Below are 60948 nucleotides of genomic sequence, written 5' to 3'. Positions count from 1 at the left end.
ATTCAGTTTGAGCAATCAGTTGACGCTTTCAATTTGCGTCTCGATAGCTTCAGTTTTGGCTCAATAACTGATCAGTTCGAATCCCGATCAGTTCCAGTTTATGCGCACTTAGGTAAATACATTAGAAACAAAATAACAAGTTTTGTTACTATCAAAATGAAGATTGCGAACATGAAATGTTCCAATAATATACAAACTAAAATAACAAGAAGACATATATATTAGGGATAAATTTATTGTTTATGAAAAATATGACAAAATCTAATACATATGAATGCAACTTCCTTATTCAATTTCTGTACGAAAAAGTTAAATATACCATTATTGATATAAAAAAAGCTATATACCTAACAAAGAAAAAAGCAGATGAATAAAAACTAAATAACACACATTAATTATGCATAGATCAATCAAAGAAATACACATTGGATTAATACTAATATGTTTCGTCCATTTTGATTGTTTTGTGAAATCGAAGTATATTAACTAATTTGATTCAAAAAAGCTCAACACCTTCACATGAAAATGAAAATAATGATAATTGTTAACAAAAATTTATTTAAATTAATGTTGTAAATTGAAAGTATACATTTTTTAAATCTAATTGTTTTTTTAACATAACCGAAGTCGGAAAACTTCCAATTCTCCAAAGCAACATATATAATAAAAAGATTGAACTTCGAGACTCGGGATATAATTATGAAATTAAATCGTCCAACCAAAAAGGGAGAAAGAAAAAAATTTCAAAGTTAAATATCTGACAAATGACAAAATTACAGAAGTACGATATAGCAGTAAAAACAATACATATAAGTGGATCGACTCATCAAGTTTCCATTGAAATAGGATTCATACAAGGAAAACACCTGTCATTCGTTGGTTATTAGCGGCATCCATTAAGTTTCGAATCAGTGAATGTTGTCAAAAAGAGTTGTGATGCCAAGACTGAACATTGAGATGTAACTCTGGAATTAAAACGCTCAACCAAAAACAAATAAAGAATAAAAGTTAAAATGATAAAATAACCATAGTGATACCAAAAGACAAATATAAGACATAATAAAAAAACAAACATAAGACAAGAGGACAATTTTAAACAAACAATGAAAAATCACATGTTTACCATAATAATTGATTTTTCATTGAATCAAAATTCTTAAAAAGTGTTGTGATTTTTTTTTTTCCCTATCTAGAGCTGAGGAGGGAAAAAATGTGTTGATTTAATAAACATAAATGTCGTAATTTTTAGTTTACAATAGAATCGAATCAGCATAATGTATCAATACTTTTTATTCAAAATGAAGGTAGTAGGTAGTAGAAAGTCTGAGAAGTTTTGGCTTAGAACCGCAAGGAAAGACATTCCTTTGTCGTCATTGTGAAATCTCACATCATTATTATACAAGAATTAATTATATAGAAGAGTAATTAACATATTCACGGTTTTAAACTTATATTCAATGATTATGTAATGAGTAGGTCTCTTGTGAGACGATCTCATGAATTTTTAATTGTAAGACGGGTCAACTCTATCGATATTCACAATAAAAAATATTATTCTTAGCATAAAAAATAATATTTTGTCATGAATGACCCAAATAAGAGATTCATCTCATAAAATACGACCCGTGAGAACGTCTCACACAAATTTTTAACTTAAAGTAATATATACCCAACCACAATGGGTGGTTTTGTAAGAATTAAGAGTACGTTCTAAAAAACCCGAGATGACGTGTAAATCATAAAATGATTTTCCGTATTTAATCACTGTTATTTCCGTCAACTTAACCATATTGGATACCAAATTCTCATTTTTATTTTTCATCGATCCAACGACTAAATATGCATTTACCAAAAAAGCCAAACATAAAACTTCCTACTGGGTTTTTATTCACATAGTAAGTTAGGAAATTAACAAAAACACAGTCCTATCTATTCCAAATGCTTTAGCAACATTACACCGACAAATCTCCATACTTGCAAGTTAACCTGAACAAAACTATATCATCTATAACCACAGCATACTTAAGTTGACTCCAACAATAAATTACTTGTACTTTAAATGTCCGAACAATCCTGCTGTATGTACCCATGTTCAGATCTGCAGCATTAAAATCAGCCAAGAATCAGATAGACCCAAAATGAGGAACAGGTGCAAGGGTGAAATATACTGGTCAAATTCGTCGAACGTTCGATACGAAACATATAATTGGGACAAGGGCATTCTTTGTAACTACCACAGCAAAACATGCACTCATCATAGCAGAAAAGAAATATATGACTCCATGGAAAGTTTGTTTTCCTTCCTTGTCCCCCTCACCTTCACCCAGTACTAATATTTCTTGATAAATATAATGACAGAGCTCCTAAAGATAAAGGCATTGTCCGATTGCTTTTTCCCCCATTTAAGAATGTCATCCAGCAGTTTGGGAAGCATATTTCTTTCATTTTGACAAATAAGCAACAAACCAAGAATTAGCATTTTATTTTCCACAATAAAAGTTGAGCAAAGTGAAATCTTGTGCACTCATAATCATTATACTTGTTGATGAACAACCAAAATTAAAAGCAAAAAGGAGAAAGAAAGCAATAGCCGAAATTAGGCAAATAGAATGGAAAAAAATTACAGCTGAATCTCTAATTCATTAGGTTGAGAGAATTACCCATGACATAATTGTATTATTCGCCACCAAAATATTGATACGGAAAATTTTCAGATGCAGGGTTCAATCTCCCAACATCTCCTGAAAGGCCAAAACCATGCATCAGTGTCACCTCTATAACTGAAAATTGAAAAAAAAAAATCAGACGTGACACTGGTGATATCACCTACCATTGGTTAGCACAAAGACGTTATTGGCTTCTGTTTCTATGAAGGGAGTCCTACAAATACTTTCCAGTAAATCTGAAATTGCACAAAAGAGCCCAAATCATGTAGTGTCACTATATTGAACTTTTGATAGGTATGTTGGATGCAATTAGGCTGCAACCGAGCCAAGCCGAGCCAAGCTGCTTGCGAGCGGCTTGGCTAAATGACTGGTTCCGATCAAGCCCGATTTTTTAATGTGCTAGGCTTGAATAGCTCAAGAAATTTATTTTATGTTTAATGTCTTTATTTTAAAAAATATATTAATAATTAACTATTTTATCCTTAATTTTATGATGTACATATTTTAAAATTAATTTTAATAATTTGAAAGGGAGAGAGAGAGAGACCTGAGTTACAATTAAAATCAGTAGCTAACTCGGGTAGACCTAAAGTTTGAGAAATCTGATTGAGAAGTCCATATGAAGAAGCATCACCATCCAAGACCGTGCCATTTAAATGTTGCTCAGTAGCTCCTACGGGACCGAAAGACGTTACAGATGCATCGCACATCAGAGGGCGTGATTCCAGAAACTTGCTCGGTGGAACGATATCGAAAGGGGAACTGCCCGTATAACCAGCTTCTGTCTTGACAATCTTCCTATTCATAGGTGGAGCCAATACCACATTTGAGTTTTGAGACATGAACATGTTTGGTGTAACATCAAATTTCCTCCTCTGACCAAACGCATTAATAGTTCCCTCCAGACAGGATTGAATCGGTGTTCCGCAATTATGAAACACAAATTTCTGCTGCATATCATTGGTTGTCAAGGGTCGAGTATAAGGTGTTGTACAAGTTGCGGAGATCTCGTGCGCTGTCAGATTGACATACCAATTGAGCTTTTTCAGAAAGGCCAAGTATTCCAAACTTTCAAAAAAGTTTCAATGCCACACACACATGCGCAAACACAAAAAAACTTCGGCAATAAAGTTTGGTAAAATGGAAATTTAACTCCCAGCCCTGCACAAATTAACTCTGTAAACCTTAACCCATAAGGCGGCTAACATCTGAACCAGAGTCAATAGACTTGCTAACTCATTACATCCTCATAAAAGACAAGGCACAACATTCTTAATCAATATAAGCCTTTGTGCACTTGAGCCTATAAGAGTTTTGATGCCGCAAGTCATAGAAGAATCAATAAAAGAACCATATTCCGACACATGATGCAAAGAAGCCAACTCATGAATACTATTAAAAAAATCAGCAACATCTCAACCTATCATTGTAAATATGGGTGTAACACAGCATATTTTGCATTGTGTTTTTCCTGAATTTTTTTTTGTTAAATATTTGTGCATACATGATTCGTATAGCCACTCATAGTTCTTCTGGATATGTTACTCTTTACCAGAGGGTGTTCCAAGTCATTACATTTATCGTACGTATATATGGTCACTTTTATAAGTTTGAGGCATGTATATGTTGACAAACACAGAGTTAGGGTATTTTGGAAAATAAGAAGTCACATTTACGTGTGGGCCTAACTAGTCAAACATAATACTGAAATTATCCAACTAGTCAAACATAATACTAAATTATCCAATTAACTCTAATGAATATGCATATTAAATATTCTCAGGACTCCATAGCCCGCAATTGTGCAACCGTTTACGGGCTCAAAAGTACTTGTTAAAAGACTGCAGTATCCAACTGATTGTAAAACTCTAACAGCATTAAAGATACTAAACGTATCAAACCAATCTCCACACGTTAAGAAAATAAAAATGGAGTTATCCAGAATAAAAATGAGGCAAATAAGAATTAAAAAAACCTTGAACTAATCACAGTAAAACACTGTCTTACTTGGTGAAATGTTAGTCCCATTAGACGTGAGCAGAGGGGCAACCTCACTAAACCCAATTTGATGCATCAGCTCCACCTGTTCTGAAAGTAACCTGTTGAATTCCATTATTTGGTCCTTCACCAACAACTTAAGATAATAAGCCTTGAAAAAATCTTGATTTTCTTCTTCAAGCCTCTGCCAAACTGGAAAACGAGCACCAAATCATACAAATTGGACAGGCGGGAAGACAACAATGCATAACTGTATCATCTTCACAGACAAACATGAGAGGTAAGCAATCCGGGCAGTTGAAACTGGTACCACATGGACAAATCAGAAATTAAGGGAATTTATCATGAAAAGAGAGGATCCAAAAACAGTGTTATTAAATCATGTACTCACAATTTATGAAAAATATGAAAAGTAAAAAGAAAGCGATATCTAAAAACTGTGATGCCATGACTTTATTAGCATGCAGATAAACCACTCATTCAAATGAATTGGAAGACAAAACAAACAATAAGAAACTCGATCTTTTAGTCACTAATACAATTTGGGTGTAGGCATTCCAACCTCCGAATATACTTAATCTTTATACATACACAAAGTTTAGTATGATTTCAGCAATTTTGTGCTGTAAATCCACTCTATCTACTGATACTAAGAAGCATCAACAAACAAATAAGTATCAGATGTAAAAACAAGACCTTTTTAAAGAAGATGTTAATGGTCCTCTAACATTGAAATTCAGCAACCTTATGGTCCTAGACTCATATTCTTATAAAAGTTGATGAGGAATAATGTAAAACATCAATACGTAGAAATGAACTGATGCCAAGACTTCAAATAACGTTATTCGAAGAAAAAAATTGCTTTCGTATTTTAGTATAAAATGTATATATTCATAAATTTGATTTTGAACAAGTTACTTTAATTAAAGAACTCCACAGAAAGATGGCTGAGCTATGAACTTTTTTGTATGAGTATATAAAGATAACAGAGAAATGTGGCATGACACAAGTAGAAATTAAAGTATGCATATTATTTTTATTTTATTTAGTAGTTTGTTAACTATATTGTCATGATCCAAGAATTCACAAAATTTACCATTTTTTAACTGATTAAATATTAATATTTAAGCAATAAGTTTCCAACAACATAATCTTAAATATAAAGATCATAAAAAATGTCCAATACTAAATTATAAAATAAAAGATCATCAATATTTTACAAAGACAAGCATATATTTTGAAATTCTAATGCTGAAATACACACACACACACACACACACACACACACACACACACACACACACACACATATATATATATATTTTAATTCTATATTTAGAAGACTTGGAAAATATCAGAGCTCTAAACATTAAACCAACATCAATTTAACAACAAAGGAATAAATATTCAACACTCAAACTCCAAATGATCCAATGGATTTAAATTAAACAAGTTTTGAAAAAATAAAATTATTTTAAACCGATGGAAGACACACGGAGAATGAATCTTTAAAACCTTATTATTGAATTTATAACTATTCCTTTGGGGTCCATAAAGACTGATTATCATTTATCCCTCATTTTTACAAATTCTTAAAAAATGGCAAGAAAAATGTAATCATATAGGGTTGAAAGGGGTTGATTGACTTCCTTTAATCGAGCCTCCACCCACACATAGAAACCAAGAGCTTAAAATTTAAAAACTTCCAATGTACTTGCTCTTGGTTATTAGTTTAGGAATTCTCATTTGTCAAACTAACATAAGCATAAGCATTCAGGTATTTTATAATTACTGTTTATATTTCTTGAAAACCTAGTTGTAAATACTTGTCAAATACTAACATCTAGTGAAACTCATGCAACCATACTGCACATCTGTGTTCCATTTACTAATCCAAACTCTGACTTGGCCAAAATCCAATACTATTTGAGCAAAACCCTTTGAGTATGAGAGCATCATACCCATCCATTAGCTCCCAGATGACTCTGGAAATGCTTTGGTTTTTTGCAGCTGCTCCTGAAGCAGTTCCTCTCCCATTACCTAAATAGAATGAAAAATCAGGCTATGATGATTTTTTAATAGTTGTCAGGACACCTATTGGGAGGACTGGATCTGTATACAGTTGAGTTGTGAAGGACAAATCAAAGGTAATCATTAGTAGAAGGTGATCAGGTACGTAATCTTGGGGAAGAGATAACATAAGGCGTGGTCAACAATCTCTAACTCACTGAGGTATACTGAGTTCGATAATAAAAGTGATATTGGGTCATCCAACTTACCACCAGGCACTAGCTCAAGCCCCAGGAGGCCAGGATAGTTGTTAGGACTTTTTGGTGATACACTCTGCGACATTTGCGGCATTGTAGCAACAAATATTCTTAACAATTGCTTACATGAAATTCTAACCAGAATTAAAGTATGTGTTTGAAGCACAAAAACCTTTATGATGTTAGAGCCAATCATATCAAACTTCAGACTAAAAAAAAGTACAAATTTTATTACAGCAGAACACCACAATAGAGATTTTGAACAAACCAAAAAATTTTGTAAAACGTTGTCCATCAGCTAGACATTTGAATATCTACATATGATATAGAACAAAAAGAATCCACACGGCCACACGAAGCCACACAATTTTCCTCTCAAGCACACAGAAGTCCTTATCATCTGAAATTCTGTTTATACACCAATGTTCTCAAATTCCTAAAAGTCAACCACACAAGGATGGGGATTCCTCAAGACAGTCAATTCAAAGGAGGTCCCAGTTGTCGGCACAAGATGAAAAATGATCAGAAGAAGAAAAGCACCTTCAAACTTGGAACATGTATCATATGGAAGAAAACACACAAAAATAGAATAATAGGTGTAGAAAGACAGACAAATATAATAAATATTATAAATGCTTCAAAAAAAATGTACACTGCACATATGCACGATAAGACATTCTGCATGGTCCGTATATGATCATAATCGATTAACCAATATTAGACCGAAAAGAAAAAGAATGAATGCCACAGCATTATTACATTATGTACTTCCAGGATCAGTAATAAATCAATCCAAATGTATGAGTTAAAGAACTCATTGCAATACCTAGTTCAGTCAAACATGGCTCAATATTGTCGTGAATGATAAGAGTACTTATGACTTCTTTTTTGTCCATGTAGTGTTGTAGACACTGTTCTACACGATTTTGCACCTGATACAAATGTATACCAAAAATCAATACTTAGACAACCGGATAAAATCAGCAAATTTGTGGTTATTATGTTCCTAGCACTTGTTTTCCTTGAGAGTCAACGAGAATTTTCCCTATACTTTGATCATCTAAGTATGCCCAGAACTAGCATAACAACTTAACAATCAAAAGCAACAAAGCTGAAACTTGAAATGATAGATACAAGAAACTTTAGAGGGTGCAAAACTAGACCAAGTGCAGACAAAGATAAATATGCCAATAATGGTTTAACTTGTATTGCAGAAATTTAACCAGTCATTACTCTCAAAGGTCAGAATTTATGATACTTGTCTCTGTCATGTCGGTTACAACCTTTTTATATGCATTCTCATAGCATGAATTTAAAACATAAAAATGTTAGTCGTATCCTTCAACATTTTTCCAATGTCATTAGAAGTCACACCATGATATATTCACATAAAATGATAAACGTGAGTTCCTTCTTTCCTCGACTCTATCCAGTCGGTCTGCATTTCGCATTATCCAGCCGTTGTTTTCACAAAACCTGGAAGACCAAGCTTCAAAGGCAACTCTCAGAATCATTTTTGAAAGAGTAAAATCACCCAGTCATAAGTCAAAACCGCCTGACATTGACACAGTTACAGACTTGACCTCAAATATGACATTCATTTGCTTCAGATTATTTTCATGAGGCATTACTGACAATATTCAACCTTTTTCCTTTCACAGTTCAAATCAGTTGACAATGCCTTTGTAATGTAGATACAGTAAGTCATGCGACTTGATTTTAACTCAAAAGCTTACCAGCTGTATATCTTGATTTGTGAGTTTTCTTCCCTCCCCGCTAGACATCTTTGCAATTGCCCCACTGGCACTCAGAATGTGAAGAGCTGTTATTTTTCCTCCAATACTTCTAAGACTACACTAATTCTGCACAACTGCAAGTATGGTACCACCACACAATCCCACAAACCTATAGTCAGTTAAAAAAAAAAAAAAACCGAGTACATAAAACAGAGAAAATGAAATTAAAAATTCACTAGGATTAGATAATAAGCAAAAACCTCAAACAAGTACTCTCAATTCAAGATATCACTACATGTAACCTGTTTCATCAAAATACAGCAATTCTGTTGGCTCATAATAATCTAAACACAGAAATATAGATCTTCTAGCCACTAGTTCCTATCCAGGCAAGAAACACAGAAGGCACTAATCACCATTTTCCCTTCTCTTTCTTTTTTTCCCCCCAAATATGTTCGTTCAACCGATGACCACATAAAAAAATAATAATAATAAACACCGAGAGCACGTACGATGGTGAGCCTGAAACATTCCCCCAAAAGAATGGATACAGCTCAAAGTTAGGACTGAAATAAAATCACCACCCAACTGAAAATGGAATCACATTCCCATTTCGAGTCCTGATAACCCAATTTCCTTTTTATCTTAAAAATTGGCATCGGAATAAATTGAATAGAAGGAAATCACTCAATCAAACTTAAAATCATCCATCAATTACATAAAGAGACAATAAATTAGCAAAAATGAAATGGGCTTCCAGCTTTCTTTCACTTACCACATCAATCTGAGTTGCGAATGAAGATTGTGATTATAGCAACGAGAAGAATTTGATTCAAATGTTTTTTTTTTTTTTGAAGAAAGGGGAAAGCTGACGTGGCTACACTCAAAGCTCTTCTTCTTGCTTTTCTTCCGTGGAATTCCACTCTCCACTCGATACCCCCTCCCCCTCTCTCACTTTAATAATTTCATTATAAATAAAAATAAATTAAAACATCCATATCTATACTATCTAAAATATATTATCAAATACGAAAAATATATTATAAGTACGAGATTCTTAGAGTAACTAATAACATCGAAATATTTAATTTCATAATTATCATTCTTATTTTATTAAAAACCTCATCGATTCACTTCATAGTTTACGTAGAAAAAATCTAAACAAAAGTTCCCTTTTAAATCGAACTACTCTTTTAAATTGAAAATACTTTTGTATTAATTGTTTAATATTATTCGATCAAATTAAAAATAGTTGTATGTATATTTTTTACTAATTAATAATAAATACAGAAATATATTTATCAAATAATATTTCACATTTATTGAGCAAAGAGTGCGATGTATATTCATACTACACCACCATAATTATACCTCTCGATAAAATTTAATTGAATATGAAAAGTATGGCGATATGATTGGTCTCTAGGCTAAACCATGTTAATAAGTATCAAATTCTTAAAAAAAAAATATTTTATCTTATCATGTGATTGTGTCAAACCCCACATGAACAACTAAATCCAATAATGAATTAAATTATGAATTTATAGGCAAAGTTATTTGAAGTTTTTCGATGACGAAGGGAATCAAGATTAGTCTCTAACCAATATATGTTTATTATACAATTTTTATTTAAGACTAAGATATGTTAAATATTTTTTAAAAGTATATGGGAAGAGAAATATTTTAAAAGACCAAATTTTATGTTTTATGAGCCAGCTTCCGGCTTATTTAATAATTAGGGTTCAAGTCAAATTTTTTTCCCTATCTAATTTTTAACATTGCAAACGCCTCTCTCCTTTTTACCCCTAGGTTTTCAAAAATTTCACTCGTAGATTAGGAAGATTTTGCGTGTGGTTCGTTTGTTTGAAGGTTAAAATCGCATTCTCAGAATCTGAATTATTTCTTACTAACGATCGAAGACAAGTTTTATTCAATCATTTGAAAGCACTATCCAAACAATATTAAATATTTTGATATTGATATCATGTGTTTATTAAAGTTGTGATGTTTTCTTGTGAGGAATCTCAATATTTTGAAGGAAGAGAGGTATGATGATAGTACATGTGATGTGTAAGTTGTTCTAGACTGTTTAGAAGCATGGGTTTGGTTTATGGTTTGAAAAGTTAAAATCTGATTTTTCTGACTTAGAATAAGGGTTTTGATGTGTTTTTGGGTTTAAATTATTGAGTATGATTTGAAAGGATGGTGTTTAGTGGTGTATTAGGAATCTAAGCCATGGGGGAAAATCATGTTTTATACATGTGAATGCGTAGAGTCGAGTTGTGCGTGCGTGGGGGCGAAGGGAAGTGGTTCACGCATGTGAATTCTTGCTAAGGTGGCCGCTAAGCCACCCACATTTCATGCATCATGCATTGAATGTCGTCGAGAACAGCTTGCGTGAATCGCTATTTATATGTCATGCATGACGATCTAATTATTTATTTTCGGGAAAATTATTTTAAGTATAAAAAATGATGTTTATAAAAATTCATAGGACGTGCTTAATTTTCTTTTAAATGGCATGAATGATTTTCAAGTGTACTTGTGGTGACAGACGGGACTGGTACCCCGGTATGAGCTCCGTGAAGGCCTTTGCAAACAAGAATAGACGGTATGCATATTGACTTCGAGTAGTATGGGTTGTATCAAATGATATACCTAGGTTGCGCAACTATTTACATGATCATGGAACTCAACGAATGTGCTCTAATGGTGGTTACCACATTTGCATTATAATTCATCACCTAAAGCAAAGAATGCTATATTTTTATGCTATAATCACGTCTTATGCATGCATGATAATTTTATTATGTACTCATTAGTAAATGAATATGTTTGTTGTGTCTTTAGACTCACTATGTTTGGATGGTACAAGTGAGGAGGATACTATTAACTAGAAGACGGACAAGGTACGGAGTAGCCGAGTAAGCGAGAAGGTTGCATGGCACACTGTTCGAAATCCTCTAGCAGCATGTTCATGAAATTATGAATCTTTTCACGACATAAATACTTTATTTGATTCATGATTTGTACAATAGTTGGAGTTAAACATTTTTATTGGTTTCTAGTGTTCATGTTAGCAAATTTTTTGGAGTTTATGAATATTTTGGTTGAGAACGATGGCATATGAAATTTTAAGATTTAGTTTTGAATGCATGATATTTATATTGTGAGCATGACAATTGTTTTTTTTAAAAAAAAAAACAAGTATTTTGCATTCTTCGCATTTAATGTATGATTAAGCATGAATGAGACGTCGGGGACGTTACAGTTGGTATCAAAGCGGTTGGTTCTGAAGGACAGTACGTGCATGCAATCTCGTTAAGGAATCGAATACTTTCATTACCATGTATGTATGATTTATGTTTTAAAATTTAAAAGTTATGTGTTTGTTTATGTTTATGATTACGTATGATTGTAAGAAAACCTTGTGTTGGTGACGTGGATAATGTTGGAAATATAGGATTATGGCTGCCTGTAGGAACAATAGCAATGCACCGCAGCTAGTCCAACCATGATTATCGTTGTCTGTAGGAACAATAACGATGCCGATAATCAAAACAATCAATTCCTGGCTGTACTGGGAGAGGTTTTGCAGGAGCAGAGTTGTGCGCAAGGGGAACAGATTCAGCAACTTCTGAGGGCTCAACGAATAACAGTGTACATGGCCGCCCTGCTGGAGGTGCAAACCCAATTTTAGAGCATTTCAGGGAATTGGGACCTAATGAGTTCAAGGGCACTACTGACCCCATGATTGCTGAAGGGAGGATCTGATCGTTGGAGATTATCTTTGATTTTATGCAGCTGGTAGATGCAGACAGAGTGAGGTGTGCAATTTTCATGTTCTGGGATGATGCTTGTAAGGGGCAAGTTTGACGGTGAAACTTTTGACGCTGACTCGGGATGGCTTCAAGGAGGTATTCTATGGGAAGTCCTTCATCGCTGACAATTAGAATAAGTTGGGTAGAAAGTTCTAGGAGCTTTGTCAGGAAAGCATGTCAGTGGCAGAGCATGTGAAGAAGTTTGAGAGTACGTGTACTTTTTCCCTTGATCGTCGAAAAGCCACAATAAGAGCTGAAGCACTTTATGCAGGGCTTGAATGCAGCTATCCGACATGATGTCAAATTGAGCAGAGCTGCCACCTATAGGAAAACAATGGATCAAGAACTTATGTTTGAGAGGGACAGGAGCGAGATGGTGAAATAAGCGTAGAGTAAGAGAGCTAGCAACCACGGTCAAGATCAACGAGGACCAAGTAAGAAGAGGTCAATCCTTATGCAATTTCAAGAACAGCCACTACAGACACAACAACGACCTCAGGGGCTAATACCAGCAGTCGGCACTGCCCTGATGGCCGATGATAGAGTTGCATGCCCGAAGTATGGGAATCTTCATCATGGCCAGTGCATGTTGGGTTCGAATTTGTGCTTCTTATGCATGAATACAGGACATTATGCTAAGGATTGCCCCCAAACTAAGGAACTGGTCAAAGGACGAGTGTTTTCCACGACACAAGAGAAAATGGAACTGGATGCGGCCATTATCATAAGTATGATCCTTATTGTCGACTTACCTACTCATGCGTTGATAGATTCTGGATCTACCCATTCTTTCATATTTGTGGCATTTGTTGCAAAGTTAAGCATTACACCACCAGATAAAATATTAATGGGATATAGTGTTTCTTTACCTTTTGAGGAAGAATTGAAAAGTAATAGTATTGTGAGGAACTGTAGGATGCAAATTCATAATCGTACAATACATGCTGATTTTATTGTCTTGAGTATGGCTGAATTTGATGTGATTTTTGTTATGAACTGGTTATTCCATCATGAGACTGTCATAGATTGTAAACAGCGAACCATCACTTTGAACTTACAGAATAACGAGACGTTCATTTTCTATGTTGCATCGAAGACGAACCTGTGTTATGTTATTTCTGAATGTAAGGCTCGATGTATGTGACGGCTTTCTATCAAGCATCTTCGTGGATCCAGAGGCGCCTCGACTAAATATGAATGAAGTATAAGTGGCTCGGGATTTTCCTAAGGTGTTTCCGGATGATATTGTGGGATTAGCTCCAGCTAAGGAAGTGGAGTTTGCAATTGAGATCATATCAGGATCCACACCAATTTCTAAAGTTTCATACAGATTAGCACATTCGGAGATGAAGGGTTTGAAGGAACAACCGCAAGATTTGTTTAATAAAGGCTTTATCAAACCAAGTGTGTCACCATGGGGAGCACCGGTGTTATTTGTTCACAAGAATGATGGTTTGATGTGTTTATGTATCGATTACCGAGAATTGAATAGGGTTACGGTGAAGAACAAATACCCACTACTTAGGATTGATGATTTGTTCGACCAGTTACAAGGAGCAGTGGTGTTTTCAAAGATTGAGTGGAGGTCAGGTTACCACTAGTTGAAGGTGAAGGACGGGGATATTCACAAAACAACTTTTAGAACTCGTTATTGTCACTATGAGTTCCTTGTTATGCCGTTTGGTCTAACCAATACTACTATTGGCATGACTCCGTATGAGACGTTGTATGGGAGAAAGTGCAGAACTCCACTGCATTGGAATGAAGCAAGCAAGATGGTTGTTTTGGGGCCAGACATTTTGACCCAAACGGTTGGTCTAGTGGCTAAGGTTTGAGATAGAGTGCAGACAGCCCAAAGTCGTCAAAAGAATTATGATGATCGAAAACGAAGAGAAATGGAGTTTGAGGTGGGACCATGTTTTATTAAAGTATAACCTATGAAATGGTGATGAGGTTTGGAAGGAAGGGAATGATTAGCCCAATGTATATTGGACCTTTTTAGATCCTAGATCGAGTTGGGGCTCGAGCGTACCGAGTTTCCTTACCCCCAAATCTATCTGGAGTTCACAGTGTGTTTCACATCTCTATGCTTAGATAATATATTTCAAATCTTCTCATGGGATTTGCTACGAACCCGTCTAGCGGACACCAACTTGTCTTATAAGAATACGCTAGTTCAGATCCTTGACATTCAAGTTCGGAAGTTGAGAAATAGAGAAATCAAGATGATTGAAGTCCTTTGACGAAGTCAGTTGGTGGAAGAAGCTACTTGGGAAATCGAAATTGATACGCGCAGTCGTTACCCCGAGTTATTTGGTAATTTGATTTTCGAGGACAAAATTCTTTTAAGGAGAGAAGAGTTGCAAAGTCCAAAAATCTATGAATCCACTCACGAGAAATTTTAATTCATTATTTTGAAAATTATGTGTTTAATGATTTAAATTTTAAATTATGAATTTATATGCAAAAGTTAGTTTGATGCTTTTATGTATGGGTATAATTCCGTGGCGAATGGAATCGAGATTTGTCTATGAGCAAGGTTTAAGAATTTTAAAGAAATATATGTTTATTATTCAATTTTTATTTATTACTAATGCATGCTATTTAATTTTTAAAATTAAGAAAGAGAATTATTTTAAAAGATTAAATTTTAATCAATATGGGTCAGCTTCCGGCCCGTAGACTTTTATATTTAATAATTAGGGTCCAAGCCATATTTTGTGCCTTCCTTATTTTTCACATTGCAGCCGCCTCTCCCCCTTTTTCCCTAGGTTTCCAAAAATTTCAACACTAGGTTGGGAAGATTTTTCATGTGCTTCTTTCGTTTGAAGTCTAGAATCGCGTTCCCAGAGTCCGAGTTATTCCCTACCGACAATCAAAAGCAAGTTTTATTCACTCATTTGAAATCAATATTTAAGCGATATTAAATATTTTTATATTGGTGTGTGTATATTAAATTTGCGATGTTTTCTCGCAAGTAATCCCAATATTTTGAAGGAAGCTAGTTATGATGAAGTGTACACGTGAAGCGTAAGTCGTTCTCGACGATTTAGAAGCACGGGTTTTGGTTTATGGTTTGAAAAGTTAAAATCTAATTTTTCTGACTTAGAAAAAGGATTTTGATGTGTTTTTGGGACAAAATTCTTGATTATGATTTGAAAGGACAATGTTTGTGGTGTATCACTGGTCTAAGACAAGGGGGAAAATCATGTGTTATGCGTGTGGATGCATGATGTCGAGTCGTGCATTCGTGAGGCAAAGTTAAGCGGATTTGTGTGTGTGCTCCCTCGTTTGTATTGGCCAGCGAGCGAGGGGGACACCCATGCAAGGGGGCACGCCCACATGAGTTGGGAAACATGTGGCAAAGTAGCTCACGTCCCCGTCTAGGTATGAAAAATGTTTTACATTTCTTTTTGTTCAAGTTTTGTTCTATAGCATACATGTAAGGTTCCGAGTGTGGTCTTGTATGAATGATGCACGAAATGTCATCGAGAACGTGGAGAATGACTTGTGTGGATCGATGTTTATATGTAATGCATGATGATCTAAATATTTATTTTCATGAAATTTATTTTAAGTATGAAAGCAAGATGTTTATTAAAATTCATAAGACTTGTTTAATTTTCTTGTAAATGACATGAATGATTTTCAATTATGAATGTTTATGGGCATAAAATGAAAAGCATGAAAATGTTATTTTTATGTTTATGTGTACTTGTGATGGCAGTACAGAACGGGTGCCAGGTATTAGCCCTGGAAAGACCTTTCCAAACAAAAATAGATGGTACACATATTGGCTTCAGCTAGTACGGGCTGTATCAAATGATATACCTAAGTTGCACGATTATCTACATGATCATGAAACTCAATGAATGTGCTCTAATGGTGGTTACCATATTTGCATTATAATTCATCACCTAAAGCAAAAAATGTTACACTTTTGTGTTATAATCACGTCTTATGCATGTATGATATTTTTATTATGTACTCATAGTAAATGAATATGTTTGTTGAGTCTTTAGACTCACAATGCTTGGATGGTACAGGTGAGGTGGATGCTGTTAACGGATTAGAAGACGGACAAGGGACGGATAGCCGAGTAAGCGGGAAGGTTGCATGGCACGCTATCCGAGATCCTCTAGCAGCATGTTCATGAAATTATGAATCTTTTCACAACCTAAATACTTTATTTGATTCATGATTGGTAAAATAGTTGAAAACATTTTATTGGTTTCTAGCATGTTAGAAATTTTTTTGGATTTTATGGATATTTTGGTTAAGAACAATTGCATATGAAATTTTGAGATTTAGTTTCGAATGCATGTTATTTTATAGAGTAAGCACGACACATGTTTCTTTTTTAAAAGAAAAAGTATTTTTCATTTAATGTATGATTAAGCATGAATGAGACGTTGGAAACGTTACAGTTTAAGTGGTGCATACATTTAATCACATTTAAATAAGAACTAGTGTGAGTAAAAAGAAGAAGAGAAGAGATAGGGCGATTTAATGTTGAATTTCATTAATTTGTTCTCTTAATCCACTGCTGGAGAACAAAAATTTTTGTGTTAAAGTAATAACTTTTATATCTAGGACAGCATACTCATGTCAATATCCCTTGAAATTAACGTTTTACAATTCACGAATAAATTAAGTCTATTAATTCAATTCAATTTTCTACACACACTTTCAATAGATTGCTTTCTAGTGAGTTCAAAGCGAGACCATCTCATTTGCATGTATTGCATCTCTTTCCACGTGAAAATTCTTGATTTAGTCTTTAATGTTTTGACATGTTCACAATTTAGTCCCTATTATCCTGATTTAGTCTATTTTGTTTAGATTTTGAATCAATTTAATCTCACTTCTCATTTTACCTTTGTTTTCAATTTTTATTTACTTTTTTTAGATCTTAGTATGTGACGTTGTTACACCTATCGATCTTACCCAATAGCATAAGGCTACACAAAGTTTTCAGCCTATATATCATAGATCGATGTATTCCTTTTTTATGGTTCATCATACTTCCGTAAGTTAAAACAAATGTCATACATTTTTAACCAAAATTTCGTCGGGTCATATCCATCGGATTTTACAGACTACTTCTCACAGCCTAACCACACAGTCGCAACTGATGGTTCCTGACGCAGATTCCTCACAAAACCTAGCACAACTTTGCTTTGTTTCCTATTTCAAGGTGTGTAGTTATAGATTTATTGTAAAAATAATACATGAGAGGGTCAAATTTAGATTTATCATACACTACATTAAATTATTGTTGGCGCCTGGCGAAATATGTAAACTAACGGCTCTGAAAAATTGATATGAAGATAGAAAAGACTGCAACAATTCTCTGTCTTTATTGGGAGGCATTTTGATCTTTCTGATAGTCTTGTTTCTTGTGCATGATTGGTTAAAATTATCTTCTGATACTAACGAGCTGATAGATAGGATTGTCTTGAACTTTGTGAAGTCCAGCTCGAAGACCAATTGTACTAAGCACTTTGCAGCAACAAGACAATGGCCGATTGAATAATGGATAGTCCGGTTTGGTTCCTATTTAATCCAGCTTGAAGAATTTGGTCATGTATTGTAACCGTTGGAGAGTCCGTCTAGATATAAATCAAATTACACTCATAAATTCCAGCTCAAAGAATCTGGTGAGAGAAAGCAATGTGGCTAAACTTCTTGGACTCCGACTCGACACTTTTAAATACATAAAATGACGGTTGGATCATATAATAGTTAGACATTGTTTGTTATCACAAAAATTAAAATAAATTATATACAAAACTAAAACTGTGCGCTGATCATCTTATAATGTTATATGGCATGATAAGATTGAAAAAATGAACTAAGGTACATTGTTTAATAAATTAAACAATTATATATTTTTATTATTTATTGGCATTTTTCCCCAATAAGAAAACACACATTACATATTAGGGTTTTTGTCCTTTTTCGTGATATATTTTCTCTATTTTTTTTATACTCTCCGTATGTTTTAGCCGGCTTAGGCATTGAAGTGATCATGCCGGAGAAACCCCGACGCCCTCTAACCGATTTATTGATTGTTTTCAAGTGATTTTGGAGTTAGGACTAAGAAAGACTAACATAGGGAGGAAGCCGATATGGGGGAGGGGTGACAACTATTCAGCTTCATTGAGCAAAAGTTCAAATCAAAGCTAATATACTTGTAAATAAAATATTGAGAATCACAAAGAGTTGTAAATAAATTAATTCTCACTCAAAAATATATTCAAGTTCAATCAAAAAATATTTCATTATCACGATTCATTTGGAATCTTAGTTTTATTATTTTAGAGAATTGTCAAAATCACAAATTTTCACGAGACTATTTCTTTTTATTAAATTGAGTAAATCTTGCTATCCTTTCCTGATCGTCAGCGCTTACAAAAAGAATCATCAATTCTATTATAAACTCTTCTCTTTAGTTGTCTATGCCCACACACATTAATTAGTTAAACAAAGTTACAGATTCAATACATAAAAAACTAAATTCTTAAAATGCTACCATTGAAATTTCAAATCCCTTTTGGAACGAATCATTTGTCATACTTGAAGCTACAAATTGTACTATATTATGCTAAAAAAAAGTTCCTTGCAAAAGTTAAACACACTAAATATTATATATAAACAAAATACAATAAATCACTTACATTTGATTCATCTTTTTTAAAAAATATATATATATCAAGCCGATAAACAATTAAAACAAATTGTTGATTTTTTAAAGATAAATTCAATCAGATGTTTTATTTGTTATTTATTATATTTTGTTTATATATAAAATTTGGTGCGTTTAAAATTTTAAATTCGTGATAATAAGATTTGTTTGAGTAAAATATAAACACAAAAATAGTAGACGATTTCGTCCCATCATTTCTTATCTTACAGAAAGGGTATTTTCTTTTCCAAGGAAAGAAAAAAGGAATTTTTCAAGGGGAAAAAAGGAAGACGAAACAAGAAGAAGATTATCCATAATGTTATACGTCTTTGGCTTCTATGACATCATGATTTACTTCGGCACCAAAACCAACTTCAATTTTTCGTTCTCAGCTAGACATAATAGTCCGTATAAATGGCTGTGAGTTGGAACTAACTCATCTGTTCAAAAACTACATGGCGCCACCTCCTGTAAACCATATTTACAGATCACGTAATGGGATGCAGCCCCGGTGTGAATAATATTTTCGGTCACAGACATTATTCATTGTTCAGTGGTACATTAAGATTTTCTTGCCGCGGAGAATCCGCATAAACTTGGCCTTGATCTCTCAAGTCTCGAAATATAGACAGAAAAGAGTTGAGGCTTTCTGAAGAAGCTCCCCCAAGAATCCACAATAACAGGGAACTAAACGAGTTCAGAGGATTGCCCCCAGCCTCAGGTTGCCGCATAACAGGTTGCCCTCCAATATTCAGAGGATTATCATTAATCTGCCCTCCTGCAGGACCAGGTGCTACATTCCTTGGCGCTCCCGTATCAACTCCAGTTTGAGGTACAGGTCCAGGTGCCAAATCTGGGTTTACAGGACCTGAGTTCCTTGTGTTTAATCTTGTGATGCGTAATGTTGATGCTAGAATAGTAGAGGATGTAATATGAAAGTCTGGATGCTGCTGAAAACTTGAACGTCGATTTTGCATAAATCTTTGCAGAGCAGGAACCTGACACGGTAGCAAGGTTATTAGAAACACGCAAATATCCTCCTACATGTACTAAAGACTTTTATACACGGTGCAGTATCAGAATCATCCTCATTGATTTTGCAATTCTAAGTTTACAAATGTGAACAAAATATAAAACTGTATCGCTGTGATAAATTCGATTTTACTAATAGTGGCCGCAATCTCAACACTGGAAGCTTGAGACAAAAAGTTGCTCAGCAGGTAGGGTAAATCCACTTCCTACAATCCGGCCTCAACCTTCCCAGAGGCAGACTAAGAAATGGAATCAGGCCATACTTTCAAGAAGAACATAGAATAGTAGAGGATCCAGCATGCAGAACACGGCGATCATTAGAACCGAAGGAATAGAAGCAAAGGAACTCTTCTTAAATATGAAACAAGATCCGAAGATGTTATTATCCCCTTGATCTTTTACTCTTATTAACAGACATCTAAACTTTATTAACATTTTCATTGATCGCATCGATGTAATGAAAGTGATGGACCTACGACAATGACGGAACGCCCTGAATAAACAACCCAAGTGTGAATCTCTCATATCATCATAGTGGAAACCTTACCAACGAGATGGAGATATACTGGTGTCACAATAAAATAAACTGAAAACAGGGATATCCGATGAAAGAACATGCCCTATGTTATTCCCGGCCATGTTAGAAGAACCTAAAGCAAGATTTGGTATGATGTGCCTAGTCACTACTTTCCTTATCTCTGCATGTGAAAGTATTTAAGCCAAATGAACACATATTTTTACCAACTCATACAATACTCCAAAACCAAATTGGAAAATTACACTTTTCAAGTATCACACAACTTTCAGTGACTAGATGGTCCAATACAGTTGTATGATAAAAACACAGTTGTATGATAAAAATAATTAAATCATTTTGACCCCATCATGTGCAAGAATGCATCAAAAACTCCTCACAAAGGGACAAGAAATGTATCAGAGACTAATGATCAGCGAAAGCTTCATCTCCTACACACTGGTCCAACAATTCTTCGAAAGCGTCCTTAATTAACACATAATCATCAAATTCACACAAATTTCAGATGGGTCACTTAAATCGAGCGTCAGATGTGTTCTCTTGCATGATTAGAAAATTGCAATGAGCAAGTTTTTCAAAGTTATTCAACATACACAAGTATTATTTTTATTCAATTTATTGTTTCATGTGCAACATGAAACCTTTGAGAACATGGGATATCCGTATGACACCGGTGCTAAACCTGGTTAAGACTATAAAGTTTGGCGCAACATCACATATCAACTAAGTTTGGTAAAAGCAAGAAAAAATTACCCCATACGTGTTCATACTCTTTTAAATCTTAAGATACAAAGTCACAAATGAAAAAAAACTTAAGAGTTTAGCACAACAACAGTACCTCAAATCTGTTCCAAAAATAAAGGAGAAGATGTTGCATAAATGCCGCAGTAGTTGAAAGAGCTAAATAAGAAAATCCTGTCGAAAAGTAATGGTCATGTCAGGAGATCATGAATTGGAAAAAGCAATTATTTGAAGTGAAGAATTTGACTGGTCATTACCATGTGTATAGGAGAAAAAGTAGATGTGAAAAACTAAGAAGTAGAGAAGAAAGAAACGAGGAAAGAACTTCATCGAAATTGGAGTGCGAACACTGCAGGCAAAAACAAGCACAATGGTATGAGAAAAATAAATTAAAGAGGGGCTATCTGGAGAAACTTATCACATCTTCCCAGCATCATTGCAGTCACCTCTCCCTCTCCCTCTCTAAAAATCAATTTATGTTTTCTTTTTTCGAAGGACCAAATAATATTTGCAAGATCTGAGCAAGAGCAATATATATATATATATAAACACCGCAACAAGGTTTAACTTTCACATTTGTTCAAGTGCTTTAAAACTTGATTTGAAATATAGAGAGCTTCGATAACTTTATTGGGGGGCGGGGGTAATGAGTCAAAAGAAGGGCCACAACCTGATGAGTGTGAACAGTTCGCAAATCCAGACAAGAATTAAAACCATAAAAGCCAATAATTGATCATCATAGAACTCGAACAGGAAAAATAGGATTCCAATCATTATCTGGAGATAAGGTAAGCAATTGCATCCGTCAAGTCCAGAAAAAAATATTATATTAAAGGGTAAACAGAGGAGAAGGCATGATCAGACATAGCGGAAAACTAACCGGTACAAAAACAAGGGATTCAATTACATGCACAAAAATCAGCTGAAATGTTGGAAGTCGATGTCGAGCATGATGTTGAAGCTGCACTGAAAAACATAAAGAGAATGGTGTGACAACTACAACAGACTGCATAAACCCAAAATCCAGGGGATAAAACAAAGTTTCAAGATCCACATGTATTTTGAGATTTTTAACAGGACAACAATGAGAAGTGCAGAGATCAATTCTCCAATGTGTGGTGACAGCTACTGTGAGATTCAAGTTGATTGATCTCACAGTACCTGTTTCAAATTTGCACATGGTGCAAGATTGCTAATTAATAAAATTTCATTCATGGGTAATTGTCAACATTTACCAAGGGCTGAGCATCTCACAGACGTGGTTAGGAGTTGCCATTCAACGTGAAAAAATTATCAAACACACCTGTAAACTTCAGCATGCGAGTTTGTGTCTCTCTCAATGTGAATGAAACTGACATTGTGGTAGTAAAGAAAACAAAGAGCGACATCATCAATACACCACACTTGGTTACAATGTAATCTGCAAGGAAAAAAGACATTATGTTTAACTCGTTCCACTCTCATTTTCATGACGGAGCTCTGAAATGTATCAAATTCAAGGCAAAAAATTACAAATTTGAAATGCCAACACCAATAAAGATATCAATAGCCAGTATAGCTCATAGTAAAGCTTCTTAAATTTGATTGATGTACCTTGCTAAACTATGGTTTGTTAGACAAAGAAAATACAATTATTTCTACATCCAATAATTAACAAGGGGAAGCAAACAGCTGAACCAATTACTCAGTAAGTTAACTGCTAGTTTGGGCTAGAATAAACCAACTTGGTCGTATGTGTATTGTTAAAAATTAATGAACTAATATTTCGTGCCAGTGAACCACTAGTCCGCTTCTTGTAATGTAACATTCTAAAAAATTAATAATATCGTTTTGTTTCTTATCAAAAAAAAAAAAAAGAATAAACCAAAACCAACTTATCTACCAAAGAATCAAAATCTCAAAAAAAGAAGAAAAAGGGGGAAAAATAGAGCCGATGAAAGAAGTCAAATTGTAAGAACTGGTCATTATATTGTTCCTCACAAGGGTTGAACCACTTATTTTTTACGATAAATTTTACAACTATATCTAGAAGCTTTATTCTGAAGCTAACTTCTGCATATACAATTCTGTTTCGACCAGGACTACACGGAGCAAAACATGGCACAGAGTGTCCACTATATTTAAAAAGTGTAGGCTATAAGAGATTACATGATAGTGATAGTATGAATTATTTGACAACAAATTGATCTGACATGGCATCATAAATCTCCGTATTAACAAATAAATCATAGTAACATCACCCTGACCACAACAGTGATGATAAAACTTGCAATTTCGACTATGTGCACGAGATTACAATCAAGTATTCACACTTCATTAAGTATATCAATCTATTTATATTACAAGTTGAGGGTGAACCAAAATAATTTCCTTGACTTGGTACCACTACTCAAATGTAAAATAACTCCCTCGACTGGACACTACTTCTTTATATAGGCAACCATTATATATTTTAAACAATAATTACAAAAAGCCGACAAGAGGTCCACACACTAAACAACAAAAGCTCAGATCATATTAATAACATATAAAACTCCAATCCCCAACTAAATCTAAAACCGAGAATGACTTAAAGTACTTGTACTTCCTTATCCAACTAGAAGTCTGAATCTTAATCTTGTCCCAACACTCTTCAACAATCTCTTCTATAGGAAACCATTATATATTTTAAACAATAATTACAAAAAGCCGACAAGAGGTCCACACACTAAACAACAAAAGCTCAGATCATATTAATAACATATAAAACTCCAATCCCCAACTAAATCTAAAACCGAGAATGACTTAAAGTCCTTGTACTTCCTTATCCAACTAGAAGTCTGAATCTTAATCTTGTCCCAACACTCTTCAACAATCTCTTCTATATTGTCAAAAATCATTTTATTCTTTCCCAACCAAATTGACCATCAAATTCAATGAACGACCACCGTCCGAAAAATTTTACTCCTCATATGCCCAAATTGCTTCCAAGATCTGCCGCAAATAACTCATTCGTAGACCTAGGAACTACCCAGACCATACCCAACTCTTGCAAAGCTCTGAACCAAAGGCGTCTCGTGAAAGGGCAATGTGAAAAAATATGGTCATGAGTCTCCACCTCTTGCCACCGCAGCACGCACCAATTCAGGCAAAGAGAACAAGTAGGCCACCTCTGTTGCATCACCTCATAAGTTGATAATTTTCTCAGGACAACGATCCACAAGAAAACTTAACCCTAAATGCGATTGCATTTTCCAAATTACATGAAAAAAGAGAAAGAAAGAAAATCACTTACTTGAAAGAAAGACTCGTAGAAAGACTTGACTGAAAAATCCCTGAAGGATCTCCTACCCAAATTCTAGTATCTGCAAGCCCCTCAGCCAACCACACACTCTCTAAGGCTCTTAACCAAAAGTGTTTCCTTCACTTCCTCATCCCTCAAATCTTGCCGAAAATGCAAATCCCAAGACATAGACGACGAAAAAGAAGATTGGTACGACTGAAAGAAATGCGAAATAAGCTTGTTATGAACCGATGATATCTGAAACAACAAAGGATAAAGATCCTTTAAAGAAGAATTATCCCGACCATTTGTCCTCTCAAAACCCAATAACGTTAGCGCATTTAACCACTGCCCTCACTGACTAATGAAAAGCCAAATATGTTCTAGAGATAAACTTTCATGGGCTTCTGAATGTAACATTTCTTGCTAAGCCCGCATCCCAACCATTATCTTGTACACCGTATTTGCTCGCAATAACTTTCTTACATGCCGTCTCTCTCCCTCTCTTAAGAAAATATCCACCACCATTTCTCCATAAGTGCTTTATTTCTCAGACAAATGTTCTCATTACCCAAGCCCACTTTATCCTTCAGTTTACAAACATGTTTCCACGCAACCAAGTGAAGATGTAAATTGTAAATCCCCATCAGCTTTATTTCATAAAAAATCCCTCATAATCTTCTTCATGACCTCTGCGATACACCCCATGGAATCCTAAAAGAGCCATGAATTACATTGTCAAAGCATTCAGCTAACATCAGAGTCAATCTTCCCCCTCTACACAAAAATGTTTTCTTCCAACTCGCTAACTTATTCGACATCTTAGAGACTTAGACAGAACAGGTTCACAAAACAAGAGTTTCAACGGATTTCCGCCTAGTGGAACCCCCAAACATCTAATGGATCAATTTTCCCTCCCACATCCAATCTCACTAGCTAACCCTTACACTTCTTCCTCTTCACAATTAAGGCCCAACAAAGCATTTTTTTTCCAAGTTGATCTTAAGCCCTGACATATGACAAAATGAATTCAATGTCTCCACCAAATATCGCAAATAGTTAACATTCTTTACAAAGAACAAAGTATCATCCACAAACTGAACATGGGAAATCTCTACCCTTTCTCTTCCTACATGCAAATCCCGAATAAGGTTCATTGACTTGGCCTTATCGATCAATCCTCCCAACACGTCAACTACTAAGTTAAACAAAAATAGGGAAAGCGGGTCACCTTGCCGAAGAACTTTCTCACCCTTAAATTTACTAATAAGTATTGAGAAAAACGCATTCAAGACACGACACCCTCAATCCAACTTCTCCATCTCTCACCGAACCCTATTTTGAGTAAGACAAATTCCAAAAACCTCAATCCACATTTTCATAAGCCTTCTTGAAATCGACTTTAAAGACCCACCACTTCTTTTTATTATTCTCCACTCCTCCACCAAATCGTTAGATATCAGACAACAATCTAGAATCTTTCTACCTTCGATAAAAGCACTGAGTTTCGGCTATTGTTATGGGTATAACTTTTTTCAATCTTAAAGACAAGACTTTAGCAATAACCTTATACAGGCTTGTTGTCAAATAATACGCCAAAAATCTCTTACCTTAACAGAATCTTTTTTCTCAGAAATCAAAGATATATGCATTTCATTTGTGATACCATTGATATCACCCCCTCGAAAAATTCATTAAAAACCTTCAATATATCCCTTTTTAAAATATCCCTCTTCCTTCGTAAAACATCTCTCCAATTCTGATCCAGACTCACAATCAATATCGCACCACTCCTCCTACGCCCCAACCCCTTCCATCAAACTTAATATATAATTTTCGAAAAAAATCTACTAGGAGAGACTCAATCCGCTCACAATATGATGTTACCAACCCATCACCTTGCTCCAATTTATTGATAGTTGACCTGGTACTACGCTGATTTAGTAGCGAATGAAATTTTTTTGTGCTTTGATCTCCTTCCCTTAACCATTTCACCTTTACCTTTTGATTATCCAACTTGCTCTTCTAAGCCGTTTCTGGCTACCCTTCTCTCATATGCTACTCATCTGACCCCCGGCCCTCACTCTCCTCATGCAACAGTCGAATCTTATTTTCTAGCTTGGCACATCTCACTCCTAAATTCACTAAGACCTCTTCGTTCAATTTTTTAAGGTCAATTTTTATTACTTAAGCTTCCCCATTAATTTATACATTTCCCAACCGTGAAGATGTGTTACTCCACCATGATGAAAATGTCGATTTAAAATTCTTATGATCTAGCCACACATTCTCAAATCTGAAGGAGTCAGACCCACGTTGCCTTCGAAGTGTCAAGAATTAACGGAAAATGGTCTGAAGTAATTTTGGGTAACATTGTTTGTTTGAAAAAAGGAAAAAATTATCCAACCATCCCCCTAAAAACAAGAATCTATGAAGTCCACAACAAATAAGGAAAGCCTTCATATTCGATCAAGGAAACTTCGCATGGTGGATCACACAACTCCAGCTCCGTAACCAACTATGTTGCATAGATACGGGTACGGGTATCGTATTGAATATGATACGAATACGGTGATACGAAAAATTTTGAAAATATAAGACACGATACAGCTAGGATACGACAATTATTAAAACATATATAAAAATTATATATATATATAAATTTAAAATTAAAAATTGTATAGATATATGTATTTATATAAATATATTGTAGAAATATATATACATATTTATGTAAATATATACAATGTACAACTTCATAGCATTGATTTAAAAAGAAAGGCAAAAGAAATTCAATTTTTTTTCGAAACGTGTCCCCGCCATGTCCATGACGTATCCGGCTGGTCAAACATGCAAAAATTCAACGACACCAATTTTGCCGTATCTGACACGTGCATCCGCATGTCGTATCTGTGTCCAACGCTTAAAAAATTTTAGGAGTGTCCGTGCTACATAGGTAACCAACGAATCAAAGAATCTCATGCTAATTGTCGAGGATTACTAGTCAGATTTTCACTTTATGATCAGATGACATTAAAATCCTCCCAAACACCAATGCTTGCCACATATTGCCAATTCATACCAAAAAACTTGTGTATTCTCGGATTATATGGCCCGTAAACTGCTGAAAACCACCACCCGGTATCACTATCCTCTCGATTTCTAGTGAAACTGAAAACTATCCCATTATATTATCCCTGACCGAAACCAGTCTTAAGTCCAAGACTACCAAAATACCCCTTGATCTGCCAACAGCTGGTAACATTAACCACTCAATTAACCTAGACTTCCAAATGCTTGCAATGAAATTCCTATCTACCGACTATCTTTTAATCTCTTGAAAAACCACAATGTTCGGCCTCTCCTTTTGCAGTATTGCTTTAATTAAACCCATAAGTCTACCCGAACCTCCTCCCCCCTTATTCCAAGAGAATATTCATTTAACCACTGCAAATCCCTTGTGAGTCGATCATTTCTCGTAGTTGACCCCAAAATTCAACCATTTTAACTCCTTGACTGGACATACTACTCAAATATTTTCTTATTAAATCAATTTTCTTTCGATACATATATTATTGATCAAATTCAGTGATTCATTGTTTAATTTCTCATTTCATTTAACTAGCCTTCGAGTTGTTTGCAAAAAGACTACAACATATACAAGGCGTCTGGGCTGAATTTATGCCAAATCATGGCATTATGTCCCAAGTACTTCCAAACTACAAACATATAATAATTGTTTTAGTCATAGTTATCTTATAGCTTTGCTCCTCTAACGTTCGTCCCAGAAGTTCAACTTATTCCATGCCAAAATGTGCAAACTATTTTAGTTCCAATAATGGCTGAATTTATGCCAAATCAAGGCATTATGTCCCGAGTGCTTCCAAACTACAAACATATAATAATTGTTTTAGTCCTAGTTATCTTATAACTTTGCTCCTCTAACGTTCATCCCAAAAGTTCAACTTATTCCATGCCAAAAATGTGCAAACTGTTTTTGTTCTAGTAATGACTGAATTTATGCCAAATCATGGCATTATGTCCCAAATTCTTCCAAACTACAAACATATAATAATTGTTTTAGTCCTAGTTATCTTATAACTTTGCTCCTCTATCGTTCGTCCCAGAAGTTCAACTTATTCCATGCCAAAATGTGCAAACTGTTTTAGTTCTAGTAATTTTATAACTTTTCTCCTCTAGTGTTTGTCTCCATATGTTCAATTTATATCAACTAAAATAGAATCATCAATCAAGACAAGGTCATCATGACCACCATGAGATATCTGGAATATGATAGCAGAGCAAAGAGATATAGACACAAGCAAAACAATGATTTCAATAAAAATTATTTGCAATACCTCTTACAAACCTTATGCTAGTTACTACTTCATTATATATCTTAAATCACATTAATATACCCACATAAACTCCTATTTTCCCAAATATCCACAATAAAAACTCATGGCACTCTATGGACGCCTTTTATGAGTTGAAAACTATCAAATGCAAGTTTCATTGTTTTTTTTTTTTCAACTCTACACTCACCAGCATCATTCTCAACACACATGCATTATCAATCTTTTTCTTAAATACAAATAATGCATCTTCAAAGAATTAACCCATATGAATTTTATACAATAAACTTGTCAAACATATGTATGTATACTCAATACCTCTTGCTCAATATTTCACAGCGTGACTTGTAAGTTGCTAAAATTTTCTTTCTCCACATCTCATGAATAAGTCTCATCGTAAGCATCTTATTGAATGGTTTAGCAATCCAATCTATCACGAGATCTACAAAGAACTTTCTTACTTCTATTGGAGTTGTTTATGATGATTCAAAATTAAAAGCGTATGTTGGGTTCAATTTGGGTTAGCTCTCAAGGGTCAAATTACCAGTTTTGCATAACTCGGCCCATTTTCGGACCCAAATTCACATGAAGGCACTTTACTAAATTGTGTTGGTCAAAGAAACAATTACATGTAATTGTACATGAAGCACTAAATAAATGGCCAACATATGAGATAATTGCTTAACCTCCAAACTTTGCAGAACTTTCAGGTTGCTCGTGAGCATAAGTGAGATTATAGAACTCCTTTGTTTGGTAATTATAAAGATAACCTGCATGAATTCCACAATATCCATTAACATTAACGAGCAAAATACTTGTGATCCTATCCTCAAAGGAATCCTCATCACGAGTCATATAAAATTACTCAAGAGTTTTAATGCTTATTATTTGGAGAAAGCAATGTCATCACAGATCAATTCATAACAAAGTTAAGCAAACTCATAAGTTCAAAGATTATGCTTTCAAGTTTAAGTTATTTAATTTATTGGCTTATTTAATTATGTATTTTAATTGAAGGCCTGTTTTATTAGTTTGTGGACCTCAATCCTGTATGTTATATGTAATTTTGTGAATTCTTTTGCCTATTTTAGGTTTTCCATGTCTTGTTTCTTAAAAAACTAAATATTTTCCTTTGTTTATTACATGTCTTACTTGATTTTTAAGTCATTGACAAAATAATCTTTTAGTTCATTTGATGAAGTCTACACATAAACTTCAAAAGGTGTCGAACGTTGGTCATATTGATTGAGGTTGTAGAATAATTGTGTGCAAAGTAAATACAGAAGCATTTAGCATCATGGTGCAATAGCTCAACATATAAGCTGATTTTCACAGTTATTAAAAGAAATCCAAGACATCAAATAATAGAATGTCACCAGGGCTCAGTTTACCATGGAAAGAGAAGGGCAATTAGACATTCCTCAGGATTGATCATCGATGAAAAAGCAATGCGTGTGCAATTGTCAACACAGGTTTGAAAAGAAAAAACTTTTAACCAAATATTTTTATATACGCAATTGAATCTAGAGAAGTTCTAATCTAGGGAAGTTCTAGATACCTTCGCCGGGAGAATTCAACAAGCTATTAATTAGAATAGTGTCGTATCCTACAAGTCTGTTTATTAGTAGCTGCTGCCATCTGGACAAAAAAGATTATTAAAAACATGTTACAACTAATATAAATATAAAAGGTAAGTGTCATCATATTAGTCCTTTTATGGAACTTGTCAAACTCAGCGGGGGCAGGATATGGAAGTGAAACAAATTAATTTGAGGATGAGATTAACTGGAAAAATATGACAAAATCAGTATGCAAATATAAATGCATGTAACTACCAAATCAAGGATAGCGCATTAATTGGGTAATGCATAATTATGTTTCTAGGTGGGTATGTGACATGGTAAAGGAATGAAAATAATGAAAGGCGATACATACTCATTGATTTGTGACCAATTAAAAACTTTAATCAAACATAAAATTGAGTTTCTTCATTTCGGTCACTTTTCATTATGTAATTCAACAAGATCCTGTAATAAAATCCACATAACTGAGCTAGGAAGGGAGGCGATAATATTACCGGTTTCCAAAACAACTGTGATGAGCTGAAATGCTGATGTTGATGGTACGGATGTTATGCTTTGACCTAGCTTCCTCAGGCAAGAAGAAATAACCCTAAACCAAAAACCTACCACATCAACGATAGCCGAATAATAGACACCAGCATTTTTAGTTCAATGCAAAAAAACATTTCTTTAAGAAACTTGAAATATCTAAATGCTAAAAAGGGAGGCAACAAAAGGCCAAAGTAACAAAAAAGTATACCTTACCTTTTCCATGGTATATAAATAAGCAGGTTCGAATGCTTTGCTTCTCATTTCAAGCCACTGTACTGAGATATTGGCATCAAGCACAATCTAAGATTATATGTAAGAGATACATGTATACTATAAAAAATTCCATTCAGAATATTTTGACAAAGCTGCAGCCAAATTTGGGTCTACCCTTCGGTTTCAGAAACTGGGGGAAAATATAATAAAATGGAAGAACTATTCCAAGTTTTCTTATAAAGGTTATCATCTCTATAAGCATAGATTTTACATCCGGTGATTTTTCTTGAAGCGAATATTTTACACCTAAATCCTGATTAAGATGAGGATTTCTTTAAACATGAGGATTTGGAGACAAGTACTGAAATCAACAATATTATCGTACACTCATCAGATTTTATTTGATGGAAAGTTTACGAGGTAACATTTTCTGAAGCAATGTTCAATCTAGAACCACCAAAAAAATTTCTCCGCTACAAGTCACAAATCAAAATTATTTCTTTTTTCTTACAAGGAAAAATACCCATTGCTGAAAATAAAGAGCATTAATGCATACTCTTGCTACAGTTGTAGATGTTTCATTTACACTTCATCTTTCGTTTTGAGATATGGCAATGGCACAAATTTTTTATTTAAACATCAAAGTTTCAGATCATTCACATCTCCTTGTGCTTTTTATTAAAATTTGACTATTCATTCTCTCCTTATCATCGGAGTGGTTGCTAATAACAATTTTTTTCTTGATTTATCTGCCTTTCAAACGTACAGATAATTGAAAGAGCCTCTGTTTGCTCCTCCTCCCTACGTGTGACCTCTCCCCTAACATGGAGAGTCCACAAATGACCAAATAATCTTCAACCTTGAAGAAATTTCAGATTAAAACATTGGGTTAAAAAGACAATTGAAAGCCATTGGGAATCTCACAAAGGAATCGTTGCGTCAACCTCAATATTCCCACAGTATCTTAATCTACAACCATCACCCAGTTTGCACCCAATCCGGGATAAACAGAAATTTGCCTAACTAATAGCCTGACCTATTAAAGACACGCCAACAGGAAAACTCAGCTTGTTTCTTTAGCAAACAAACGCAATGAAAGTAGCAGCTTTCAGCAACTATTTCTGTATTCATCCAACCAAATTTAAAAAGTGATATCTATGGATGACAAGCCAAAACTGTTAACATTTGTATATCCATCAACATAAACCATGTCAATGAATAGTTCATAACTGAATCAGAAGATATGATACCAACCTGCATAGGAGTTGAGACCGTCCAAATGCAAAATTTTTAGGCACTTGGGAGTATCAAAACTCAAATTTATACCAGCAATATCCTGCATCGAAATAAAGCTTTAAATAATAAGAAATTTTATGTATTCCGAAATACAAGAGACCAGCGGTAAATAGTTCAATAACTACAAATCATATTCAATTCAGCTTTCTTTCTATTCTCCAATAAGGAAAAGAGGTGGGAAAAAAGATTTCTCAACCACTAGCAGCATTTTCTTCATTTTCAACAACTATAAAATGAGTAGTTTTCAACGATCAGCGTTTGAACAAAATCACATCAAATATTGTTTGAAAACATTAGGGGATAGTATGTATCATCAAGCAGTAATTACAAAAAAAAAGATTCATGATGTCAATACATTATAATGTACAACTTGTAATCTTTTAATACGCAAAGAAATCATGATAATAAAAAATAAAACACACAAGATAACCCAAGAGCAAACAAAAAATGGTTTCCAAAAACATAACCACAAATCCTCAAAGGCAGCGGAGACATGACAGAGATTTTAGTTTGGTAATCCGAATCGTGATAACATCACTCTCAAGATTTATTTTCATGCCTAAATTGATTTGAGGTTCCAATCTCTGGAAACACTCAGCCAAGGCCATATACTGCAAAATCTTGAGTTCCATAGTTTATTTTTTTTATAGGAAACTATAATATATTATATAATAAAAACAATAATTACAAATGGAGGACAAGAGGTCCGCACACTAAAAAACAAAAGCTCGAATCATGTTAACAATATATATAACTTCAATCCCTGATTAAATCTGAAACTGCGAATGTCTTAAATCCTCGTGCTTCCTAATTCAGATAAAAGCGCGAATCTTAATCTTGTGTCACAACTCTTCAAAAAACTATTCTATATTGTCAAAAACTTTTCTATTACTCTCCAACCAAACTGACCAAAAAATAAAATGAACGACCACCGTGGCACCAACCAAAATAATATACCCCTCCTGCCTAGGATGCGTCCCAAATCTGCAGCAAATAACTCCTTCGTTGACATCGGAACTACCCAGACCAAACCCAACTCCTGCAATGCTCTAAAACAAAGACGTCTCGTGAAAGGGCAATGAATAAAAATATTGTCCTAGGTCTCCACCTCTTGCCGACGCAAAATGCACCAACTCGGGCAAAGAGAACAAGTAGGGCACCTTTTTAGCATCATCTCACAAGTAGATAACTTTTCCAGCACCGCAATCCACGAAAAAACTTGAAACTTAGATACGATCGACACTTTCCAAATTACATGAAAAAGAGAGAAGCAAGAAAAATCACTGAGTGGAAAGAAAGATTCGTTGAAAGCCTTGACTGAAAAAATCCATGAAGGATCCCCAATCAAAATTCTAGTACCAGCAACCCCTCAACCAACCTAACTCTCTCTAAGGTTCCTAACAAAAAGCTCAACTCGTTCACTCTTATCCCTCATGTCTCGCCGAAAATGCAAATCCCAAGATATAAAGGACGAAGAGGATGAATGATCCAACTGAAAAAAATGAGAAATAGGCTTGTTATGAACTGATGATATCTAAAACAATGAAAGGTAAAGATCCTTAAAAGAAGAATCCCCCACCACTTGTCCTCCCAAAACCTGATAATATTACCCCCTTTAAGCACTACCCTCACTGACTGATGAAAAGTCGGGTAGATTCTAGAGATAAACTTACATGGGCTTCTGCATATAACATTTCTTGCTAAGCCCACATCCCATCCATATTATCCTTTAAATCTTATTTGCTCCATATAACCTTAGTCCACACCGAATCTCTTTCAGAAAGAAATCTCGAACACCATTTCCCCAAAAGTACCCTATTTCTCAGATAAATGTTCCCAATACACAGGCTCCCTCTATCCTTCGGTTTACAAACCTGTTCCAACGCAACAAAGTGACAATGTAAATCCCCATCAGCTTCATCCCATAAAAAATCCCTTATAATCTCCTCCATGACCTCCGCAATACCGCGTGGAATCCTAAAAAAAGACGCGAAGTACATTGCAAAGCATTAAGCACTGCTGAGATCAAGGTCGATCTACCCCCTCTAGACAAAAATGTTTTCTTCCAACTCACTACCTTCTTCGACATCTTAGACAAAACAAGTTCCCAAAACGAGATTTTCAATGGATTTCTGCCTAGTGAAACCCCCGAAAATCTAATGGGCCAATTTCCCATCCATATTTCCACTTCTTCTTCACAATTAAGGCCCAACAGAGCACTTTTTTTCAAGTTAATCTTAAGCCCTGACATATGACAAAATCGGGAAGTTTTACGTCAACTACCATTTGGAAGTTTTGTGTGCAAGTCACCCATGCAAGCCCTACTCTGGGAATTCTACAGATGTTTATCAACAACAAAATAATGAAAACATTATGAACTAAAGAACAAATAAATAAACAAACGCACTGCAGCAAACTCATATATCATTGTGTTCTCACCCATAAACCTCCAAGAATTTTCTTTGCCAATCTCAAAAGGAAAGATAAGCGACCATGCCACTTTTTGGCTTGACGAATTATTGCTGCTTTAAGTGATTCTTTAGGAGAACTAAAGAACCTAATAGGTGCCGCATCTTTACTAATTGTCATAGGCCCATCATCATCTGCGGGTTTAAAGCTCTCACTGCTGACAGCAAATTCTCTTTCAGATTCCATACCGTCATCAGTCTTCCAATATTTTAATGCAGATTTCCCCCTCATATCAGAACTTATCCAACTCAACCAAGATTGTCCATTTCCATCAACTTCGGTAGGATTTTGCATTTTAGAATTCAATTCGGCTTCACGAATGTTCGCCGCTTCATACATGGACTCATCATGTGACCACAGTCCTGCACTAGCTATCTGCATCAGAGAACAGAAGCCGCGTCAACATCGGCCTCATATAGAAATTTGATCAGAAAAATGCAAAAAAAGACACAAAATCCACTACCAATATTGGCTATAAACCGTTCCACCTAGCAGCGCATACACGATCACAATCGAGTTATCCAGGAAAAAATATCAATATGTATGCACATAACAGCATTGTGTCGCATCAAACACAAAATTTAGCAAATAAAAAAATCGAGAAGAAAAGAAAATAGAAAGTAACCGCGAGAGAAATCGCCTCCATACCCTAATGTGAATAAGCTGGGCCTCGGACAATTCGATATTGGAAAGCTCACTTGAACAACCAGGCTTCAACATGATAATAACAATAATCACATCAGAATCACAAAAATGAAATCCGATTTAAAATAGATTGACGAAGAAAGCAAGTACCTGTTGAACATAATTGGCGTGCATGACAACAAGAATACAGAAGAGGGTAATGGCCAAGAACAAGAAGAAATACTCGAGCGTGACTCGTATTTTGGGGGTCAGCATCTCTGAAAATCTCTCCTGCACCCTTATAAACGTCTGTTCAGGATCCATCACCCTTCTGTTGAATCACTCAACTCTTTTAATTGAGGGGATTGGATTGAAGTAGAGATCGTCGCCCCCCAGAACTGGCTCTACTGGTCAAGAGCCGGAATCATTTCGATGGGTTAGATCAAGTTTTGATTTAATTTTAACCTAGCGGACCACGCACTTGGCTACTACAAATTTCAATCTGGGAAAATATGTTTTGATCACGGAATCTAAAGTATTGTATTGGTTATAAAGTATTGTATTGGTTATAGATGATTTTTATGAAGTTAAAAATACTGTGGTATTCAATCTAGATTTTTATATACCGCATAAAAGTTTAGTGGTATTCAATGAAAACTTTTGTAGAATTTTAAAAAGTCTTGTGGTATTCAAACTTAACTTTTAAAAACTCTACAAAAGTCTATAGGTATTCAAAATGTCAATAGACTTTTAATGACTCTATGGAATTCTATTAAGTACAAGAATTATAGCCTATGGAACAACAATAAAATGTCAACAAAAGTCTTTGATTCAACCTAAAGATTTGTATGTACTTAATTGAGAAATCTCCTAAATTCACATACTCAATACAAACTTTCATTCTTTTCTCATCTATTTATTTTTCTTTTTATTTGTACTTTTTTAAAACATAATTAAAATTAAATTTTTTATTAATTATTATATAACATTTTATTTTTAATTATTTTCTTTAATTTTAGTTAATCTATATCTTAAATTATTGTATAAGCAAATTCATACCGATACTATACCAAAATTTCGGTATACCGAACCAAAAAAATCTTACATTTTAAAAAAAATTATAATTTATTGTTTTAAAATATTATATATTTTAAAATTTTTGTATATTTTTCCGTTATTTCGTTATATACCAAAATTTTCAAATTGGATATCGTTACCGTACCGAAAAATTCGGTATTGTTACCGTACTGTACCGAAATCTTCGGTATACTTAAAATTCGGTAAATTCAATATTTTTTTGTTACGGTAATCTCGGTATACCGAAAATTCGGTATTTTTTCTCACCCCTAACAGGGCTTGTATTGGCATGTGCTATATTACACAATTTTCTTTGAAAGAAGTGTCAATTTGATGAATTTCAAATTGAACTATATAATGAAGCTCAATTGTCTTCATCAGCACAAGTTTATGAAGGTGACGACTTTGATCAGTTATTTAATACTCAAAAACAACAACGAGCAAATGCTAATGCATGGAGGGATACCATAGCCAATGGAATGTAGAACAATGTTGATCAAATTGTCAGTAATGATTAGATTTTTTTTATAAAAGGCTACTCATTATTTTGAGTGTTCTTTTAATAAAATTTTATTATGAACTTATAAAAATATTGTTCATTAATATGTTGAATTGACATAAAGAATTGAAATTTTGATTTCAATAAATTGGATAGTTCATTTGTCGTTTTTCACAAATTAAATTGATTTAACTTTTAAGTAAGTAAAATTCATTTACATTCATAAATAAAAAAAATAATTTAAAATTGAAGAGGTTATCTATGTCCAATAATTATTTTAAAAAAATTAATAAAAAATAAATCACAATTATAAACTACAAAATTCACATAATTCTATGAAAAAGTTTACAAAAGTCTACAAAAATATTGAAAAAAAGTCTATAAGAGTCTATGAAATTTGTTTTACAATTCTAAGAGATTCCATAAAAGTCAATAAAAATCCATCAACTCCACAAAAGTCCATCATTTTAAAAAAGTCATTAAAAGTCTTTGAAAGTATAGAATGAATACACCCCCCCTAAATTGCATTCGGAGATTTTGGTTTTTTGGTAGAAAGCAATATCTCTGATTTTTTAGGGAAAAAAACAAATAATCAAATAAAATTAAAAATTAAAAATCAAAGTTCACGCATATTTCAAATGTCAAAAACTTATGTGAGACGATCTTACGGGTCGTATTTTGTGAGACGGATCTCTTATTTGAATCATTCATAAAAAAAGTATTACTTTTTATGCTAAGAGTATTACTTTTTATTGATTTTGGTTTTTTTATTATTTTATTTACTTAGGTGGAATTAAAAGAAAAAAAACCACACAAGATATTTTCCCACCAAAATCTCCTATTTTATTTTCTAACTTGGTATGTTCGATCGTTAGCTAGCCAATTTTCAGTAGCCAATTTCAATTTTGAAGAAAAAAGATCTAAATGAGAGGGAAAGAATATAAGTTACTGCACTAATACTGCGAATTGACTAATAACATAACTAAAATTAAAAAAATACAAATTAAGGATAAAAAAATGCAATTTTTCACATTCAAGGTTGCGTTTACTTGGGATGATTAACAAGATATAGGGTTATTTATTCCACCTCGTCTAGTGTTTTCAAAGGGTGTTCATTAAATGATTTAAATCGAAAAAAATGATCGGACGGTAAATTTTGATTTATATGGATTGATTTTTTTGGTAGGTTATGGTTTAATATTTAGGTAATTTTGGTTTTCAGTTTTTAAAATTTAAAAATCGTAAAATTTTAATCGATCGTTTTACATATAATATATTTTGAAATAATAACTTTTTTTACTGATGAATTGTAGCTCATCTGGTATCAAGGTCCTAAGTTTGGGACAACATCTCGGTTTCATCACTCAATTATAATAATATTATGTCTCAACTTGAAAAAAATTAAATTTTTATATGAAATGTTAAAATAATTAAATGGGTCATAGTCGGCCACAAAATAATAATATTGTTGGCCCAAATAAATTAATAAATCATGAGCCTAATAAAAGAATAAAGTTGATCGTTGCATTTGAAAGTTTGGTCCATATGCTTTTGTAGGCGGACAATTTACCACGATCGGAAGTGGGATGATCGATTATTGTTAATAATTTGAATATAGATGAAGAGGAAATAAACAATCATCGATCAACTCCAATCATTAACAAAATTTCAGCAAACTCTCTACAAATATTCAAATTTAAGTGGTGTTACGTTTTCCAATATCATGTATTTTGCTTGCAATAGCTTTCTTTCTAAACTTCTAATATTTAAATACAATCCTTTCATTTTGTTTGTTCAATTCAAGTTGTATATAAGTTTAATATTGTTCGAAACAGTATAATTGAATTTTATATTGATGTGAAGCTCGGTTACTCTAAATAATGTTAATTATCAATCAATAATTAATTTAATTTGAATTTAAAGTGGAAAATACTTTTAAAAACAATTTAAAATGGATCTTGAGCTTGTAAAAAATTTCGGCATCACCTCCCCGTAAATAGGACATACAAAAAATTTAAAATACATGTAAAATAAAAATGAATCAAGGACAACTTTGTTGAATTCATAAACAATCACATACAAGTTCCAACTAAACACAAACCAACAACAAACATCAAACAATTCAAATAAAGTCGACAAGGCACAAAACGACTTAAACTAAATCCACATAACAATAACAGCTCACAAATAACATACAAAGNTATATAACTGGGAGACTCTGACTAATATAATTACAAACTGTCATTCTTTTGCCTCCATTGGCAGAACCTCTGGAACTTTAATCAAAAGTACCTGAATGTTCTGCCATGATGCCACAAAGCATCCACGGCAGCCCCCCAAAAAAAAGGTCAGTCTCCAGTATAAAACAACTAAACAACAACAAAGAAAATTATAAACCATGCATAAACATATATAAAAATGAGGTAACGAGGTAATGAGGTATGCAATACATGAACATTGCTCAATGACAACGAGATAACTGGAGCCAAACGAACGATAAGATATCAACAAGAATACTGCTCGAGCAACAACACACAGGAGAGTCACATCGTGATGCAGCTAAATCGTCATGTCAAGTATGTGAGGTATGTCATGTTGTGCTAAACAAAGCCCACGACTTAGCCTCCATACAGTTGTAACTATACAACAAGATGACACAACGAAACATAACTAGATGACACAATCATAGCGCACACCTCGAAGGCTACACTAATAATATGATTGCTCAATTGTATCTACACTCTCAGATGTACAAGTAATAGCCTATCAGTCACACTATGATCCCGAAATATAAAACAAGTGCTGAATAACAATGAACAAGAATAACAGATTAACAATAACAATAGGGCTCAAGATGTATGTCATAACAATATGACTTATACTAAATGTCATAAAATATGTCAAATAATTGAACATTTAGGTCAACAAGGTATTTAACAACTCAAAACAATCAAGAAATCACATAAACAATCACAACTACACATAATTATGTTTAAAACGTAATTTATATGTTATCGTCATATGTTATCGAACTGTAACATATATAAACCAACTCTACCAAAGAATAACAAGCAACTTTAACTCCTGGGCCTAAAAATAATACAATAGGCCGAATAATTCCAAATAAAGAAATTTGAAATTTTATATGGATTCATTGAGTTATTGTGGAATTGATATCTTGTTATTTCTTTTGTTAAACTTTTATTTATTTTGCGTCTAAATCTGGTAAGGCTAGAACTAACGGCCTATCCAGGGATTCAAATCTTTTCAAGTAGAAGTCAGATTTTATTTTTCTTTTCTTTCTGATTGGTGTCATTCTGAAACCTAGCATGCTTGCATTTTCAAAAACTTGTGTCAAAAAAGTTTTGACATGTCCAGTGGACTCAAAAAAACCTTCAAAAAGAAAAAATGCAGACATGAATGAAACTGGTGCTTCACGCCTCCACTGGTTGGGAGATTACATCCAGAGCAGAAGGATCATGGAAAATATGTAGGAGGATTAGTCTAGAAAGGGTTTTTTTTTTAAGAAATAATTTAATTTTTAAAATTAGTTTCAAAAATAATTTTAAAAAAAGGGTTTGCAACAATACCTCAATCCGTGCTTACGAAGTACGGACGCTGCTCCACGTCCGCGCAGAATATTTTAGCGATGGAATATATATCAAAACCGTCGCTAAAATTGAATCAGCTAATTGATTCCGCGACGGTTCAAAAATCGTCGATACGTTTTAAACCGTCGTTGAAATGGAATCAGCGACGGTACAAAAATCGTCGCTAATTTTAGCGACGGTTAAAAAATCGTTGCTATGCTGAAATTTTGGAATGAATATTAACGGCGTACATTGCACGCTACAAATAATTGTATTAACAGCGTGCATATGCACGCCGGGAATAATAGTATTAACAGCGTGCACATGTACGCAGCGGATAATCTTGAACTTTCAACGACTTGCATCTTTGCAGCATGCAATGTCTTGGTCGAAAATCTTGCTGGCCAAACAAACCAAAGTCAGTCATCCCTGAATCACTGAAAAAACCAGGTTGAATAGTAGAGGTTCCTGAAAAAACTTATTTCGTGATGAATTTCTTGTCTGTTTTTTTTCTCTGACTTCACTATAACAAAAATGGTTTTTCGCAGCGCACAAATTCTTTTTCCGCAGCGCACATTGCATGCTGCAAAGATACAAGCCGTTGAAAGTTCAAAATTATCCGCGGCGTACATATGCACGCTGTTAATACTATTATGCACGCCGTTAATATTCATATCAAAATTTCAGCATAGCGACGGTTTTTGTACCGTCGCTGAAATGGAATCAGCGACGGTTAACTTAGCGACGATTTTTGAACCGTCGCTGAATCAATTTTAGCGACGGTATTTGAACCGTCGCTGATTCAATTTTAGCGACAGTTTTGATATATATTCCGTCGCTAAAATATTCCGCGCAGACGTGGAGCACCGTCCATGCTTACGAAGCACGGACGCTGCTCACGTGGAGCACCGTCCGTGCTTCGTAAGCACGGATTGAGGTATTGTTGCAAACCTTGTTTTAAAAAAATTATTTTTGAAATTATTTTTAAAAATTAAATTATTTTTTTAAAAAAAAAAACCAATCTAGAAAGTGATAAATCATTTTAATGTAATAATCGATGAAAAGTTTGAGGAGATGGAGGACATGATTATCATAACTATGAAGAAAATTGTGACAGAGATTTTAGATGCTCAAAAATTTTCTCGGGTAAGCCAAATCAATTCTCTCTACCCAAATAAACAGGTTGTGAAACAAGGAAAATCTCTAAGAATTTACAAACTAGTGAAACTCATCGCCTGATCTGTGACGTCTACTACTAAAAATACTACTATAATTTTTTTTTGTAAGATATTTTCGAAAATACTCAAACACAAGCATGCAATAAAAGCAGTCAATCATGCATTTTAAAAATTCACTCAACCACTGAATTAAAATACTGCAGTTAAATAATCTAACATCATCAAATCCATAGAACACAGTTTTAAAGGAACTCAAATACAACATTCAAAAGCCTGTCAAATTCGTCAACGTATAAAAAGATGCAAAATGTATAACATAATGTTTCACCCCTGTAATGCCTGAGATTTTTATTATGATAATCAGAGATTATTGCATATGCATTGATGTGCTTATAGAAAGACCACTCCGAGACATGATTTGAGTTGGCATGTGATATGTGATGTGCGAGGACAGAACACCTCGCGCATATGCGCGGCATGAGGCGCGCATATGCGCGAGGCAGGCAGAGAACCTCGCGCATATGCGCGAGCTAGTGAACTTGACAAGTGCCGAGACAGTAGGTCTCGCGCATATGCGCCGAGGAAGGTCGCGTATATGCACGAGACGTGCTGCTGAAAGATGAAGCCACATGTCCTTGGGCATGCATGAGTTATATACTAAACTCTTCATGTCATTCAGCCACTTCAACAGAACCGAGGAAAAGCTCCAGGGAAGGGTTGAGTTTCTTCATGTACTAGATTTTAATTTACGCAAGATCCGCCCGTCTGATTGTCGATCCGAGCCCAGCACCGTGATCTTCTCGAAAAAGGCTACACAAGGACGTAAGTTTTATTATGTTTTGATACGATTTGAAAATATGATAGTGAAGGATTAAGATATGATTGATATATGGTGTTCGTGAGATATTAGCCATTGTATAATCGAAACTGGATCGAAGAACGGATACCGTATGAAATTGTTATGATTTTTCAGAATTGATTTGGTTGAGATTATACGGATTTGGTATCAGATTATGATACAAATTGATGTTATGAGATTTATATGATGTTGTGATATTGACTCGATTGATGATTGAGTTGTCGGTATATCGAAATGACACCGTTATACTGTCAAAATATACCGAGAGTGACTATTGAGCCTTACATGTCTTACATGGAATGATATATTGATATTGTGCTACTCGACATTGTCATTTCAGATTGGTATTGACAGCATCGGCATCGAGACTTCCTTTGAAACCGATAGAAGAAGAAACAACGGTTTCAACTGAGCAACGAAAGGTATAAATCAATGTTAGATCGGGATTGATAACTCGAGTCAGATATGACTTGAGTTTCCCTAAAATCACATACTTATTTGCTATTGTTTCAGATATTTGAATTCATGGCATTTATATGCTTGTTCTATTGATTTATAGAAAGAATGGATTGGATGATTGAGTTTGAATTAGAGAGTCCTTGGCAGAGGTGCCAAGCTGGCAGAGGTGCCAGGTCACTGGACATTGGTTTACATCGATATGCTTAGGAGCAGATCGGCTTCTATTGCAGATATTCGATATAGAGTACCAAAGTCTGGGAATAAGAACGTACCACCATCTAGCTGTGGAGAGTAGGTGAATTGTTGCGTTCTTATTCAACCGGGAGCCCTAGATTTGATGAGTCGAGTCAAGAGGTTGATTTACCGACTTGTATTGATTTATGTTTTGTAGATTACGATTCATGTTTTATAAATGTTCATGCTTTTATATATGTGTATATTAAATGCATGTTTCATTGTTTTATACTGGGATATGTTTCTCACCAGAGTTATTCGGCTGTTGTTGTGTCTGTATGTGTGCACGACAACAGGTGGGACAGGATCAGGGTCGAGACGAGGATAAGAGATCGAGACTAGAGTGGTGATTCCGGACCTTGCTGTAGAGTTGGTTTCAGCACTTGATGTATAGTTGTTGAACCCTAGATTCATATGAATGTATTTAGTACAAGACTTGTACTTTTACTCCGAATGTTTATATAGGATGGATTATCATATGTTCCGCATTTATATTTGTATAAAAAAAAAAATTTAAACCCAGCATAATTAATTGATCCAAGTATTCCCAGAGAATGATTAAGAAGATGATTAGCGTCCGGGTCCCCACAACCCCTGACTCTTAAACATAAAGTGCGGAAAAACGTAAAGTCCTCGGGTTATCGTGCGCACTCCCAGCTCCGCCTACTCAGACTTAGGCGCCTCCAGTCTCTACCTCATCATACTCACATGCATCAATCACACATAGTGAGTCTAAATACTTAACACACCTGAACCGTTATAACAAATACATATACATAACATGCAACAGTGAAAAGTACGTTAATTAAAATACATTTCATGATCTTAAAAGCATGAACTTAAACATAACATGACAAAGCAGAAACATATCCATAACATATCTCATCATATTAACATATACATGTTCATTTTATTTCATTGAATTCAGATCATTAGTCGTGACTTTCGTATCAGTTCTAATACAATGGATCCATATACGTATAACCGCGGTACCCGACGGTGGAGACATCAGAGAAGGTTTTACCAATCCACTGAGCCATGGCCTTACATGTTCGTGTTCGTGTTCGTTTTCATATTAGTCACAACCAACTCCTTTCCTTCAAAACATGTCATCGTATTCATCACTTATAAAATTCATGCGTATACGTACATTTTCTTAAAACCAAGCATGCAACGTGTTTTCCCTATTTTCATAAAAATTCATGTTCCTATTAAACATATACAGTTTAAAACATGTAATTTTGTAATCAAGGCGCTGCCAGGATTGCTAACTCGGCTCGTGTGCAAAATGATCATTTTGCCCCTAGAAACCCTAATCGACCATTTTACCTCTAGCCCTCAAACTTTCGACCAGAAACCAACCAAACTTATATGAACACCTCAAAACATATTTATAACCATTTCCTAGACGTAAACTCGAGCACATGCAGTAACTTTTACGATTCGTTTTAAAATTTAGACCGAGGTCCCGGTTTTAACTCGAATAAACCCGAAACTTAACCAAACTATCCCAAATTTAAACCATGACTTATTCACACCCTACCAACCCCTAAACAACCTAACTCAGACCAATTAAGACCCTCTTAAGCCGCTGACACTTTGATGGAAATTTATGCACTCATGCACCGAAACCCTAGCAATGCACTAACTCCAAATCTCGATCCTCGTCTAAAAACCAACGTGACCAACCCTTAACCAACTATCCTAAGACAAAGATCAAGTCATGGACTCCCTCCTGGACCAACCCTACTCATTCCTACAGCCCCATGCACGCGGATCACTCAGTTCATCAAGAAGTGCTCGAACTAGCCACAATCTTGACCTAGCTTGCCATCAAGCTTTGATCCACGCCTTGTCTCACTACCAGCCAACCAAAGACCATCCCAAGCCCTGGCACGGACCAATCATGAACTAAACTAGCACCTGGAACGAACCCTACATGGCTGCTATTCCCTTTCCACCCGATCTAGCAGATATATGCATCACACGACCCAACTGATCGAACCTCTCACCTGGACTTGATCTGATCTGAATTTTACCACTTGACACCATGAAAACTTGTTTCAAATAATCTCTCCCATGCCAAAGCCTAGCAGCCCCCTTCGGACAAGACAAAAACGTGAGTGTTCATGAAGAAGGGTGAAGTATATTCCATGAAAATTCGTTCCACATGCACATAACATGATAAATTCGATGATGCTCATGCATGAACACACATATAGACATATATTTATGTGAATGATGAGAAAAACGAGGTATAGGGTGTACCTTTGCGTATTTACACTCGAAAACCTCAATGTAATCACGTAGAACGGACACCGGAGGGACGGAGAAGAGATTTTTTTCGAAAAACTTTGAGAAAAGCCAAGGAGAATGGCTGCTGAACTTTTCGAAAAAGGCTGCTGGAAAACTATGAGAGGGGTGGCCGAATGTGGGGTGGAGTGTTTAGGGTTTTGAGAGGTAGGGTTAATTATAATAATTAGTGTATAATGGGCCCTTAATTAAAAACAATAAGGTTAAGTAGGATTTTAGGCCCATTATATATTAAATTAGTCTCATTAAGCCCAAAAACACTCCCGTAAAATATTTCGTTTAGGGACGTTTTTGAAAATATTGCTTGAACCCTCAAAAAGTTCTTCGTCTTGCTAAAATTGCATACCGGTTTAAAATATGACTCATTGAGTAATAACAAGGCCTATTTTCGAAATTGACACTTATGTACACCATATATTAAATAATTAATTAATAAAAATATTTTTCCTTAACTATCATCGGTCTTCGTTCCTCGTTCGAGCGTGAAATACTACTAAAAGCCTTATAACATGCAATCTTAATTAACCATGTCATAAAAACACATATTCATTTCACAATCATGCATTTAATGCATTAAAATAATTAATTAAAATACATAAGAAATTTGATAACTTGCATGCATTAGGTTCACGTGGACCTTCAAATTTTGGGACGTTACATGATCACTTAAATTTCGAGCGAGGTGTTTGAGGTGATCACTCCAAAAATGCAGCCTGTAATAATCGAGGATATAAGTTCATAAGATAGCCAAATCAAGTGCTGGAAGTAATACCGGGGGCATCATATCCTTTAAAATCCTTCATATGTTCACAAGCTGTAAAATTAAATGAAAAAGAGCATTGTTTGAGTGAACATCATTTTTCATTGGTCACCTTTATTAACATTGACAGATTAGATTTACTTGCCCTTCCCTGTGACAAAATAAAAGATAAACAAGAAAATATATTTGGCAGCCTTAGATGAGCCATAAAAATATGTCGGATACCCATGGATTGCATTTTTTTAAGCAAAGTATCATGGAAAAAAGAACTCCACTGTAGGAGGTATGCATCATTCAATATTAGAAACGCTTTGTATGGCCAAAGATCCATGGTCTCGAGGTCGAGGAACTAGTCACACCATCACAGATCATCTAACACAAAGTCAGGGAATCATCCATATCCACGAGAATCATTAGCCATAAAGCCAAAGGAATTGGTTGTATCCTCGGGAATCTTGGGCTTTGAGGGTCGGTGAACCAACAATATATGGAGGATCACTAGTTCTAGGGTTGCGAGATCAAGCTTTTCCAGAGAAATCTACATGAAACAAATAAGGGATCACCATTTTCCAAAAGGAATTTCTCAAGGTATCGAGGATCCCCTGACTAGGCAACCTATACAAGAGTTTGAGGTGGAAGATGAACAAAATGAGATAGTTAACCACATTATTTTATATCCTAAATTTTAGTAATATGTTTCCTTTGAATGTCAATGTACTGCTAGTGATATGCTACAACATTATAGAGCTTTATTAACCACAAATGAAAGTTTTCTTCTTTGAGTATATTGTGTTGGTGGGTTGGTATGTCAACACAAGTATATGTTGGTAGCTACCATATTTTTTAAGTCATGTTTGTTTAGGAAACTTAATGGTGACATTGTAAATTATTCTTAAGAGACACTTTTATCACATTTATGTAGTGACCACATTATGGTTGTTCTTTTGATGTGAATAAAAATATATATTAAAAGACTAGGCTGATGCAATTCTATTTTAATAAAATGAAGGGGTTAGGCTAAATCAAAACAAGTCATAATAAAATCCTCCATAGTACAAGGAAAAATAAGAAGAATGACAAGGGAACTTCTTGTGTGGCTTCAAAGGTCTGTGAACGAGTAAGGATTTGTCTTTTTAACATGAACAAGTAAGGATTTCAACCGTAGACATAATGGTGATGGTGATAGTTGTTGTGTCAAGTTGTATGAGAAAGGGAGTAGGTTGAAGAATAAATAAATATGAAGTGGTGAAAAGTCTAATGTAAAGTGGGAAACATGTCATTTTACTGTAAAGAGAGCATATTGGTCAAATAATGGCTCTTGGTTGAAATTTTGGACAAAATGAAAATATGCATATTGTTGAAAAATTATTTAAAAATGTGAAAAATATTTGTGTTGAAAATGTGAATGTTGAATGTTGAAAATTAGGTAAAATTAGGTGTTGAATATTGAAAATTAGTGTGTGATGATGTAGGTAATGATGTATTTTATTTTTGGATTATTTGTAAAAATTTTCTATAAATAGATCTCTCATTTGTGAAGAAAATCACAATTGAGTTGAGAGAAAAATATTATAAAGTGTGTAGTGTGATAATTTTGAGAGTTTGAGATTTTTACTTTTTACCGTAAATTTTTACTTTTTCACAACACGTTATCAGCACGAAGCTCTAAAAGTCCTCCATATTTTTCCAAGCTCCGAACAGAAGAAAAAGGTAACAAAAGTAATAATATTTATTTTACTGTTATTTATTTATTGTTTATATATGTAATATATAATATAATGTTATTGTTAGAAATAATAAAAATAATTTTTTCAAAAACTTGTTATAAATCCTGGGAGGATGTTAAGACGACATCCCACACTCCCGGTAAGGGATACGACAAGTATAAAAGCCTATAAGGTTTTTTAAAAAAAATAACTTATGACACCTAATTATAATAATGTGATATGATATACATAATTATTTAAATATGACTAATATTATATACACCATATTATTACCATAAAATTATACAAATACATACATTTATTTTCTTATACACCAACGGTAATAAACGGTAACAAAACGGCTAGTTTTTGCTCTATAAATACAATCTCACAAATACATTCAATCACTCCAACTTTCTCTTCTTCTCTAAAAATTATTCTTCATCAAATTTTCGAAGAAAAAAAGAAGATGGCTTTCACGAGGTTATTTTTAATTATTTTGGTTATCATACTCACCAGTCTTGTATTTATCGGAGAATATCCTCCTCGTGTGTTTTCTTTATTTTTACGAATACTTGTACTTGTTGTTTATCCATTACTTTGTATTGCAATATTCATTAACTAATAAAATGCATCGTAATTTTTAGTACCACCATGGCAAACTTGGCAAAGCTCGAATTCATCGCTCTTGATATTACTGGGAAAAACTATATGCCATGGACTCTTGATGTAGAAATGCATCTTGAGTCATTGGGTCTAAGCGAGACCATTAAAGAAAATGGTATATCTTCATCACAAGAAAAAGCAAAAGCTATAATATTTTTACGACGACACCTTGATGAAGGTTTAAAATGTGAATATCTCATCGAAAAAGATCCCATGGCTCTGTGGAAAGGATTAAAAGAGAGATTTGAACATATAAGGGAAGTTATACTTCCGACCGCCCGTGATGAATGGAATATGTTAAGATTCCAAGACTTTAAAAAAGTCAGTGATTACAATTCAGCGATGTATAGAATAATCTCGCAGTTAAAATTTTGTGGACATGAGGTTACAGAATCGGAAATGCTTGAAAAAACATTTTCCACGTTTCACGCATCAAATATAACACTACAGCAACAATATAGAGTGCGTGGATTTGCGAGATATTCTGAACTCATCGCCTGTCTTCTTGTGGCGGAAAAGAACAACGAGCTATTAATGAGAAATCATCAGTCCCGACCCACTGGATCAACAGCATTTCCAGAAGTAAATGCTGTAAGTAAAAATGAATTTAAACCTGGAAACCAAAATCAAATTCAAAGACAAGGTTTTGGTCGAGGTCGAGGTCGAGGTCGTGGACGTGGACGTGGACGTGGACGAGGAAGTGGTCGTGGTCGTGGACGCGGCCGTGGTTTTGAAAATAATCGAGATAGTTATTTCTATAACTCATCTCAAAATAACGTCCCAAACCATCCACAGAAAAGACATCAAGAAAACATGAGTGTTAATGAAAATCACTCGAAAAGATTTGAAAGTTCTTGTTTCAGATGCGGCACTCCAGGACATTGGTCTCGTATTTGTCGAGCCCCTGAGCATCTTTGCAAACTTTATAAAGAATCAATAAATGGGAAAGAAAAAGAGACCAACTTCACTGAGCGACGTGACCGTTTGAGTGATTCAACTCATTTTGATGCTGCTGATTTTATGAATGATTTCTCTGGAAATGATCAATATGTTGGTGGGATAGAAATGAACAATATTAATGCTGCAGATTTTTTCAATGATTTCTCTGAAAATGAACAATATAATGGTAGAATATAAATGTACAATAATTTATTTTTCATGTATTTATATGATAATGTTTTATTGTACAATTATGATATGTGTTATATTTAAATATGTATTGTCATTAATTTTTTTTCATTGCATATTTTTTGAAGTTCAAATATGGAAAATGCTATGAGCAAAGCTGAAGTTTGCATACCCGATAGTGGTACAACGCACACTATCCTCCGAGATAAAAGATATTTCTTGGAACTAAAACCAACAAAAACAATGGTGAATACAATATCTGGTCCTGTAGAATTGATTAAAGGTTGTGGTAAAGCACAATTTTTGTTACCTAATGGTACAAAATTTTTGATTAATGATGCTTTGTATTCACCTCAATCGAAAAGAAATTTGTTGAGTTTTAATGATATATACTCTCATGGGTATGATACTCAAACAATGAATGAAGGGAATGAGAAATATATGTGTCTTACCACATATAAATCAGGAAAGAAATATGTGATTGAAAAACTACCAATGCTCCCTACTGGATTGCATTATACACATATAAGTCCCATTGAATCAAACATGGTAGTTGATAATTCTTCAATATTAACCAATTGGCATGATCGATTAGGACATCCTGGTTCAACAATGATGCGAAGAATTATAGAAAATACACATGGTCATCCGTTGAAAGACCAGAAGATCTTTCAGAATAATAAGTTTCAATGTAAAGCATGTTCTCTTGGAAAACTTATTATAAGACCATCACCAGCCAAAATCCAAACTGAATCACCAATGTTTCTTGAACGTATTCAGGGTGATATTTGTGGACCAATCCATCCACCATGTGGACCATTCAGATACTTTATGGTATTGATTGATGCCTCCAGCAGATGGTCACATGTATGTTTATTGTCAACTCGAAATGTTGCATTTGCAAGATTACTTGCTCAAATAATAAAATTGAGGAATCAATTTCCCGATTATACAATCAAGAAAATTAGACTTGATAATGCTGGTGAATTTACTTCCCAGACTTTCAATGATTATTGTATGTCTATGGGAATCATTGTTGAGCATCCTGTTGCTCATGTACATACTCAAAATGGATTGGCTGAATCATTGATTAAACGTCTGCAAATGATTGCTAGACCAATGATTATGAAAACAAAGCTCCCTATTTCTATATGGGGACATGCAATTTTACATGCTGCTTCATTAATTCGCATCAGACCAAGTGCATATCATAAATACTCCCCATTGCAGCTTGCATTTGGTAAAGAACCAGACATTTCTCATCTGAGAATTTTTGGATGTATGGTGTATGTGCCTATTGCACCACCTCAACGAAAGAAAATGGGACCTCAAAGAAAGATTGGAATTTATATTGGTTATGATAGTCCATCGATCATTCGATATCTTGAACCACAGACAGGCGACGTGTTCACAGCACGTTTTGCTGATTGTCATTTTAATGAGGAAATCTTCCCAATGTTAGGGGGAGAACAGAAACATACCGAAAAAGAAATTACATGGTATGTATCATCATTGTTACATCTGGATCCAAGAACAAAACAATGTGAAAAAGATGTACAGCAAATTGTGCACTTGCAAAGAATAGCAAATCAAATACCAGATGCATTTGCAGACACAAAAGGGGTAACTAAATCATATATACATGCTGCAAATGCCCCTGCTCGAATTGAAATTCCGAAGAAACAAATTGAAGATAGTCATGATGTCATTAAACGCCTGAAGCGTGGAAGGCCAGTTGGTTCCAAGGATAAAAATCCTCGAAAAAGAAAATTCATAGAGAAACACAATGATCACAAAATAGAGAATGATGTTCCTGAAGAAACACATAATGATCACAAAATAGAGAATGATGTTCCTGAAGAAACACATGATGATGAAAATGTTTTGTCAGAACCACAAACTGACGAGAATCATGAAATCTCTATCAATTATATTAATACTGGAAAAATATGGAACCGAAAAGATATAGAAGAAATTGATGATATATTTTCTTATAATGTGGCAATCGACATCATAAATGATAATGAAGATCATGAACCAAAATCTTTTGGTGAATGTAAAAATCGGCAGGATTGGATAAAATGGAAAGATGCCATCCAGGTTGAATTGGATTCGCTAAATAAACGTAATGTTTTTGGACCTATAGTCCTTACACCTGAAAGTGTAAAACCTGTTGGATACAAATGGGTTTTTATTCGAAAGCGAAATGAGAAAAATGAAATAGTAAGATATAAAGCTCGACTTGTTGCACAAGGTTTTTCTCAAAGGCCTGGAATTGATTATGAAGAAACGTATTCTCCTGTGATGGATGCAATTACGTTTCGGTATTTGATTAGCTTGGCAGTATCTGAAAATTTAGAAATGTGTCTTATGGATGTTGTTACAGCCTACTTATATGGATCGCTTGATAGTAATATATATATGAAAATCCCTGAAGGATTTAAGATGTCTGAAGCACAAAGTTCAAAACTCAGAGAATGTTATTCTGTGAAATTACTAAGATCATTATATGGGTTGAAGCAATCCGGCAGAATGTGGTATAATAGGCTAGGTGATCGCTTGATGAAAAAGGGATATGTAAATAATTCAATATGCCCTTGTGTTTTCATTAAGAAAACAACATCCGGATGCGTAATTATTGCTGTATATGTTGATGATTTAAACATCATTGGAACGATTAAGGAAATTCAAGAGGTTGTGTCATACTTGAAAGAAGAATTTGAAATGAAGGATCTTGGAAAAACCAAGTATTGTCTGGGTTTACAAATTGAACAAAAAGAATGTGGAATATTTGTTCACCAGACAAATTATACAGAAAAGATCCTTAAACGTTTTAATATGGACAAATCAAATCCTTTAAGTACTCCAATGGTTGTTAGATCATTAAACATAGAAAAGGATCCATTCCGTCCATGTGAAGATGATGAAGATATTCTTGGTCCAGAAGTACCATATCTAAGTGCTATCGGTGCCCTTATGTATCTTACAAATTGTACAAGGCCTGATATATCTTTTGCCGTAAATTTATTGGCAAGATTTAGCACATATCCAACAAAGAGACATTGGAACGGAATTAAACATATATTCCGTTATCTACGAGGAACGACAGACTTGGGACTTTTGTATTCAAAAGATGCTAATCCAAGTATAATTGGTTATGCCGATGCTGGATACTTATCTGATCCACACAAAGCACGTTCTCAAACTGGATATGTATTTACTCGTGGAGGCACTGCAATTTCTTGGCGTTCACAGAAACAAACACTTGTAACAACTTCATCAAATCATGCCGAGATTATTGCACTACATGAAGCAAGCCGTGAATGTGTGTGGTTAAAATCAATGACTCAACATATCCAAATCTCATGCGGATTATCATTCGACGAGAAGCCTGTGATACTATATGAAGATAATGCTGCATGTGTTGCTCAAATGAAAGAAGGATACATAAAAAGCGACAGAACTAAACATATTCCTCCTAAGTTCTTCGCATTCACCAAGGAGCTTGAGAAGAATAAATGTATTGATGTTCGTCACATTCAATCAAGTGAAAACTCATCAGATCTCTTCACAAAGGCACTTCCTACGACAATATTCAGAAAGCACATATATAATATTGGGATGCGCAATCTACGAAATTTGTGAAGAATTGTTCGTGTCAACATGAGGGGGAGTTTACGTGACTGCACTCTTTTTCCCTTACTATGGTTTTTATCCCAATGGGTTTTTCCTAGTAAGGTTTTTAACGAGGCAGTATAAAAACACGTAATGTATACAATAATTATTATCATCATCACAAAGGGGAGTGTTGAAAATTTATTTAAAAATGTGAAAAATATTTGTGTTGAAAATGTGAATGTTGAATGTTGAAAATTAGGTAAAATTAGGTGTTGAATATTGAAAATTAGTGTGTGATGATGTAGGTAATGATGTATTTTATTTTTGGATTATTTGTAAAAATTTTCTATAAATAGATCTCTCATTTGTGAAGAAAATCACACTTGAGTTGAGAGAAAAATATTATAAAGTGTGTAGTGTGATAATTTTAAGAGTTTGAGATTTTTACTTTTTACCGTAAACTTTTACTTTTTCACAACACATATGTGGACTTGTTGATTTTAGTAAATGTTTTGTTTGTTATTTGGCCATGCTTAGCATCAATTACAGGTCAGTTGTTGTGGGCGTAATTAATATTTATGTTGGACATGGATATTCACTTACCGTTAAGTTGTTTCGTGGAGTTTGATTTTGCATTTGTTTGATCTTCAATCGTTGCATTATAGTTTGTTATTAAATTCAACTTTCTTGAATATGTTAGGCTTTGTGATTGGATTTAAACTCAATCCATGGAGGTACAATCGCTTGTATTGATGAATGTATTTTACATGTTTGAGGAAATGATTAAGAGATTTTCTTCATGTTTCTAATAGTGCCATTAGTGCCACATTGAGAGTCCATTTAGAGAACATGAAATCAAAGAAAAAAAATAGAGAGTGCATAAATATTTTATCATTAAGCCCAGCTCAAGAAAGGGAAAAAAGAGAAATGTATGTCTACTTGTGAGGAAGAATGTTGGCATGAATATCACAATCATGATGAAAATAGGCATAATTCTAGTTGCGGTACATACTCAAATTTGAAGATGGCTGAAAGAGTAAGGATCTTGGCCAACAAAATTCCAGTTCTTGTTGACAACTTAGTAGTTAAACTAGTGCAAAGAACAAAGCAAAGCTTTTTGGTTTTGAGAGAAAACTCACAAAAATTATCAAAATTTGATAATAATGGTGATACAATTTGCGTTGTGTGCTGGGGCACTCCTTTTGGGCCGTTGGGGGCACTCCTAGTGTGCTATAGCGCGTTGTTGCTGTAGAATGGGGAGCAGATGAATGCTTTCTTCTTGGTCCTTTAACATTTGAATGATATTATAATGATCTCCAACTTGATTTCCATGCTCTCCGAACCCTTCGAGTTTTGACAATATATTAATATGCAATTTTTATAGCTCACCATGAGTCCTTGAAGAGTTTCCTTAAATTTCTTGCTTCGTCATCTGGTTATTAGTCCTTCCGGTGACTCTAATGGATTTCATGCTTTCTTAGACACATGATCGTCCACAATTGCATCATAAAGGCACAGGAACAAGCATGCATTACAAATACCCACACCTCAGATAGATGAACACACAACCCAACAATCAATTAAAGAAGTACAAGCTTCTAGGAGATCTGAAAGGGTATCAAGGCCACCTACGAGGATGATCATGCTTCTTAAAGAGGGCCGTGATGAGCTTATTTTTGGATGTGATTCAAAAAATTTCAAATAAGAAATATCAAATGTCGATTCATCAAAATGTTTTGAAGTCATGCAACTCGAGATGGACTCCATGTATTCGAACCAAATATGGTCTTTAATAGATCCACTTGAGATAATAGTTCTCATATAAAGCAAATGGATTTACAAAAAGAGGAAGGTGGTGACCTTCAAGCCTAGATTGGTATCAAGAGGATACACTCAAAAGCAATGAATTGACTATGAGGAAACCTTTTCTATAATAACAATGTTCAAGTCTATTAGAATTCTGCTAGTCATAGCATGATGATATGACTATGAAATATGACAAATAAATGTGAAGACATCGTTCCTTAATAGTCATATTAAAAAAGATATTTATATGTTTCAGCCTAAAAGATTCACATCAGTAGGAAGTGAGCATAACATATGCAAACTTCAATTTAGTTAAGAATTCTGAGGAATCTTTTTGTGTACATGAAGGTTAGTAGAAGTGCGGTGATATTCCTAGTATTCTATGTCGATGACATCCTAGTCATTAGGAATGAACGATGTAGGATGTTGCAATCAACTAAAGTATTTTAGCAAGTAAATTCTCCATGAATGATGTGTGAAGCATCGTATGTATTATGAATAGAGATCTATAGAGATATATCAAAGAGGATATTAGGGCTCACCCAATCCACTTATATCGTTATCATACTAAAGAGATTCTCTATGGAGTAGTCCAAAAGAGGATATTTACCAATATATGATGGTGTGACTTTATCCAAGCCTATGTTTCCTAAGAACGATGACAAAATAGAAACAATGACTCGCATTGTATATGTGTTTGCAATTGGTATCATTATGTATCATATGATATATGCTCGATCTTATTTTTTTTTTGCACTGAGTGTTGCAAGTAGATATTAGTCGAACCCCGGTCCATTGTATTATAAAACCGTGAAAAATATTCTCAAGTACTTGAGAAAAACTAAGAATATGTTAATGGTATATGGGGGCAATGAATTAAAATTAGAATGTTATACTGATTTTAGCTTCCAATCAGATGTAGATGATTTGAAATCAATATCTAAATTTTAATTAAAGCTCAATGGTGGTTCTATCCCTTAGAAGAGTTCCAAGAAAGACATCACAACAGATTTAACCAATGAGGTCAAATTCGTAGCTGCATCAGCTGCAACAAAGCAGACTATTTGAATGAAGAATTTTGTCCAATAGTTGGGCGTAATTTCTAATGGAGTTGATCTAGTCTCGGTTTACTGCGACAACACCGGTGTCGTTGTGCAACCAAAGGAGTCAAGGTCCCATTAATGATCCAAACATATACAGAGGAAGTTTCACATAAATTGGGAGATTGTGGGAAAAATATATATATCAGTAGAGAGTCGCCTCTGCAGTAACATTATTGATCCACTGATGAAGCTCCAGCTAGAACCGTTGTTTGAGAAGCATCGTGAGTAAATGAGTCTAAGATCTATGAATAGCTGGCTATAGGGCTAGTGAGAGATTGTTAAAATATATGCCCAGCAAGTCAACTTGTGTTGAAGTTTATTAATTTTAATGTAAAACAATCTTTATTTTAATAATATTTTATGATTTTATCCAATTATGACATTTCCTTATTTGTATACCCATGCAAGTTGCATAGAAAAAGACCTTGCACATACTTTAGTAGCACGAGGACAATTTCACAATGTTGATCATGAAATTCATCACTCGTGAACTGAATGATCTAAATATGTTCCTACTCGTTTCAGCCCCCTAAAATAAGGGTAAATGCTCGAGCTTGAGACTAGCATCTGTGATGTAAACAATGTTTTCATTGGTAAAGACATGAAAATGTCCATTCGTACAGATGAGTGATCAAGAGATGTATCACTGAAAAACCTTCACTTCGACTCTCAATGTAACGTCCCAAAAATTTGAAGGTCGACATGAACCACATGCATGCAAGTTATCAAATTTCTTATGTATTTTAATCAATTTATTTTAAATGCATTAATACATGATTTTAACATGAATTTATATGTTTAATTCTTGGTTCATTAAGATTGCATGATATAAGGCTTTTAGTAGTATTTCACGCTCGAACGAGGAACGGAGACCGGAGACAATTAAGGAAAATTGTTTTTATTAAACTATTATTTTTAATTATTTAATATATGGTGTAAAGAAGAGTTATTTTAGAAAATGGGCCTTGTTAATGTATTTTTAATCAACGAACCGGTTCGCAAAATTCAGCAAGTCGAGGGACTTTTTTGAGGATTCGAGCAATATTTTCAAGAACGTACGTAAATGAAATATTTTACGACAATGTTTTTGGGCTTGATGAGATTATTTTATTGCATAATGGGCCTAAAATTCTTTTTAATCTCATTATTTTTAATTAAGGGCTTATTAGCACTTAATATTATAATCAACCCTAAACTCAAACCCTAAACCCACCCTTAATACCATTCGGCTGCCCCCTCCCCATTCAGCAGCAGCAAGGCTCGAAATTCAATAGCTTTTCTCCCTAATTTTCTCAAGATATTTCAAAATATTTCTTCCTCGTCTCTCCGGTGCACATTCTACGCGATTATCTCAAAGGTTTCGAGCGTAAATACGCAAAGACACGCCCTAAATCTCATTTTTCTCATCATTCACATCATTATATGCAGATTATGTGTTTATACATGAGAAATTCTTAGATCTATTATGTTGCATCGTTTGCATAGTTTGTTACGAAATATGCATACACTTGACATGTACTCACATTTTTCCATGACTTTCGTGCAAGGGGCTGCTAGATCAAAGTTTTTAAGGGTTTTATAAGCTGAGAACTAAGGCGTCAAGGTGCTGGAGTCGAGATTTGGTCGAGCTTTGGTGAGGGCCGATCGGATCTTTGAGGAACTAGGGCTTATGGGTGGATCGGGCGAAGGAAAAGAAGGGCACGACCATGAAGGACTTAACCAAGCCGTGGTGCAAACCTTAGTGGGTCCAAACCGTGGTCTAGGGAGGTCCAGGCATGGCTGGTCTCGGGTAGAAGGAAGATCAAAGGGGCTAGCCATGATTTAGGGGTTACATGATCGGGTTTCGGGCTTGCGTCGTGTGGATCTCCTTCTCTGCTTGCATGGGGCTGAGGGCAGTGATTAGTTCGGTCCAGGGGGTCCAGAGGTGGGCTAGGAATGTTTGGTTTGAGGCTTGTCCGGTCTAGTTTGGGCTAGGATCGAGTTCTTGAGAGCTAGGCGCATTAGGGTTCAAAGGATGCAACGCACAGAAATTTCCAGCAAGTGGTAGCCGATTTTAAGGGATTCAAAATGGCTGGAATTTTGTTGTTTATGGGGCTGGTAGGGTATGAATAAGTTGTGATTAAAATTTGAAAAAGTTTGGTTAAATTTAGGGTGGATTCGGTTTAAAACTGGTACCCCGGTCCAAGTTTTAAAACGAATCGTAAAAGTTACTGAATGAGCTGGAGTTTACGTCTAGGAAATGATTATAGATATGTTTTGAGGTGTCTTGATAAGTTTGGTTGGCTATGGGTCGAAATTTTGAGGTCCATGGGTAAAATGGTCAATTAGAGTTTCTAGGGGCAAAATGATCATTTTGCACCAGGGTCGAGTTAACGGTTCTAGCAGCGCCCTGAACACTAAAATTGCATGTTTAAAATGTATATGATATTTGAGCTGCTATACGTTTTAAAAGGTGGTCCTTTGACTGTTATACTGTTTTAAATATTTGAGTTGTACAGTTACCACCAACTATAATTGTTAGTAAAACGACAAGCACTCAGCTGAAAATCAATTTTTTTATGATCCTTCGTGAACCGAAATAAAAACAAATAATCTTATTACCAAAAATACATATCATATTTAAATAAAAATAAAACCAATCCCATAGATGACTATTTTTAAATTCAATTCAACAATTAAAAAGAGGAATACATACTTAAATTTAAGGGTATCAATTCGGGTGGGTTGTGTCGGGTTGAGTAATAGTACTATTCAAAAACTGCTCAATCCAAACCCATCTCGAACCCGAAAACTCTCAACCCGAACCCGAACCCGAATCAATCCGATCAACCCATTTAATCCGATTTTGAATTTTTTTAAAAGAAAATTAAATAAAAGTCAAAAAAAATATTATTATAATTTAAACACATAATAACAAAATCTCCCAAATGTATATGATTTAAATTTGAAAGTTTAATGATAGAAAAATAAAATATATTTTTACTAAATCAAATAAACAATTGTTTAAAAAATAAAAAATGTTCAAAATAAATATTAAATAATGAAAATTTATGATATAAATATACAATAAATATTTTTTCAGACATACAAATACAATATATAAAAATGTAGGTAATATTTATTAATTATATATTTTTTTAAAAAATTAAAATTTTTTGGGGTTGACCCGAAGCCAAGCCAAGCCAATCCGATCATTTTTTTCGGGTCAGCTATCGGGTCCAATCTGATCTGACCCGGACCCTCAAACCTCAAACCCAAACCAGATTTTTTTCGGATTGAATCGTGTGGAGTTGATGAGTCGTGTCTAATTTTGACACTCTACTTAAATTATTGTTATTGTGACACCGTAGGCCATCTTACAGGTAATCAAGAAGAAATAAATATTTTAACAGCTTGCGTTGTATCCTACTTTGCCCTAATTAGCACACAAATATATTATCATTGTCGTGCCGCCTTTCTTTCTCCTTTTCCCTCCATTTCCCACTTCTGTTAACTTGTACTACGTGCTCTAAAGACTTGTACATTCCTTCCAATATTATTTTTCTTAATACAAATAATAATTGGAGAATATATATATATATATACACGCACTGATTGGTGTGTTGGTGTGTGCTCCGTGCCATACATAAAGCATTCGTTCATTCAGATACACACCTCTACTGTGTGTGCTTGTGTGTGAAAGAGAGTGGAAGAGCGCCACCCCCACCCCCTAATTCAATCATCATCAACCAAAAAAAAAAGAAGAAAACCCTAGGCGATAACCGCCGTGACTCAATACGATGGACGCCGATACGACTCAGCTCCAGCAAGCACAATTGGCGGCTATTATGGGGCCGGACCCGGCGGCGTTCGAAACCCTAATCTCCCATCTGATGTCTTCTTCCAACGAGGAGCGATCCCAGGCTGAGTCAATCTTCAATTTGCTCAAGCAGAACGATCCGAATTCGCTTGCTCTGAAACTCTCCCACCTCCTCTCCTCCTCTGTTCGGTTCGAGTCACGCGCCATGGCCACCATCCTCCTCCGGAAACAACTTACTCGGGATGATTCCTTCATCTGGCCTCAACTCACGGAATCCACTCGCTCCGCTGTTAAGAACATCCTTTTAAGCTCAATCCAGCGTGAGGAGATGAAATC

At 34.6% G+C, this 60948-nt stretch overlaps 3 protein-coding genes across 10 annotated transcripts in view; 1 reads left to right on the top strand and 2 right to left on the bottom strand.

Moving 5' to 3' along the window:
• Positions 1–1864: 1864 nt before the first annotated feature.
• LOC140991695 (uncharacterized) lies at positions 1865–9611 on the bottom strand. 8 transcript variants are annotated; one of them, XM_073461799.1, is made up of 8 exons: positions 9443–9611; positions 8668–8836; positions 7758–7863; positions 4674–4856; positions 3214–3681; positions 2831–2902; positions 2661–2741; positions 1865–2098 (listed from the first exon to the last, which is right to left on the bottom strand). In XM_073461799.1, exons 2-7 carry the CDS (start codon positions 8713–8715, stop codon positions 2677–2679), a joined length of 942 nt encoding a protein of 313 aa, XP_073317900.1. In that variant the 5' UTR covers positions 8716–8836; positions 9443–9611; the 3' UTR covers positions 1865–2098; positions 2661–2676. The 8 variants fall into 8 exon arrangements, with proteins under 8 accessions (XP_073317900.1, XP_073317905.1, XP_073317903.1 ...); XM_073461804.1 differs by having other exon boundaries at positions 3223–3681; XM_073461802.1 differs by having other exon boundaries at positions 8668–8801.
• A 9847-nt stretch (positions 9612–19458) lies between these two features.
• Positions 19459–36323, bottom strand: LOC140990891 (membralin-like protein At1g60995). The gene is made up of 14 exons (XM_073460730.1): positions 35989–36323; positions 35842–35904; positions 35164–35568; positions 32683–32764; positions 31429–31490; positions 31179–31273; positions 30660–30739; positions 29788–29871; positions 22788–22904; positions 22365–22450; positions 22155–22261; positions 21742–21833; positions 21582–21658; positions 19459–20174 (listed from the first exon to the last, which is right to left on the bottom strand). Exons 1-14 carry the CDS (start codon positions 36139–36141, stop codon positions 19716–19718), a joined length of 1962 nt encoding a protein of 653 aa, XP_073316831.1. The 5' UTR covers positions 36142–36323; the 3' UTR covers positions 19459–19715.
• Positions 36324–60424: 24101 nt separating this feature from the next.
• The window catches only part of LOC140991106 (uncharacterized), a 10931-nt gene continuing 10407 nt past the window's right edge, over positions 60425–60948 (top strand). Inside the window, exon 1 of the mRNA XM_073461039.1 lies at positions 60425–60948. This exon is cut by the window's right edge and continues 874 nt beyond it. Coding sequence (XP_073317140.1) covers positions 60593–60948 — 356 coding nt within the window. The 5' untranslated portion in view covers positions 60425–60592.

Source organism: Primulina huaijiensis, chromosome 13 (assembly GCF_012295235.1).
Source record: "Primulina huaijiensis isolate GDHJ02 chromosome 13, ASM1229523v2, whole genome shotgun sequence".
Taxonomy (NCBI): domain Eukaryota; kingdom Viridiplantae; phylum Streptophyta; class Magnoliopsida; order Lamiales; family Gesneriaceae; genus Primulina; species Primulina huaijiensis.
Note: the sequence above shows the minus strand (reverse complement) of the source record. Positions and strands in the feature narration are given on the sequence as shown.

What these genes read in the sequence shown, in the direction of transcription:
- LOC140991695 (XM_073461799.1), bottom strand. Translation starts at nt 8,715, where the DNA reads ATGTCTAGCGGGGAGGGAAGAAAACTCACAAATCAAGATATACAGCTG. An exon ending in CAAATCAAGATATACAGCTG is followed by an intron (nt 7,864 to 8,667) that starts GTAAGCTTTTGA and finishes CATTTGTATCAG; the next exon opens with GTGCAAAATCGTGTAGAACA. An exon ending in CGTCTTTGTGCTAACCAATG is followed by an intron (nt 2,742 to 2,830) that starts GTAGGTGATATC and finishes TTGGCCTTTCAG; the next exon opens with GAGATGTTGGGAGATTGAAC.
- LOC140990891 (XM_073460730.1), bottom strand. Translation starts at nt 36,141, where the DNA reads ATGGATCCTGAACAGACGTTTATAAGGGTGCAGGAGAGATTTTCAGAG. An exon ending in AAATTCTTGGAGGTTTATGG is followed by an intron (nt 32,765 to 35,163) that starts GTGAGAACACAA and finishes ATTTCGATGCAG; the next exon opens with GATATTGCTGGTATAAATTT. An exon ending in TCGCATGCTGAAGTTTACAG is followed by an intron (nt 22,451 to 22,787) that starts GTGTGTTTGATA and finishes TATGTTTTTCAG; the next exon opens with TGCAGCTTCAACATCATGCT.